At 32.4% G+C, this 72,089-nt stretch overlaps 4 protein-coding genes and 1 long non-coding RNA gene across 8 annotated transcripts in view; 2 read left to right on the forward strand and 3 right to left on the reverse strand.

Moving 5' to 3' along the window:
- Positions 1 to 6,302: 6,302 nt before the first annotated feature.
- On the reverse strand, positions 6,303 to 14,056 carry LOC111704522 (MORN repeat-containing protein 3). Of its 2 annotated transcripts, XM_023476777.1 has the most exons (8): positions 13,941 to 14,056; positions 12,916 to 12,980; positions 11,896 to 11,976; positions 11,223 to 11,282; positions 8,629 to 8,701; positions 7,746 to 7,888; positions 7,162 to 7,244; positions 6,303 to 6,430 (listed from the first exon to the last, which is right to left on the reverse strand). In XM_023476777.1, exons 1-8 carry the CDS (start codon positions 13,952 to 13,954, stop codon positions 6,338 to 6,340), a joined length of 612 nt encoding a protein of 203 aa, XP_023332545.1. In that variant the 5' UTR covers positions 13,955 to 14,056; the 3' UTR covers positions 6,303 to 6,337. The 2 variants fall into 2 exon arrangements, with proteins under 2 accessions (XP_023332545.1, XP_023332546.1); XM_023476778.1 differs by lacking the exons at positions 12,916 to 12,980; positions 13,941 to 14,056 and having other exon boundaries at positions 11,101 to 11,282; positions 11,896 to 11,935.
- Positions 14,057 to 17,672: 3,616 nt separating this feature from the next.
- Positions 17,673 to 41,606, reverse strand: LOC111704517 (6-phosphogluconate dehydrogenase, decarboxylating). Of its 2 annotated transcripts, XM_023476771.1 has the most exons (19): positions 41,591 to 41,606; positions 40,020 to 40,023; positions 32,084 to 32,094; positions 31,774 to 31,815; positions 30,523 to 30,632; positions 29,730 to 29,797; positions 28,489 to 28,611; positions 26,484 to 26,628; positions 26,125 to 26,199; positions 24,592 to 24,657; positions 22,568 to 22,677; positions 21,732 to 21,793; positions 21,070 to 21,161; positions 20,572 to 20,660; positions 20,057 to 20,117; positions 19,420 to 19,493; positions 18,847 to 18,949; positions 18,631 to 18,753; positions 17,673 to 17,879 (listed from the first exon to the last, which is right to left on the reverse strand). In XM_023476771.1, the coding sequence occupies exons 4-19, from the start codon at positions 31,805 to 31,807 to the stop codon at positions 17,760 to 17,762; spliced, it is 1,455 nt and encodes a 484-aa protein (XP_023332539.1). In that variant the 5' UTR covers positions 31,808 to 31,815; positions 32,084 to 32,094; positions 40,020 to 40,023; positions 41,591 to 41,606; the 3' UTR covers positions 17,673 to 17,759. The 2 variants fall into 2 exon arrangements, with proteins under 2 accessions (XP_023332539.1, XP_023332538.1); XM_023476770.1 differs by lacking the exons at positions 32,084 to 32,094; positions 40,020 to 40,023; positions 41,591 to 41,606 and adding exons at positions 33,704 to 33,741; positions 34,742 to 34,793 and having other exon boundaries at positions 31,774 to 31,834.
- Positions 41,607 to 47,841: 6,235 nt separating this feature from the next.
- On the forward strand, positions 47,842 to 49,200 carry LOC111704519 (uncharacterized). The gene is made up of 3 exons (XR_002765845.1): positions 47,842 to 47,971; positions 48,383 to 48,424; positions 49,137 to 49,200. It is a non-coding gene; the product is annotated as an uncharacterized LOC111704519 (long non-coding RNA).
- Positions 49,201 to 54,166: 4,966 nt separating this feature from the next.
- LOC111704520 (uncharacterized) lies at positions 54,167 to 65,191 on the forward strand. Its single transcript, XM_023476774.1, has 15 exons — positions 54,167 to 54,302; positions 55,299 to 55,370; positions 56,025 to 56,133; positions 56,536 to 56,615; positions 56,902 to 57,000; positions 57,064 to 57,262; positions 57,435 to 57,481; positions 57,587 to 57,659; positions 59,075 to 59,160; positions 59,290 to 59,331; positions 59,500 to 59,553; positions 60,690 to 60,837; positions 61,817 to 61,969; positions 63,363 to 63,458; positions 64,564 to 65,191. Exons 1-15 carry the CDS (start codon positions 54,190 to 54,192, stop codon positions 64,606 to 64,608), a joined length of 1,416 nt encoding a protein of 471 aa, XP_023332542.1. The 5' UTR covers positions 54,167 to 54,189; the 3' UTR covers positions 64,609 to 65,191.
- Positions 65,192 to 65,856: 665 nt separating this feature from the next.
- Positions 65,857 to 72,089, reverse strand: part of LOC111704512 (calmodulin-like protein 3) — a 7,286-nt gene continuing 1,053 nt past the window's right edge. The window contains exons 1-9 of one of the 2 annotated variants that reach the window (XM_023476766.1): positions 70,598 to 70,612; positions 70,198 to 70,259; positions 68,904 to 68,961; positions 68,200 to 68,280; positions 67,957 to 68,024; positions 67,651 to 67,690; positions 67,094 to 67,144; positions 66,483 to 66,573; positions 65,857 to 66,358 (exon numbers count right to left, since the gene is read on the reverse strand). In XM_023476766.1, the coding sequence (XP_023332534.1) occupies positions 66,291 to 66,358; positions 66,483 to 66,573; positions 67,094 to 67,144; positions 67,651 to 67,690; positions 67,957 to 68,024; positions 68,200 to 68,280; positions 68,904 to 68,961; positions 70,198 to 70,244 (504 nt within the window). In that variant the 5' untranslated portion in view covers positions 70,245 to 70,259; positions 70,598 to 70,612 and the 3' untranslated portion in view covers positions 65,857 to 66,290. Of the gene's footprint in view, positions 66,359 to 66,482; positions 66,574 to 67,093; positions 67,145 to 67,650; positions 67,691 to 67,956; positions 68,025 to 68,199; positions 68,281 to 68,903; positions 68,962 to 70,197; positions 70,260 to 70,597; positions 70,613 to 72,089 lie in introns of those variants that run through there. The other variant, XM_023476765.1, reaches the window with a different exon arrangement.

Below are 72,089 nucleotides of genomic sequence, written 5' to 3' on the forward strand. Positions count from 1 at the left end.
AAATGCGCAAGTCACTTTTTTTGAGAAACCACAATTAAAAATAATCAGTTTTCAAAATTATAAACTTTACTATCTAATTCATAGCAGATGCTTACAAAGCTTTTAAGGGCAAGGTTGCAAATTGTACATTGGTATCTTTGCCATGGTAGGGTCACTTGAAATTACGCTTACAATCCCTTTAACGCAGCATAATGCAGTAAAATCCAGTTGTGCAGTATAGGACTAGGAACTTCTTGGAATTTTAAAATGAAAAAAGGAAAATAGTTTTTAGCTAGAACGGGAACAGGGCTTTCTGATTATAAATACAATAAAAATCAAAATAAAGTTTTTCTAATAAGTTAAACTTTGGCCAAGAGTAACAATAATATGGCGTTTTTAGTTACGTTTATTCAATATTTAATTTTCATTCAATTTTATTTATTCCGAGGCCGAATTTAATGTATTGAAGCCGCGTCTCAAATTCCCCAAAAACCTATTTTAATTAAGCGCCGGCTTAAATAATGAAAAAATTAATACAATTTGAGCCTTGGCTTAAATTTAAGCCATGGCTCAAATTCTTTAAATTCGGCCTCTGGTTTCTAAGAGTAAATACCATTCTGTTAAAAAGAGCTTTATGGTGGACCTAGGTGCTGTTCGAGCTTCAATAAGTTTTAAGAAAAGCAGGATTCTTGATGAAAATTGTTGCCTAGCTAAAACACAACTTTTTTATAGTAATTTTCTTTTGTTGTGAACTAAACAGAAAGAAAAGAACAAATTGATGCAACATAACTGGTAAAACTTTGTGACCTCGTAGCTCCTATAGTTTTGATTATATGCACTAATCTGGTAAGATTAGTAGAAATTAAAAACTTTTTGTACTTCTCAATGGTTCTTTAATTAGTTTAATTTACTAAATCGAAAGTCGTCTAAAACGTTATTTAATTCTTAATTTATTTTTTTAATAGTTTCCCTTAATTATATAGAATAAAGATTAAGATAAATGAAAGACCTGTTTCAGCAAATTTACATATTCTGTTATATAACAGTATGGAAACACACTTTTTGTGCCTTAAAATATATTTCTGATATACATATATATAGATATATATAGATGTATGTATGTATAATTATATATATAAATAGATATACACAATATGGGGCACGGTAATTTTCCATGATTCAATTTATAGAGTTCATTAAGCATTTTTAGGAAGGGGCTTCTTCCTCCCTAGGTAAAGAAAGATAAATCAATATGTAAATTACAATAGTAAAGTTTTAAAAAATTGGAAACATTAGGTCGTCATTTAAGCCTCGGGTTCTCATTAATGTCTCATACTTTGTGGGTAACCCTGTACGTTTAAACATATTTATACTACAAATACTTTACATATGCTAAACATTTACCCTACATTATACACATCACAACAATTTCAGCTTTTTCTTCATGTTTTTGCATAGATCATTAATAGTAATGAAATCTATATTGATAGTGATAATGCCAACTTGATCATAAAAATGATGATTTATAAAAGATTTATGTAACTTTAAAAATATTTCTCGTTTACGATCTTTTAACTGAGTCCGAATTTAATGAATTTGAGCCGCGTCTCAAATCCACCAAAAACCGTTGTCAATTGAGTGTCGGCTTAAATCTTGAAACATTGAATACAATTTTAAGTGGAACCATCGTTATTTTAGCCGCGTCTAAATTTTTAGCCTCGGCTCAGATTCTTTAAAGTCGGCCTCAGATGAACTTGATTGTTAATAGGGTTGGATTCCTCCAGTTACCTATAGCTGGCAACCATAGGCTCTCCCTGCTTGTCAACCTTTCCTCTCTTCATCATCATTCACTTGGATCAATCCATTTCAAGCTTCTTTCTTGTTGAGTAGAAAACACCCACGCTTTCGCTGCTAAAGATGTTGACAGCCACCCCTTCAGGTGGTCGTAACTACTTAACCAGATGTTGGCTTCAAGTGATTTTGAAATTACAGGTTTGTATGGAGTGCGGGAATCGGACCCGTAAACACCAATCTTTTTTTTTATCTATATTTATAAAGTAGTAGTCTTTGTTTGTTTTAATTGGAGAATTTGGGAGTACCACAGGAATGTTCTTTGATTGGTTTTATGATTCTAAGTTGAGTGGGTAGACTTTTATAGGGCAAAATAGTTAAAATCGTAATTATTTTTACTAATTTTATTATTGTAGCGACAAGAGAAATAAACGTACTAGAGATATTTTGAATTTAAAATACAACATGGCAAAGGTGAATGACAAAATATATCTTTATTTTGGCTTCTGCACCAGAAACAGAAGACAACAATTCTAGGTCCTCTATAGAGGTCCCACCAGCATCTTGAGAACCTGTAGAGAAACAAGATGTTTATCCCCCGACAACTCTTCTAACTAAGGACGAAAGAGTCACTGGAGGAGAAAATCGAACCTTCTTCCTTGAACCTTTAGCTGTTGAAAGAGATGTCGGAAGACTTAGAGTCTGAGCTACCGGAGCTGGAGGTTTCTGAGTCGGAGGTACCAGAGCCTGAGGTTTTGAAGATAACATAGGTTTACCTCCCTGAGGGGGCTCCTGAGCTGTCACAGGAAACTTGGAGAAAAATGGTTTCAGTTGGTCAATGGAGACTGAGTCTGTTTTGAAACACATCTGGAGAGAAAAGTACTTGGGAGAACGACAGACCACTAAATAATGACCTCTTTAGAGTGGAGAAAGCGGAGGCTTGGATGAATTCACTCTCACAAACAATGGGAAGCACGGAGCAAGCTTGGTGGAACTTGTTCTTAAACTGGGTTTGACAGAGTTGAACTGTGATGCGGTGGAGAAACCGGATTATTCTTGATGATTTGTTGGATTCAACAAAGAAACTCTGGAGCAGGGAGTTCAGGACTGTCTAGGAACTCACCAGGTAGAACCAACGGAGAACCAAAAACAGCTTCAGGGGAGGAAATTGACGAATCTTCTCTGAGAATGCTCCGAAGACCGAGTAGAACTAGAGGAAGGTGATGAAACCAGAACCAGCAAGTCAAGCACGAAGGGAAACCTTAAGCTGCCTGTGGAACTTCTCAACAATCCCAATAGACTGAGGAGTAGAAGCAGTAGGAGAGTGAACTATTCCCAGAAACTTGCATAAGGACGTCCAGATAGAACCAGTAAACTGTTTACCTCGGTAAGAGGTTATAACTGAGGGGACTCCAAAATGAGGGATCCATGAACGTAGGAGGACTTTTGCACAATCATCTTGTGGAACGATCAATGATTGTGAAAAGATAGGAAAACCCACTAGACTGATGGAAAGGTCCAACAAGATCCACATGAATGTGGGAGAACCTTCGTCCTGGAACTGGGATATGGTGAACTGGAGTCTTGATGTGAGTCTGAACCTTGCTCCATTGACAACTGATGCAGGAATAGGTCCAAAGGTTGACATCTCTGGACTGGAACTCCCAGAAAAAACTCCTGAAAATAAGTCTTCAGGAAGCTAGTTTACCAGGATGAGAAACTTTGCACGGGATGGTCTCAAAAAATACCCTTCTCATTGGCCCTGGAGAAGTAAGGAACGGGAAATGGGAACAGAGACAATCGTCAGGGCGAAGGATAGGCAGAGGTTTTGAACTTTAGGATAGGACTGCTGGACCAGTGACATACATGATATTCCTGGAACTGATGGCGGAGGAGGTGAAGATATTTTTGATATTACATCTGGTAGTGGTTGACTAGGGTCAGAGCATCTGCCACTACATTTTCTGTCCCTGAGAAATGACGGACATTACACAATTGAACTCAGACTTGAACGAAAGGCAGCCAAGGCGAAGAAGTCCTAAACAAGGCATGAGTTAGGGGCTTGTGATCAGTGAACAAAACAAACTCTTTATCTTCTAGGATGAACCGGAAATGGCAGAGGGCGGAATAATCAGCAAACTAGTTTCCCAAATGGAAACAGGGAGATGAAACTGGGTAGCTTGATACCAGCAAACTGAAGAAGTACCTGTTATTTTCTCATCTTGCATCACTGATCTACGACTAGCAAACCTGGGCAGGGAACTACAATTTCCAGACCTTGATGATGAGTTTCGTGGTGGTAAAGCATAAACATCTTCAGTTGGCCAAATGGCTGGACTGAATGGGCCGACATCTTTTGACGAACTCATGGTTGCCCTGTCAGTAACATAGGCTAAACAAATCGACTTTTTTATTCAAAAATCTATTTTTTTTCTTTCAAAAACCAAAATTTTTTTCTTAAATATTCAAATTTTTCTCTACGGGCAATGCCGGGCACTTTTAGCTAGTTTTTATCATTATTATTATATTTTGTATTATAAAATATGTCTACTTATTCCGTTTTCTGTACGTTCTGTAGTCGGCCTTATGCTGTATTCTATATTCTGTATTTTATAATCTGTATACATATTCTGTATTCTGCATTATGTATTTGAATTGTGTATTCTATATTCTACACTCTTATTACTTATTCTGACTGTATCAAGGGAGTAAGGAACAGAAGGGAGATATAACTGACGCGGTTCGCCTTACCATGATGATTATAATGCTTTGCAGACGGGTACTCCATTTGTATAATAAATGTTTGTCTGATATACAATTACCGCGTAAACAATTGCCTATTTTGAATATTTATTATACAAATGGAGTATCCGTCTGCAAAGCACGCATAATCATTTGGTAGGGCCAACCGCGTCAGTTATATCTCCCTTCTATTCTTTACTCCCTGTTTGTATCCTGTAGTCTGTCTGAACGGATGGCACAGTTTAAATGTCGTCTTTGATAAGTGTAAACTAAAGTTTGGCCCAATAATTTTATTTACAGGGTGTCCCAAAAAACATGGGAATTCAGTGACGAATTCGACATCGTCTTTTTAAATAATTCTTTGATTTAGTATAGTGATACCAACTGAGAAAGCTTTAATCTGAAAGAGTTTCGTCTGCTATGTTTACATTTTGTTTGTTTATGTTTTGACTGCATACGGTTGTACTTAGTAAAACAAGAAAATTGCAGTATACAAACAGAGTAAACTTGTCAGTCTTCACTGTTCATCTTGCAGAGACATTATAGACACATCTTTACAGTCTTTTACCCTTTTCATAAAATAAACTCTAGCAGACATAATAATATTATGGCTTTTGAAATTAGGTATTACAGTGCTAATTTATAGCAAAGACGATATACTATTCGTCATTGAATTCCCATGTTTTTTGGGACACCCTGTATAATCCACACCGCTTGGGAATCAGACAGGCCAGTTTACACTTACAGAAATGGAGAGGCACTTGAGAAACCGTCTGAAGTCTCTCTAAAGACAACCTTTGGTCGTCTTTTATTTTCCGTACTTGTTAAGGTGTCATATCAGTTGGACTAATGATCGATTAGACTAACGTTCCTATGGACTAATGTGCATTTGCACTAACGTTAAAAATTAGGAACTTTAGTCATTTTGAACAAATATTTTTTCAAGTTTTTTACACAAAAAATCACATGATGTAATGTTAATATTTGAGGGTTAGGTCGGGAACAGTGTGCGGGAGTGTAATCAGTGTATGTACATTATACAACTAATTTTTTGTTACTTTTTAATTTAATTAACTATTATGCTGCTGGGGGTTATTATTATATTCAGCAGTTGATATTGCAGAGGGGTTTAAAATCTCATATATCAGATTTACATATCCTTCTTGGTGCCTCATACTTCTAACACCTACTTTACGAGCTTTTGAGTTATTATATCGTACAATGTATGTACATGTTATTATATCGTACAATGTATGTACATGTATCTCGATTTGGCGTTTTTATGTTTATCATGGGTTGTTCTTACATAATGACCAAGGACATAAATTTTCATCTTTATTTTAATATTTAATCTATATATAAATTTGGCTTGTCTGTCTGTTTGTCTGTCTGTCTGTTTGTATCCAATAAACGTCAAAACGGCTGAACCGATCGAGCCCAAATTTTTTGTGGGACATCTAGGGACCCCAGGGAAGGTTTATGAATGATTGAAATTTTTAATATTTGTCTCCATCAAAATTCGAGCTTCATTAAATTTTTGAAAATTTTGAAAATCCACGAATTTTTTTGTGAAAATCCGCGAATTATTTTTGTTTTGTTTTACGATGTACACAAAGAGAACATGTTAACAATTAATTTAGAAGATGGGCGCGAAGCGCCCTCTAAGGCTAGTATATTAAATTTTAATATTTAATATATATTAAATTGTATACTTGATGATAATTATTATTTTGAACATACATCATCTTGTGATCAGTAAACAGAACAACTGCAGTTTAATATTGCTGATGTATAATGTATGTACATGTCACTTTATTTGGTAATCTTATGTACAGAGAGGATCCTTTAAATCCTGTTGTATATCTTTCTTGATTAGTATTGTACTTCTCACAGCAATATTGTTTCTCCATTCCCCATCCTTAAAATATGTACTTTAGGTACATGATTCGGTACATATATATATTTTTATGCGTTTAAAGGGACTGTAAGCGTAAATTCAAGTGACCATGTATTTAAAGAGGGACATCCCCGATTAATAACGGTATGGAATTTGGAATAGACTAGGGAGATACAACTGACCCGGCCCGCACTACCATATGAATTATACATGCTTTGCAATTGCAGACGTTACTTCATTTGAATAAGAAATATTTGTCTTTTGTACAATTGTACGATTACCGTGTAACCTATAACATTAACCTATTCTGAATATTTCTTATACAAAATGGAGTACCGTCTGCAAAAAGCATGTATAATCATACGGTAGGGCGGGCCGCGTCAGTTGTATCTCCCTTCTATTTTATACTCCTTGGTAAAAAACTGTAAAATGGGAGTGTACGCTAGCGTACTGTGCGAACTCAAATCGAATGTGAATAAATTCATATCCAGCCACTTCTAAGAAGTAATTTTTAATATTCCTTAAATACAAAACAGCTTGAAAACAAAGTGTTCAACAACTACAAGCGTTTCTATAAATAAATAAGGATGAGCATGTCATCCATTATCAGTCAAAGGTTTAAAGGGTACCGTAGTGAATCGAGAATGCCACTCTTCAAATAAAAGATCCCTTGAAATTTCGCCTACAGTCCCTTTAATACTAGAATAAACAATTAACTGTAAAATATAAACTTAGCATAATATACGCTCAACCTGAATAGTTCCTAATGCACTGATAAACCTTCCTTGTCCATGTTTTTCATCATTTTTCCATTCTCCCTCATAAACAGACCCATCTAAGATATTTTTTCTTCTTTTTTTCAGTGGTAGAAGGGAATTAAGTGAGGGGTGGATAAGAGAATATGGGGCAAAGGACATTGAGCGATGGGATGGGAATTAGAGCTAGGAAGTTAATGAGAGCTGGGTTGAATATATGGATATTGGATACTCCTAGTCCCTCTCCACCCCCTGCTCTCCACTAGTATAAATATACCTGGATATATGGATACTCCTAGTCCCTCTCCACCCCCTGCTCTCCACCAGTATACATATACCTGGATATATGGATACTCCTAGTCCCTCTCCACCCCCTGCTCTCCACTAGTATATATACCTGGATATATGGATACTCCTAGTCCCTCTCCATCCCCTGCTCTCCACTATTATATATATACCTGGATATATGGATACTCCTAGTCCCTCTCTACCCCCTGCTCTCCACTAGTATATATATACCTGGATATATGGTTACTCCTAGTCCCTTGCTACCCCTGCTCTCCACTAGTATATATATATACCTGGATATATGGATATTCCTAGTCCCTCTCTTCCCCCTGCTCTCCACTGTCCCTCAAATCTCTCTCCGTCTCTATATTTTGCTCTCCCCCATCCCTTTCTTTTTCCATTTACCCATTCTCCTTGGTATTCAACCATTTTTCCTCTGCATTAAACAATCCTTAGACTTTAGTGTAATGAAAAGCTAATATGAAATAAAAAAAATGATTTCAAGTAAATGGTAAGGAAGGGTATATATAATATATAACGCTGTAATCTCTGTTTGTGTTTTTGGATGTCCGATCATAACTCATGAACCCCTTGACCAATTTGCCTCAAATTTTTATGTTGGAACTCGGAAGAACTACGGAAATGTGCTTATTTTGGTTTTTAGATTCTAAGTTGATTAGCTCCACTTTTTTAGGGAAAAATAGCCAAAATCGTAATCGCGTGTAAAAGGCGTGAGTATCTGAGTACCCTGGGCAGCGCTGGGTTCTCAAGACAGTATATATAGTTAGTTTAAATTAAATTTAAGCTAATCCCAGCATTTTCAAAGTTCCATCAATTTCATTTGCTGATGCCGATGGGCGCAACATTTTCTTGGTTTTAAAACATTCTTTGTGTTTTTTAGCTGTTCCACGAAAATCTGAGAAATTTTAAAATGTTTAGCTTTTATGCTTATTTTATTACAGAATCAGAGTGCAAATATATAGGGATTAGAAAATTTGAGTTTGTGGCAAACACGCAATTTCTTTTTTAAAAATCAACTTTTAGAACTTTTAATATTGTGATCTATGAAAATTTTCAGATAAGGCTGATCTCCCCCCATTAAACTATGGATTAGTCCTGTTTCTCCCTGATCCAATGATCTCCCCCCATTAAACTAAGGATTGGTCCTGTTTCTCCCTGCTCCAGTGTTGAATACCAAACCCAGATCTTTTATCATCCTTCCAGTCTCCTCGATACTCAATTCTTAAACCTAAACAATTCACAAATTATCAATTTACCTACTAAAAACGGAAAATATGTAAAAAGCTTTTTACATGGCGGCCCTGTAAAAATTGTTTAGAGGTACTCTTTTCATTTTAATAGATATATATGTAATAAAATTTTTTCTTAAGACCATTATTTTGCATGCCGCAAAAATAAACGTGATTTTTGAGCCATTTTGGGTCTTTTTGCTGAATCCTCACTTTTAAAGTTAGAATAATGTTTCATATCATTTTGGAAATTCCAATAAATGTTCTAAAAAGTAAAGTTGTAAAAAATTACAATATTTGAAATTTCGTCTATTTATTAGCATATTTAGCTGGAAAATTGTCGATTTTTCTGCTACGCACTTACACCTGAGGAACACCACCTTAGCAACTTAAAAAAATTGTATTTCTCACTTTTTCTGTATCTTGTAATGTTTCTAAAATGTACTAATTTATTCATATATCTTCATTAATGGTCAACCTATAAGCATTTGAATAAAATATGCTTGTTAAATTTTACCATAATTGTCATAAAATCCTTATATTTTGACTGTGAACAATGTTTTCTATTACTTTGGAAATCCTATATACAGAGCGTAGTGGGGGGGGGACGGTACCCCCTGTTCACCCCCTAGACCCCCCCTAGAGCCTGATGCAGGATCTAATATATTAATCTTACATATATATTCAGGTTTTTTATTTCTTATCAATTGACATTTGGCAATGTCACAATTTGTCCATTTTATGATAATTTCTCAAATTCTTTCTTGTACCTTAATCTTATTTACAATATTTTTTTCCCGGGGTTTCATTTAAAATTGGAGGCAGTATTATTAAAACTTTTAATTATTTTTTGTCAATTCTAAGGCCATATTATTTTAATGGAATGCTATTTTTAACCCTTTTATTAATGGTTGAAAACATCTGAATGTTTCCATAACTTTTTACCAATTTTTTTTTTATTATTCTAACCCCTGGATTGAACAATCTTCATCATCAATATGTATAATGTAGATGCAAACCTTCCGGACCTATTTATTGGTTAGGGAATATTTATATAAGGAAATTTGATAACATTCTTTATCAACAATGTTTTTGGACATCTTTTCTCTCACAAAGCGGTACAAAATACAGATGTCGGTATTGTTAAAAAGCTTTAAAAAATACTGTCTCGAATGTATTCTAGTCATAATTCATAATTTAATTATTTTTTGTCAATTCTAAGGCCATATTATTTTAATGGAATGCTATTTTTAACCCTTTTATTAATGGTTGAAAACATCTGAATGTTTCCATAACTTTTTACCAAAATGTCTTTTATTTTTATTATTCTAACCCCTGGATTGAACAATCTTCATCATCAATATGTATAATGTAGATGCAAACCTTCCGGACCTATTTATTGGTTAGGGAATATTTATATAAGGAAATTTGATAACATTCTTTATCAACAATGTTTTTGGACATCTTTTCTCTCACAAAGCGGTACAAAATACAGATGTCGGTATTGTTAAAAAGCTTTAAAAAATACTGTCTCGAATGTATTCTAGTCATAATTCAATATGATTGATATTAATATGATTTACATAAGATATATAATATACTCAAAAAAATAAGATATATTTTTATATATAGATTTAATAATGGTATGAATGGTAATTATAATCAGATGCCTAATAGTCAGGTAGATTAATATAGATTTTAAACTTTAATTTTTTTCACATCAACTGTTAGGGGGGTGCACAAGAAAATTCATCCCCCTAGGCTGAACCTCTACTACGCCCCTGCCAGATAATTGTCTAAAAAGAAAATTTATAAATTTTTTTTTTTAAATTATTAATCTTTAAGAAATCTAACCCATGCTGATTATCATTTTCAGTACCACTTGCACTTAAACATTAAAATTTCTTACAACTTACAAGTTGCTAAATTTAGATTTAAAAACGAACCAAAACAAACGGAAAACCAAGGAACTATATACAGGAACCCCCAACTCAGTTATACGTAAATTGTGTACTATACTCTGTGGGGGTGAATGTGAACAAACCCATGGTGCCCCAACAGAAATTGAAGGGAAATGACTAAAGCTCTGATGTGAATGTGTAAAATTACAGTTAGAGCGAATACTTATGATTTTTGGCTTTCTGGTCAAAATGGAAAATACAATAGCAATATATTCTTATTCCACCCCTTAGGCCCTTTTCCCTCAAAAAAGATGCGTTGCCCCTGAATTCTTTGTTTTTGTCTCCTCCCACTGCAGTACACAGATTTGACGCATCAGATATGGCGGTTCCATTGTCTATATATTTCTTGCGGAAAACGATTGTTTTTGTTCCAGTTCTAGTAATATTTATGTATACCGTATAAAACGTTGAATATATATTTAATAGACAAATTAAACCTGTGAGCCTTCCAACGCCATTCCTAACATCGTTTTTCCCCTGATAGAAACTAAAATATGCAAAAAAAAAGGAAGAAAAAAATTCAAATAAAAATAAGATGTTAAAGGAATACAAAGTAAACCTGTGAGCCTTCCAAAGCCGTTCCTCACATCTTTTCTCCATTCACCTTCGTACTCAACACCTTAAATAGTTTTTTATTTGTTAAAGGTTTTTTTAAAAAACTTTTTTTCAACTAAGAACATATTGGAGAAGTTGCGTTTCTGAAATAACAATCTCTTTAACAGTGGGTTCACAACTACCCGAATTGTACTTCATGTACCCGTATCCATGTCTTTGTACCCCAACTACCTGATTTGTACTGTATGTACCCGTACCCGTGTCTGTGTACCTAAACTACCTGAATTGTACTTCATGTACCCGTATCCGTGTATGTCTACCCCAACTACCTGAATTGTACTGTATGTCCCCGTATCCGTGCCTGTCTACCCAAACTACCTGAATTGTACTGTATGTCCCCGTATCCGTGTCTTGTACCCCAACTACCTGAATTGTACTTAATGTACCCGTATCCTTGTCTCTGTAACCCAACTACCTGAATTGTACTTCATCTATCCGCGTATCCGTGTCTGTGTACCCCAACTACCTGAATTGTACTTCATGTACTCGTATCCATGTCTGCGTACCTCAGCTACCTGAATTGTACTGTATGTACCCGTAACCGTGTCTGTGTACCCCAACTACCAGAATTGTACTGTGTACCAGATACCTGTATCCGTTTCTTGTATTCCAACTACCTGAATTGTACTTCATGTACCCGTATCCGTGTCTGTGTACTCCGGACCATTGTCCTCTATACCATCCAGTGCTAGATTTTCCTAAATATATTCCTAAGTACAGTTCACATTTTTTAGTAATCATAAAATATTTTTTTTAGAACTTCAAGAATGGATTTTTTCGAATTACAATTCGAATTCGGTCATCAATATGTTCGCTAAAGCCGGTCAAACGGCCGAACAAATTGGCTGAATTTATTTTGAGGAAGCCCGATGGTTTTTGATTCCACGGGCAACCCAGGGCACTGCTAAAATCTTCATTTAAGACCAAGGACGGGACCAAGAGTCATTTTAAATTACGTCTACAATACTTTTAAAGGATGTTTCTTTATTTTAAGTCTTGTTTCTTGAAGGAACTGCATAGTAGACATAATTCAAAATAACTCTTTATTTAGATTTACAACTTACAAGAATTTTCCTAAAACTGCCATGAGTTCCGTTAATTATATTAATTTTAATAGAACTAGGGTTTCCACGAAATTACCATATTTGTTGCGCAAAATTTGCGTAATTTTCGCGCTAATATTTTTATTGCGAACTTTTCCGCATCTTTTGCGCATGAAGCGCAATAAGTATTGCGAAAACGTAAATTTAAACAAGGCCCTCTTTTCATTAAAAAAATAAACTTTCTTGATTTTGTTTCAGTAAATTGATGGCTTGTATTCCCATGATATCAATACACATTAATCCATTATTTACAAATTCTAGTTTCCACTCCTCCCCCCCTCCCTCCCCCTCTCTCCCTACCCCGCCCTCCCTCCCTCCCCCATAGCAGCCTTCAACCATCAAATGATTGCAGTTTTCATGAAATCTTTCCTATAAAAAGAAAACAACAAGAATTCTAACTAATAACTTGGAACACAGAAAAAAATTAGAAATTAGATTTTTTTCAGTAAATACATGTTTGAAAGGTCTTTACAGAGTTAAGCTTATTTTTGTTTTTCTTCAATATTATCAATTTTTTTTATTAAATTAAATAACCTTTGATAACATTGAGCCAGTGTTCGGATTGAATTTTACCCAGCCCCGCCTCTACCTCTGTACACCTGACATAAAGGGACTGTAGGCGTAATTTCAACTAATCCACCATTTGTATAGGACTCTGTCACATTCACAGCGATACCCTTTAAACCTTCTGCTGATGATGAACTATCACTTTTAATCTATCTTGAAAATTGATTTTTTTTTCAATTGAGATGCTCATTGCACGCGATTTTCTCTAGATTTAAACTGTCAGAGTTCAACACTTTTCAAGAGATATAAAAACAACATTCTATCCTCCTTGATTTTGGTAAAATAACGATTTAAAGGGATTACCGTTGTTAATCGGGAAAACGACGCTTTATCTTCATTATTTTTGCCAAGATAACTGTTGAAATATTTCCGACGTTTCACAAGATAACAATTTGTTTATTTTTTGTCATTGTGTTCATTTCCCCCGAATATAGAACACCAAAATATGTAAATGTACTTTTATTATCGGTGACTACATGGACGCTGAATACTTTTTGAAACGTTTGCTTAATATGAAACAGAAATTTTTTTATTACGAACTTGCAATTTTTACTGTAAACTTGTATTTTAGACGGAATAAAATTATGTACAGTCGTCACTCATCTTTTGCACAGTAACCGCAAATATCGTAGAATATGTTATATTTTCTACGGTAGGTTCTAATGTGTACAACTGCAGTACACGACCAATTAGAAAACATCTATCTTTAGGAATCTTTAAGGATCCTTAGGAAAGAAACAGAAAACTTCCAAAAATAAACTAAATTCATATATTTTATGCTTAATGTTATAAGTTAGAGTATTTCATTAAAAAATGTAAAACTTAACCCCTGGATGGGTATAATATGCAAAAAGTGGCGGTTAGATATGGCACTTGGCAGTCAAACATTAAATTCTAAATTGAAATTAAAAAATTTAGATTTTCAATTAGGGTTGACTGTGAAAACAGTTTTTAAAATAAAAGAATATCTATTAAAACAATCCCTTGGTTACCTTGAGTTGTTCATTTTATTCGGTTTAGGTTCGCATTTTGACTAAAGGAATTGAGTCTTTGCCACAATTCAAATTTTTTTCCTAATCCTAATATCTTTGCAACCGGATAGTGTACACATTTCATATTTCAAACTGAGTTTTTTTGATCTAACAGTATAGATTGTTTCAATATCTAATGTCTACGACATTATGTTGCAAAGATATTAGGTTTAAAGAATTTGAGTTTATGGCTCTAGCTAGAAATGGTTTATGTCACATATTAAGTTTAAAAGTTTAAACTGAACTGTGGCTTTCTGCCCAGAAATTATTTGTTTAACAGGATAATAAATAATTTGCCAAAAAAATAACTAAAGTTAAAGAGAAAACCACACAAGAAAAACGACCATTTAAATTTCGTTCAGTGAAATCTGATGTCTCATCCTCTGTGCAGGTAACTCTATCTAAACTTTAACTTTACATTGGTAAATAAGTGTTCTAAACACAGAATCTAAACTTAAACTGTAATCTGTATATTGGTGTTATAAACACAGAATCTAAGCTTGAACTGTAGTCTGTATATTGGTATATTAGTGTTCTAAACACAGAATCTAAACTAGAACCATGTTTCCTGTATATTGGTATATTAGTGTTCTAAACACAGAATCTAAACTTGAATTGTAGCCTGTATATTGGTATACTAGTGTTCTAAACACGTACAGAATTTAAACTTGAACTGTATCCTGTATATTGGTATATTAGTGTTCTAAACACAGAATCTAAACTTAAACTGTATCCTGTATATTGGTATATTAGTGTTCTAAACACAGAATATAAACTTGAACTGTAGTCTGTATATTGGTATATTAGTGGTCTAAACACAGAATCTAAACTTGATCTGTATCCTGTATTTTGGTATATTAGTGTTCTAAACACAGAATATAAACTTGAACTGTATCCTGTATATTGGTATATTAGTGCTCTAAACACAGAATCTAAACTTGAACTGTAGCCTGTATATTGGTATATTAGTGCTCTAAACACAGAATCTAAACTTGAACTGTAGCCTGTAACTTTATATTGGTATATTGGGAAATGAAGAAGCTTAACTCCGGTCTCAGCAATACTAAATACTAAATCCTTAAATACAACCAAGCAAACTCCAAAGATTGCTTAAATCAGTCAGACTTGATTTGTATACAGGAAGGCTATAATTTCTCTTTCTCAGAGTTAAAAATTATTGGATTTGTTTACACGCAAACTGTAGAACACATTTTTTACAGTTTATTTAATTTTTTTTTTATAAATAAAAGGTACATTTTTTCTCCTTTCTCCATCTGTAGGGACTGTAGGTTCTCATTTTTTACTTGCATCTTTTTCTCCGTCCATTTTTGTCGCTGTGTTTCCGCCATTTTCAGGACAGTGTTATCGGCTTTTCATTAAAACATATCTTCCTCAGATTTTTAGCTTTTTGCATTGTGCTGCTGTAATTTGGCACAGTGTGTCCAATTAAACATGGGAATCTATGGGTATCCATGTGGCATGTGAACAAAATAATTGCAGTATTTCAGTTTACACATCTAATATCGAAAACGCCTAGTCTTTTCTCAACATGAATTCTACCATTTTTGTAACTTCAAAATTGAGATATTGCAAGTTTTTTTAAGTCACGAGAAAGATAAACCCATTTATAAAAAACTCGAAGACGGTAAGACGCACAGCCTCAATGCCTCAATGCCTCAATTTTAAACTTTCTCTACCATGCAATAAATATCAGAATTCAAAGACGACTTTCAAGTCGTCTCTCTAATCCCATGTTTATTGAGACATCCTGTATCTGTCTATCTTTGTGCGTTTCTTTTAACTTCATGCCCTGTATCTATGATATATTTCATTTTATCAGATTTTTTATCAATCAAACACAAAGAAAAACTGTTTACACTGCAGACTCTAAACTAAGCTTTCAATTATTAATGAATGAATAATGGGGTTTATTCATCGAGATATTAGTAATAGAGGGGGCATCTGGAATTTTAGACTTCTTGTTGTACAGCCACTGTACACAATGACCCGATCAGAAATTCTACCTGGGGGATCATAGTTCGTAGATCAGTGTTTTAAGACATTATTGTTTGAAAGTGAAGACTACAATATTCAAGCAAAGAAAACAAGCCCATATGATTTTTGTATAAATATGAGACATGACAAATAGAGAAAAAAATAAAATACTTCTCTTTAATAACATCTTGCTTCTTATCAAATTCTTTACTTCTGAAATCTACATTGTGCATTAACTCTTAGGAATATAGGTTTCTGACTTTTAGAATGAAAAGCAATTCTGAACTAATAATAGATCTTCATCTAACCTAACGTGAAACAAGTGAATTTTAAATATAAATAATCTATTGGTTTCGTAGGAGCACCAGTTTTGAAAGCTTTTGACGCAATCCATTTTTCTTTACATTTTGGTTCACTGCATATAAAAATTGGGTGTTTTGTCTTCCAGATAACTTGTTCTATCCACTCTTTTAGTATATGTTTTGAAAAATTTCTGAACCCGAAACATCGTTGTTAACACGATTTTTGACACTATAATATCTCATTGTTGAAAAATATTTAAATCAGCTGTCCACACAATACCGTACAAATAGATGTACTTAGGATTAAACCCACTGTACTCTATGATACCAACTCAGTCATAAGGAAACATTTTTCGACAAAATTCACTGTACAGTATAAACCTAGCCAGGCAAAATTAGGAGATTTATGCCCGCCCCCGGGGTTTATTGGAGAGTAACTTAACTGGGGTTTAAAATCTTCAGTGCCCATCAAATCGTTAAGAAATTCCAGAAATCTTTTCCCCGCCCATTATTAGTACCTGCTGCTGTTCAAAATATTTTACTCTTGACACTTGTGGAAGAAACATCGTCGGTCCAAAATAATAAAGGAAATAAAAAAAAGAAACGAATCGACATCATACTTTTATATTATATAGACGTAAATTCTAGTCCCACAGAGGCAAGTGCCCCCATTTAACCCAAAGGGGGGCACATTATCTAAATACACGTCGTCTTATGGATCTCACTCACATACAGGGTGTCCCAAAAAACATGAGAATTCAGTGACGAATTCGAAATCGTCTTTGTTATTAATTAGCATTGTAATGCTTAATTTCAAAAGCCATAATATTCTTATGCCTGCTAGAGTTTATTTTATGAAAAGGGTAAAAGACTTTAAAGATGTGTTTATTATGTCTCCGCAAGATGAACATTGAAGACGGACAAGTTTACTCTGTTTGTATACTGCAATTTTCTTATTTTACTAAGTACAACCGTATGCAGTCAAAACATAAACAAACAAAATATGAACTTAGCAGACGAAACTCTTACAGATCACAGCTTTCTCAGTAGGTATCACTAAACTAAATCAAAGAATTATTTAAAAAGACGATATCGAATTCGTCACTGAATTCCCATGTTTATTGGGACACTCTGTAGATAAATATTTTACTCCAAACTGACAGTTTCATGCATGGAGCATTCCCTTTTCTTTTCCATGTTCTGTTTAAGTTCACGAACTTATCTTCCTTATTTATCGGATATTTTCTTCATATTTCATGTTACTGACATAAATATTAATTAATCTTTTCATATATTTTAATGTTTTATTCTAAAATACATAAATTTGCTTTTTTAAATGCATCACTATATTAATCTTAATCCTTAAATATCTAATTCTAATAAAATCAAAATAAACTTAATACTTAAATGCGTTGTTGCATTAAATAAATAATTTGTAATCATAATACAAGAGAATTGTAAGAGGCAGTATAACTGGCAGAGTTTAGGCGGAGTATGTTGAGGCGGAAACGTTTCCGCCTGTCCCGGTCCAGTTGGTGTGATGGTAGGCTCCAGGCTGACCCAGCAGTTCGTAAGTGTGCGCTCCAAAATAATCTCTCTGCGCCTGAACATTTATTATTGAAATCATCAATAGATCGAATATTATCAAGGGGGAGGAGAAGAAATCTAATATGGGAATAAAATGGAACGTAGCAACGATTCCAGAGGAAAATGGAACGGATTCTGTGCAATAAAGGAACGTATCCGGGGTAAAACGGATCGAATGTGGGAAAAAAATGGAACAGTAGCATAGAACGAATCCAAAGTAAACTATAGAATGATTCAGGGTAAACAACGCAAAAAAGGTGAGGATCGGGAGTAAATAGAATAACTCTTTGGTAAAAATTCAAAGTAAACTAGAACGGATAAGGGTTAAAGGAATAGAGTTTTTGTCACAAACTCTGATAATCTAATTCCTATATTTTTTGAACCCAATGTCGTAGATCTTAGACATTTCAAACTATGAATTATGCTAGACCAAATAATCTAAGCTTGAAATAGTAAAAGTCTACGACATTGGATTGCAAAGATATTGGAATAAGAACATCAGAGTTTGTGTCAAAAACTCAATTGCTTAAACGGAACCCGGATAGAATGGAACGAATGCGGTAAGGAATACAACGGATCTAAGATTAAGGAATAAATAAAGAGTTCCAAAGAATAAGAGTGAAATTGAAGGATATTAAGTAAAACGGAAGGATTCAAGACTGGAACGAATCTTGAATAAAATGAATTGGATTGAGGGTGAATAAGTTAATAAATTAATGAACAGTGGGTTTCGAGGGGAGCGGGATAAGTCAGAGCTTGTTTTCTACCTGGATTAGGTTAGCAGGGAGCATATCACTTCTATATCCGTCGTAGAAGGCAAGGGCGGTAGAGAAGCAAGGGGTGGGAACGCCCATCAGCACAGCCTGGCTTACGACACGCCTCCAGGCACCCTTAACATTAATATTTGGTAGAATAAATCCAAATTTTTATTTGCTAAAAATAATAACGACAAAAAAGATTTATTAAAATCAAACAATTTTTACCTGGGCATTATGGATTGCATCCCTGAAGAAATCATCCACCAGAAGGTTATCAAGAGCAGGGTTTTTGTCAAAGGCATCCTTGATATTTCCAAGGAAGCGGGACCTAAAAAGTCGTCTTACTCAGTGAAATTTATTTAGATCGTCTTTACTTTTGTGTTAATAAAAATTTGTATAAGAGTGAATAAAAAAGTTTATCTCTTTAAAAATTTCTGTATATTTTTAAGGCAAAAAGTTGGCAAACCACATTTTGAAAATCCCAAATGGTTTCTGATTAATTATTAACTAGAATCTCCTAGCGGTCTTTAATTTTGATATTTTCAAATCTTTCAGAGGAAAACAATGGAATTCTCGTCATCTTCTTTTTTCTTTCAATAAATAACTGACGCTTCAAACTATTTAACTATTTCTAAAGAAGTGCCTTAATTTTTTTAGAAATAAATCAGTTGCAACAATTGCTTAATATGATATTCTTAGCGACATTTTTTAGTTGAAAGAAAGTCCTTAGTTTTCTGGTTCTCCCTGTATTGAAATTAACTTTTTTTTAAATGCCGCGTAAAACATTTATTTTTGTACCTGATAATACATCCTCCTCTCCACATTAGAGCTATTCCTCCATAGTTCAAGTTCCAACCAAACTCCTGGGCAGCCTGATAAAAAAGTTCAAAATAATAATTTATCAAATTATATTTTCAAACCTAAATCTGAGAAGCTTTAAGCAATGTTTAGTGAACATAACTGATTTAGGACATATACTTGGTTTAGTGAATACAATAATAATGCCAACAAAATTTTAGTTTACGGTGGTTTGAGATTTTATCAATATAATGAAGACGACTTTCGTTTAAATTACGATTTACATCAAGATTTTAAACAGCATGGAGATACAAAAAAATGGAAATAAAACTGTCAATTAAAAAGGCTTCTTAAATAATTACTTGTAACTTAAAATTCGAAAACAGCTTATTGACAATCAAAACTTAAATAAGAAGTCGTCTTCATTATATTGATATAATCGCCTACCACAGAACAATATGCAACATTGCTCCAAGAGGTAAAATGGAAAACATTGAAGGGAATTCTGAACAAGAAAACAACCATAGATAATGGATAAAGAGAATTCAAGTAAGCAAGAATCAGGAATAATGAAATAGAATAAACCTTATCATCTAAATAAAAAATACTAAAATATTTTAAAAAATTATAAATTTACCTGTCTTAGTAGCATAAATCCTTGAGCATAGGAAACTATTTTACTAGCGTACAGAGCTTGCCTAATAATATCTTTATTAGAAAATCAACGAATTCCAGTCAATTGAGGATCCATGTCTAAAATGAAGATCTGGTTTTGATGATGAAAGGTAAAAGATCAATGTCAAAACGAAGATCTGATAATGATAAAAGGTAAAAGATCCTTGTCAAAAACGAAGATCTGATATTAATGAAAAAAGGTAGACCCATGTCAAAAACGAAGATCAGATCTGCTATTAATGAAGACAGGTAAAAGATCTATTTCAAAAACGAAGATCTGCTATTAATGAAGAAAGGTAAAAGATCCATGTCAAAAACAAAGATCTGATATAAAAGAAAATCGGTTATTGTTAAAGATTCTGAGCAGTTAACTAAAACAAACAGTCTGATATTAATATGAAATAAAGATACTAGTTGGCAAAAGATCAACTTAAAAATCCTGATCTAGAAAAAATAATAAATATAATGAAGATATCCCTGATATCCTCGACGAATGCTGCTTTTTCTCCAGTAAACTCCGCTCCCTCAGGACCCTTCAGAATCTTGCTTGCACGCTCCCTTTCACCCTGAACATTAAAAGCGTCACCTTAATTTATTCCAAAACTAGACAATTTCAAAGATAAAAAACGACGATATCTTCAACATTTTTTGTCTAGATAAACCTTTAAATGGTACCAAAACTCCAGACTTATCTAATAGCAAAATAGATGTATAGATAATAATAATGTTTGCCAACAGCCCGATCTGTTTTATCAAGCATAAACTTATATAAGTTTTTGAATGGAGGATGTGCGAAATTGTGAAAGGAGTTCCAAAAACAGATCGGTACTATTTTGATATGGTTTGTGGATTACATCCAGACGGATCAATCCTACAGCTTAGTTGAATTATCCAATCCTGATTTTGGAAAGTTCCAGACTCTCCCCTTTCAGTGCAGATGCAGAGCTTCTAAAAAAAATATTCGAAATATTTCACCTTCAACGATGAAAGACAACGTGCGAACACACTTTCTCCGATGAGTGTGACCGGCATACCGTATTCCAGGGCAGAGATAGCAGTCCATTTACCTGCAAGTTAAAGGGATTAGTCACAAAAATGAAAAACAACATTCGTTACAAGTCTTACAAGTAAGGATAATTGAATATTTGAAGACACCATATAAATCTTGCGTAAATTGAAAACATACCCATAATCTCGATCGCTTAATCTCGATATCCACAGTGGACACGTTTAAATTTTACGCAAAGTCTGCTTGAGCTCTTGATTTAAGATATCCGGAATTTCTCTGTTTTCTCATTGGTTTAACGGAAAATTCCCTGGCTTCTGATTGGATATATGTGAAATTATTACGGGATATCATATTAAAAAAATATTTTTTATTAATATAATCCTCAAATGTTTAGACCTTCATATGTAATCCTTTTTTCCAAAAATTTCCAAGTTTGGTTGAGATTGCTTTACAACTATAAAAGTAATTTGTTAACAAAGGTAGGCAGTATTTAATTTTTGACCATCGTCAACGAAGACCCTTCGTTAACGATCTTTTTAAGACAAAAAACGATTAACAGCCCTATTTACAAATGGTTAAACTTTTTTAGATTAAATTGGAAATGAACTCAAACTGTNCCAGGAAATACCTGTTCCTTTCTGTCCGGCACTGTCCCTTATTTTCTCCAGCAGATAATCCCCACTCTCGTCTCTAGAAAAAAACATTAATTACATCAATTTTAACGATTCCAACTTGATCCATCGGAAATCCGGCAGTTTTTATTGATAGGCCAAATCTGTGTGATAACATTATCCTCAGAGACCTTTTGGGGCCTCTGGAAGACAGTTTTTTTACAGTTATCTTTTGATAGAAATATCAGACAGAAATAAAATAAAGATCTTGATGTGAATTTAAACAAATTTTCAATAATCACTTCTTCGTTTGTAATTAATTTATTAAATAATTTCCAATTCTAGCTGATTTAGTGCGACCAAACTATTAAATTCTTCCAATATAACAAAACAAATTAACATCTAAATTTTCGTTAAATAAACCATAGATTCGAAGAATGATAATAAGGAAGTTAAGCTAATGATATTTTAATTATTGGACCATTAAGCATTCGTTCAACCACAGCAGTTACCAATATCAGTTTAAATAAACGTAAATACTTCAGATTCAATTATTATTTTCAATTTATACAGAATCCTTCAATATCATACAGATAATGATGTTTCTAAAACGGAACAAGATATCTTTTAAAACTTCCTTTAAAAAATCTTTTAAAACTTCTTTTAAACATCTTTTAAAACTTCTTTAAAAAACATTTCTATGGGAAATTAAACCTACTTGTATTTAAGAATATTTGAAGATATCTCTAAGAATAAAACCTACTTGTATTTAAGAATATTTGAAGATATCTCTAAGAATAAAACCTACTTGTGTTTAAGAATATTTGAAGATATCTCTAAGAATAAAACCTACTTGTATTTAAGAATATTTGAAGATATTTCTATGAGGAAGGAGTCTAGCTCTCCCTTGTTCCACTCCGTGAAGCTATTGCTCATCTCCTCGTTGTCCATGTTCAAGGCATCCTAGAGCACAAGTAAACATATGATTGTCAAGTGGGACCCATAAATTCACAATTTCAAGAGGTTTAGAATTCACGCTTAATAAATGATATTTAGGCTTGGATAGATAATTTAATTTAATGGAATTAATGAAAATTTCTTTATTTTCTGAGAAGTAGGAATTTATCAACATTGTTAAGTGCGGTTGCTTTGTGATCTTGTTTCTTAACAAAACTAACAAAGAAATTTAAATGAAAACTGCACAAAAAATAAACATACTGGGTTCATGGAGCTAGCAAAAATTATAAATTTAAGCAAAACAAATTTAACCTTATTTATTTTACATTCTTCAGCGCCTTAAAGCCCAGAAAAAACAATTTAAAAAAAAATTGATAAATTTTCTTAAAATCAAAAAAATTTAAATTCAAAACTTTATTGATAATCTCTGAACGTGAATGATCATATTTTTAAAGGGGAGGGGAGGTCTAACAACTGTTTACATTTCACTAAATCCTTAAATTTCTATATCTTTGTTTATAGATTAAATTTTCTGCGAATGTTCACAAACAAGGGCTAGGCATAGCAACAGCTGATGCTAAATAATACCTAACCATTTGGGCTAGGCATAGCAACAGCTGATTCTAAATAATACCTAACCATTTGGGCTAGGCATAGCAACAGCTGATTCTAAATAATACCTAACCATTTGGGCTAGGCATAGCAACAGCTGATGCTAAATAATACCTAACCATTTGGGCTAGGCATAGCAACAGCTGATTCTAAATAATACCTAACCATTTGGGCTAGGCATAGCAACAGCTGATGCTAAATAATACCTAACCATTTTAATATGACAACCTAATTATCAAAAAGAAAAAGTGGAAAATAAATGTGCGCAAACTTGAATTGTACGACCACTTTCATTAAAAGTTCAAATGACTTTCCAGTTCACAACAAAACAGTTTTAAAATAAGATCAAGGAGTATGAAATAGAAGGGAGATACAACTAACACGGCCCCCACCCCTGCCATATGATTATACATGCTTTGCAGACGGTACTCCATTTTTATTAGAAATATTCAGAATAGGTTATTGTATACGCGGTAATTGTACATCAGACAAATATTTCTTATAAAAATGAAGTGCCGTCTGCAAAGCATGTATAATCATATGGTAGGGCGGGCCGCGTCAGTTGTATCTCCCTTCTATTTCATACTCCTTAGATTAGATCTAATCAATCACCAATGCTGGAGACACTTTGTAAAGAAACCACAACTGAAAGAAATATCATAATGTGAATCGGACATACCGCTCTCTTTTTGTCTTAAATTGAAAGTCATTTGAATTTACTTTTACAGTTCCTTTAATGTTTTATAAACAAGAACTATTTTATGACTATAATGTTTAACATCTAACTATTTATTTATAATAATTTATTCAAATTACAAAACAAAGCGTTAATATAGAAATAAAAACTTATTGTAATTATTATAAAAGCAATATCTTTCCTGTATTAAAAGTTAAGATTATAAAATTTAAAAAATGCTATGCCTAGTCTATACTGCCTAATCTGATGTCAGAACTATTTATTTTAAATCTTGGGATTAAGCATTGGTCTCCATCTTTAGGATTAATTTAATTCCCCTTTGACATTCTTTTATATCGTCATATCCTGCAGGGATAACTAAATTGAAGGAAAAATGCATTTATCTACAAATTTAAAGAGCCCACATTGGATATCGAGATCAAGCCTGAACGATTAACGATACACAAAGGTTCCGACCTTGAAATTTAACCAATAAGAAAAAAAACCACTAAAATCTGTTAAATTCAATGAAAAATGCTCAAAGATAAAAGCAGCGATGATAAGTACACCTTTTCAAGTAAAAAAGTTGCAAAGTACTTTGAAGCTATGTTGAAAAAATATAGACTTCCTACCTTCATGAGATGATAAGCTTCACAGATAAGCTGCATATCTCCGTATTCAATTCCGTTGTGCACCATCTATCATGGGTTACTTAAACTCGAACCAAACATCTTCATATGTACAACCTTGGATAATATGTACAATTCTAGTACTCAACACTGTACTGAATGTAGAGTTGTTGAAAAACTTGGCCACACTTAAAACTGTATTTTGTTATAGTTTTCTTTTATCAAACTTGCAATATTTTTATCCTAAATAAAAAATGGAAGACAAACTAATCATTTAAATTGAACTTTTTTTGTTCGTCTTTGATTTGTTTCTTATATAAGTTTTGAACTTGAGATATGATATATATATATATATATATTAAATATATATATATATATATATATATATATATACATTTGTCTATATATTTTATCTTTAGGTCAAAACTTAGCGTAATGTTATAAGAAGAGAAATGTATAGCAAAAAAAACAATTAACTCCCATATTTTGTAGATCCTGTAAACCTGTTAGAAGTACAATAATGTAAAAAGTTTTGAAAAACAAACCAATCCATGCCTTTATATATATAGTGTATTTGTTTTGAGTTTAATGAAGTTTTCTTTTTTACCCTGAACAAAATTAAATATTTTTCACAAAACTATAATAGCTCTTTTACATCTGTACTTTTGTTAAGTTTTAAATACACTATTAAAAGTTTTTAGAATAATTCAATGAAGTATGTATTGTATAGTGTATACCCCTGATATTCCTGATATAGTATCCTATGGAGTTTATATTGCTCGCTATCTTTTAATTCCAAGATTAAAATTTGATTTACCGAGACCCGAGTAGTTAAAACTATATACTATCAGGAAGTAGTAAACCTGGACGGATAAAAAGAGTGGTATTCTAGTCATGGATCAACCTAGTGAAGATAAACCAGGAACCGACATACAGTGGTCGGCAATTATATCAATACAATGATAACGACTTTTTAAAATTAAGTTTTGATTGTTAACAAGCTTTATCTTAATTACAAGTTTACAAGTAATTAAAGAAAAGCTTTTTTAAGTGTATATAGTTTCACGGACATAGCGCGAGATTTGTTTATACCTCTTAGAAAATGCATTACAATTATACTGTAAACAAATCTATAGGGGTTCCTTAGTCCTGACTTATAGTTCTTGTACGTACTTAAAGTTGACAATAATCTAGTTGTAATTCAGAAGAAGATGTTGATTTATCTTAGAACAAAGAATTTATTCCTGGTTTCCGTACTGATTTTGGAGCAACAAAAAAACTGTTGAAAGTAAAAACAAAATTCTATTATAAATAAAAATATGATTAATCTTTTTCTAGGGTCATGTGTAAAAAAGAAAAGGATTAGTCGATTTTTTCATACCCCCCTCTACGCTATCAATATAGTTCTTCCCCCCCCCCCCATTTCAAAATTGGAAGGGAGGGGGGGGGGGAGAGGATGATTAAATACATACTCCTCCGTCAACTTAGTACAAAATTGATCTGTTTTGTTCTGAATGGTTTTGAGTTTAAAGTTTCCTTGACAAAATGGCCGCTTCCATCTTCACCTACCCAGTCACAGCAGGGCTCATCTCCAGACTTAGCGCAGATAGACTAAACACGCAGATAATTAATATCACGAGGCCAAGGAGGGGGGGGGGGGGGTAGGAAGGGTCAGGGGTATTCAAAATTGTGAATGTACTAAAAAGTCAAGATTTAATAAACACTCAGATTTTTTCTTCTCATTTATCATTTTTTTATTTAGAAATTATGAAGTTGATGACACTGCACTGAACCAGTAAATTAAGATTTAAATGGCCGGCGTAGATAATTGGTTTATGAATGAGATGAAATCTGGAACTAATTGATTGATCGATTTATCTTGAAGGATGAGGCACCTGGAATATCGGCTTGAGGGCTGGCCAGGCAGCTGGGTTACCTCCAGGCATCAAGGAGGGTCCATACCTTGCCCCCTCCTCCCCACCGGATACTCCTGATCCAACAAACAGAAGACCCTTAGACTCCAAATCCTTGGTTCGCCGCCTGAAGTTTTAGATTTAATATTAGGAAGTTTGGTAACGTAATTTCCAACATGGATCCAATTCGTTTCAAACTTGAGGAAAATGATTCTTTCATAGGTGGGGAACGGATTTATGGAGATTTTAGGAAAAATATGAAATGAACTTTTATATTCCACGAAAAAACACATGAAAAATATTCCTTAAACATTGGGAATTAATATAAAGAAGAAGGGGGCAATAAATTTTTTCAGAAAATATAAAATGAATATACAATATACAATATACAATATACAATATACAATATACAATATACAATATACAATATACAATATACAATATACAATATACAATATATACAATATACAATATGCAATATACAATATACAATATACAATACACAATATACAATATACAACATTTCAATCCTTTTTAGTGCAGCAGTTTGGATATTTTGTAAGGCAACCCTACAGAGTACAGACAATATAAAGAATTCAACATCCAATAACAATTGAGCTAAAAATCTGTCGGATTTATTTTACGACTGTTCCCAGATTTAATGTTGCTGGCCTAGGCCTGGTATATTGCGTACTCTAGTTTGAAGTATATGATCTACTATTAAGCGCGTAGTCGGATTAGCATAATAATAATCCCGATTATAAAACCTGAATTATACCGCGCACACATTATATTCAACGCGCTCAATGGATGCAGGATAATGAGATCTAATTTAGATGAAGGATAAGGAGGGATTAAAAACAAACCATACTTTTCTCTCTAGCTGGAAAGGGACTCTGTAAGCGTAATTTCATGTAACCCTCTATGCAATGATGATTATGCCCGATTAACAACGGTACCGTTAAAACCTTCATCTGATCAATAATGTGGGAGAAATAGTTGTTTTTCTAGAATTAAAAGTGTTTAATTCAAAGCATTTCTATGTTTTCCTGCAGTTGAAAATAATAGAAGGTCATTTTGCGATATTATAAACATTAATATTCAATTTCTTCTTCATCAGACATAGCTTTTCAAGGGTACTGTTGTGAATCGGGTATTGCTATCTTTGCATGGAGGGCAACCTGAAATTACGCTTACTGCCCCTTTAACCGATAAAAAATGCATATTAAATGGATGTTTTATTATTCTTAAATTCCTTCATTTGTTACAGAAATTGTGTATAATTGGGTAAATTGGAAATAATCAAATAATCATTTGTAAATTTAGCATCTTTAGCATCTTCAGAATCAGAACACTTGAAACATGTAAAAATAAGATTGAAGAGTGTTTAATATATTGATATGTTTACCCAAATTAACCCACTTTTCCCCAAAACGTTTAAATTCAACATTTAAAATATCCGCATTCCAAAACCAATCGAAGGGGGGGGGGGATTAGTTTTCAATACCCCTGTCTATGATGGTATTCACCCTGCTTACCTTGTATCCTGGTATTCTGAGTTCCCCCCATCTATGATGATATCCCTCCTGCTCTCCTTATATCATGGTATTTTGAGTTCCCCCCATCTATGATGATATCCCCCCTGCTTACCTTGTATCCTGGTATTCTGAGTCCCCCCTTCTATGATGATATCCCCTCCCTGCGTACCTTGTATCCTGGTATTCTGAGTTCCCCCCATCTATGATGAAATCCCTCCTGCTCACCTTGTATCCTGGTATTCTTAGTTCCCCCCATCTATGATTATATCCCCCCTGCTTTCCTTGTATCCTGGTATTCTGAGTTCCCCCCATCAATGATGATATCCACCCTGCTCACCTTGTATCCTGGTATTCTGATTTCCCCCCATCTATGATGATATCCCTCCTGCTCACCTTGTATCCTAGTATTCTGAGTTCCCCCCATCTATGATGATATCCACCCTGCTCACCTTGTATCCTGGTATTCTGAGTTCCCCCCATCTATGATGATATCCCCCTGTTCTAGGAGAGGAACAAGCTTGGCAATGAAGTCGTCCACAGCGCTTCCAGCCTTAACCAACATCATCACCTTCCTAAGTTAAAGAATAAAAATGATAAATAATTTCATTAATAAAAAGTTTTATAAGTCAACCATGAAGTCATACTAAACTTAAAATGTGATAAAAAGTCTAGTTGTTTAATAAAGGTCGAGTTGTTGTTCGTGAACCAGGGGTGGTTAATGATTATTTTCTTAAAAAATTATTCCCCCCCCCACTCTTTGAAATACATTTTCCCCCGGAAGTTAAGTTTGCGCAAAAAAATGGTTAGGATTTTCTTCGTTGAATGGGGGAAAATAAATAATTTTTAAGAGAAAATTTTGGAGAAAATGAAAGATTTTTGGAGAAAAAATAAATAATTTTTGGGGGAAAAATAGTGAATGAAAAAACTTGACTTTTGATGTCCAAATTTTCCTTTTTCCCGATTCATCAAAATTCCTTGAGGTAATTCTTAAAATTATTTACCATCGTCGAGTACTGTTTATTATCAAGTTTGTATACTGTGTACAATGAACAGTGATATAAATACCTGTTTTGGGCCAAATACCCCCCTTTCTACGCCCCTGATCAAGAAAAAAAAAATTTGAAATTTTTTTATGCCCCTTATGGATTAAAAGAATATAGGTGCAAAGTTAGCACCATTTATCTCTATTATTACAAGAGTTATTACAAACTCCAGGAGACTAGTGAGGTCCTTTATAACATATTAGTTCTAACTCAGATGTGATCACTGATAATTCAAGAGGCACCTTACTTTAGTGATAACCAGACAACTCTGGAATAGAATTTCGACTTGTAAACTCAAATTATGACTTTAAATAGTCCAATGAACATGAAGCACAGCAAATAATAGTAAAGATAGTAGTAGAGATATTTGCTTTTTAACAACATTATATATACTTCAGTATTACTTTAATGTCGTCTTCATATTCTACAGTTTTCTGGTTTACTCGTTGAAAAATGAGAGAAGTAATTACAAAGCTATTAGCTTTACTAGTAACTTATAGATCACTTATTAAGCAAAATGGGTCTGTTTACATGACACAATTGCTGTTGCTCATGTTCCCTGGACTCGTTAAAGTCATGACTAGTGTTTATAAGTCGACTTCTTATTTCAGAGTTTTCTAGTTATCACTGTACCATAAAATGTTTACCTGGGTTTCTTAAGTTTAGCTACCATCTCCTCTAGACTATGGGCACCAACCACCTTGGTTCCCTTGGCCTGTAGGATCGAGGTTATAATAATAAATAAATAAATCTATTTGACATGATGTTTATCTCAAGGGAGTTTTCTTCACGGTAAAAATTATCTAGTCAATTAAATTCTAAAAAATGTTCTTCTTAAAACTTTCATTTGTGAAGTTGTAATACAATATGTTCACTGAATAAAGAATTAAATTAACTGACATTTTTCTTCTAGATAAGCCTTTTTTTTTTACCACCGTTTCACCAACATAACCGACCTATAATTCTCCTAACAGAGGGAGGTTAAGTAACTTAACGTCTCTTGAGACAGTTATAAAAAATAAGCACTCGCTCTGCTAAGTTTTCTAGAAAAAATTCGCACATTTTCATCTCGTAAAGACGAAAAAAATTGTGTACAACTACTTTTTCGGGAAATAAAAAACTTGCTTAACCATGGTTTCCCTCGACCAATTTTGTCTAGAAAACATCCCTCGCTGTGCTCTGGATGTTTTGTAGGAAAAATTGGTCGTGGGAGCCCAGGCTTGGTAAAGTAAAATTACCTTAACTTCCCTGTAAAAAAGTGAAAATAATTATTAAGTCCGCGAAATGTTGATATTAAGGAAACAATGTTTTTGATCATATTATAATCTTTCTGAGAAAAAAAAACTACATTCCGATTATTCTCCTTCTTCTTATATTATATACCTTCTAAATACCAATTTAACCCCCCCCCCCCCACTTATACTTTTTTTTAATGATTACCTCATTCTCAAGGAACTGATCAACCTTGGCGGTTGTCCTGTTGTAGGCGACCACCACGAACCCGTGGTCGTTCATGTTCAAGATCAGGTTCTGACCCATAACAGCCAGACCTTGAGAAAACAAGAATGTACAAAATATTCAAACAGATTTAAAACTGGAATAAGTATTCTTCATAAAAAAAGCAGGGGTGTACATTATCTTGAACATTTAATTGTTTTTTTTTCCTCTGAATTGGGAAAATAAATGATATTTAGGAGGAAATAAATGAACTTTTGAGGAAAAAAGAATGAAAACCAATTTAATGTAAAAAAAATCAGTAACCCCTCCCCCACCCCCCAACTTGGGGAGGGGGGAGGTTGTAATTCTTAATATTATACACTCCGGGCATAATAAAAAGGATTGTATTTTAACTTTAAAGTTAAAATTCACGTTTATTGAAAAGAAATAATGTTGACATGGACACCATGTATTGAAATGATATTGAAGTCAAAACATATTCGTCCTTTAATTCTCATGGTTTTAACTAATGATATTTTTAAGGCATTCTTCTCAAAACAATTTAGATTTTCAATATTTTACGTTTATCAGACCACCTTATTTACTAAATTAAGTGTGTCCTAAGAAAGGTTAAATAAATTTACAGTTCTTGTACTTTTGATTTTTCAAACTACGAATTCTGCTAGTTCTTATAGTCAAATTATAATTTAAGTAGTAAATGCAAGAGTTTGGGCTATTATAAAAAATGAACATAGAAAAACCTTCGCAGACAGGATTATCATTTAGTGCAGAAAGAAAGTATTTTTATTAATAAAATGATTCACCAAATGTTCACCAAGAGCAATGAAAATAGCTACCAATAAGAGCAATGAATATACTTACCAATAAGAGCAATGAATACATTTTCCAAAAGAGCAGTTAATATATTTACCTATAGAAGCAATGAATATATTTACCAATAGACGCAATGAATATATTTTCCAATAAGAACAATGAATAGATATTTACCAAGAAGAGCAATGAAAATATCTACTAAAAAGAGCAATGAATATATTTACCAATAGAAGCAATGAATATATTTACCAAGAAGAGCAATGAAAATATCTACTAAAAAGAGCAATGAATATATTTACCAATAATGAATATATTTACCAATAGAAGCAATGAATATATTTAACAATAAGAGCAATGAATATATATTTACCAATAAGAGCAATGAAAATATCTACTAATAAGAGCAATGAATATATTTACCGATAAGAGCAATATCTCCAGTAGGTTCTCCCATCTTCACAACTGTAGCAGAGTTTCCCATCTTAAATTTTAAATTAAATTGTAAAAAAGCTGATAATTTTTTATTTGGAAATGGCAAATTGAAAAACTGATAAAAATTGATGAATTCATAATAAGGAAAACAATTGAAAACCATTAATCCCTTAAAAAAAAAGTTGGAATAGGTTTTGCAAAAACATCTAAATTCGCATGCAACTGCACTAAAAGTGATAGGATTGAAATGAAATGTTCAAAATGCATCTGTTCTCAGAATATCATTTTGGGAGCTTTCCTTTGAACTATCTGAAAAATTTAATAAATGTGAAAAGTGTTCAATAACAAAATAAATTAATTACTAAGTGTGTGCACAGAATGATAAACAAATGAACAAAATAAAGATAAAAATTGCAATTTAAAAAATAGATAAGAAGGATAATGTGGTGAACAGGTTTTATCATTGTCAAATTACAATTTAACGACTAAATTAAATTTTATAAAAATTCGAAAATATTTATTCCAGAATAATATATGCAGATTCCTAATACACTTTACGATAATGATAATTCAAAGTTAGAATAATTATTGAGAAAAAAAAATTCCGATTTGCAAATTTACGTCAAATTGTATTTGAATCTTAAAGAATTTTGACTAGAAATTAGTAAGAGAAACAAATAACAATTTTGAAACATTTTTACAATTTATACAAATTTATCAATTTTGACTTCCACTTTTCATGTTGAATGGTTCAAGGTTATATTGCAAGGAGAGTTAATTGCAGTTCTATCTGGGCGGAATTTGTTAACAAGAGTAGATGCATCAGTGTTCGTTTAGTATCCGAGGAGGTTAAAGCATTGAATTTTGAAAATTTTGATAATTCACATAATAGTTTCCTATGGCCAGAATATTTCATTGATTTTTTATGTGAAATATGGATCCCATGTCGGGCTGTGACATCAGTCTTGTGTTTGCATTACCGCTCAGAGACAGTACACTGCAGTACAAAAGATGTGTACACCTCTGAAATAACTTTCCTTACATTATAACCTTGGAATGGTTTTTCTTAATGGCATATAACTAGTATTGTAATTGTATTGTAGTAAGCCACATAGTAAGTATAGAGGCATTGAACCAGTGTACTAGTGGTATTTGGTGTGGTTAGTCACCGACTAGTGTATAAGGCAGTAAAATAAAACCATGTGTGTAGGGTGTATAGTGGTTGTATGGTTTACAGAGTGTACCAGTTTAAGTATTTAAATCTAGAACCTCCTGCAAGGGGGTTGATAATAACCTAAAGTTTAAAGTTTTACTTATTTTTCTCTATATCATGAGCGTATTATTGAATCCCTGAGTATTAAAGTTGATTTCCCTACTGGCAAATTAATATTTGTATCTCTGTATAGATCATCCTTTTTTAAAATCTAATTCTAATTAACTTAATCCTTCCTTGAATCTTTGTCAGGCCTTTTAAGTTCTTTATCAATGAAAGATTGTTATATTATGACGGATTCTAACATAGACCTTCTCTCAATTGCAGTCTCTAGTTTAAAGGGACTGTAAAGGAAAAATTAAAGGGATGAAACCTGAGAATCTCAGGCATTGAACGATACATATAAAACATCTATCTGATGTTCCCGTCTCGAGAAACTGATATAGAACTGTGTCAAAATTATACGGAAATTTATATATATACAATTTCGTATAAAAGTAGTAGGTTTAAACAGATCATATTTAGCAAATACGCAACCAAAAACCAAAAACGATTATATCCCACAGGAGCCTGAGAATTTTTAAATTTTTATTTTGCATTTTCAATAGATATGATTGAAAATATTATGTCATCTAGTCCGTATAGTCCGTATAACGTCACCACAACTTCAGCCAATGGCAGAGCAGCATACTGGTCACGTGATACCTTTATTTCTCTCATTAGATATTCTGCCTCTTCCCGACCTAAAAATTCCACAGCAATTATCAATTGTGCATTCTATGGATCAGAAATATTCTACTAACAACGATGATTTTTTTCCTACAGAATTCAGCCTTATCCGCTTAGAAATGCTAATTATTTTTTCTACCTTAAGGAGGGTCCGTAACTCGATTTCTTTATAAGTTTGTTTTTTCAGCTTTCCTTTGCTATGGGATGGTGTTGATCCTGATATTAAACAAATTGAGAGTAAGTTTGGGTTTAAACTTAGTGTTAAACAATTCTTGCTTGATAAATATTTGGACTTTAGATGAGAACTTTTTTGTTTCAGTTGCTCAAATACTTAATTAATTCTCAATTATAGCTTTGTTTCTCGCTTGACCAGCATGTGGATCTTTTAGGAATAATATCTTTAATTTTAAATGCTAATTTTTAGCCATCAGACTTCCTACAGGAACCCTACCCTCTCTATGCCAGGAACTCCAACCTTTCTAGATCTAATTTTTCTAAAACTTTTCAAGTTATATTTTTGATTAAAAGACTTATTGTACGGGAGACCGACTGAAAACAGTTTCGGCTAGTTCCCCCTGCTATAAACTGTAATCAACTGATGTAATTATAAATATCCATTTTTACATGTATAATTTATGGCTAAATATATAATTTGTTTTGATTTCATTGAAGTAGTGATGTGTTTATACAGGGTGTAAAAAAATAAGTGGCCTTTTATGACACAGATTGAAAATTAATAAGAAGAAGAACATGACACATATTTTTGTTTAAAATGTATATATATATATATTTTATAAACACATTCATTGTTTTAGAATTTGTTAGTTAATAATGAGGGTGTGGTAGGTAAATATACAAAATATAAAGACGAACTGAATATTTTAACAGAAATGTCTAGTCCCTAATTTGAAAATATACTAGTTTTGTTCAGTGTAGACAGTCATTAAAATCCAACATAGATTTTAGGACAAAGTACAATCTTTTCAGTTAAACCTATTTTAGCATTTGTTTTACCTTCCAGAATATTACTATTGGAGAATTCTGAATTCATTTCAAATTGTTTTAGATTTCTAAAAATTGGGATATGTGGATAAATTTTATTAGTGATAATATATGGTATGATCAATCATTTTTACAAGAGCAAATTTTTTCTAAATATGACCTTCCCTAGGATCATGTAAGGTATAAGTTATCAACAAATTATTTGGCCCAACCGATTCAACCGTTCTGACGTTTGTTTGTTTGTCCGATCATAACTCAGGAACCCATGGACTGATTTACCTCAAATTTGAGTGTGGAACTCCAACGACCCACGAGAATGTTGTTAGCTTGGTTTTGAGAGTTCAAGTTGAGTAAGTCGACTTTAGTAGCGAAAATTTATTTTCCAGGTAAAATCGTTCAAGTGCGGGTAAACGGCGGGAGTAACATTTAGCAACCTTTGCAGCGCTGGGTTCCCAAGCTAGTATAGATTTATAGATGTATGTGGATCAGTGTTGAAAGGTGAGGGTTTAGAATGTGCGTATTGCGTATACAGAAATCTAATATCAAAGAACTTGAACACTTTAATCTTTTGGCTTCATGCATCCAAGACAAACGAGCATCGAAAATTTTACACCCCTCCCCCCCCCCCTTGACAATTTTTACCCTGGCCCGAATATTTGTCGGACGTGATATATATTTCTATATATATGTAGACCACAAAACACTGTAGGACGTAGGTCGTAGGTTGAAATATATAGGATATTCTTAGATTTGACATTTAGGCCTTGCATTATACAGAGAGGAAACAATAATATAATGATTCAAACCCCCCCCCCCCCCCCCTAATTCTCACACAGATTTTAGGGGAGGGGGGTTTAAGGCCTTCCCAATTTAATTTTTAACAATCATTTCAAAATTATTCAGAAAATGTTTTTTTTATATTAATCTTGAAAATTTGAAAAATAATATTTAATAAAAAAAAATATTGCTACTTCCCTTTTCTGCTAAAAAAAGTCCAAATATGAAAATTAAAGCATTGGAATTTTATGCCACTCAGATCTAATCCATGTGAGCATAAAATAATCTAGTAATCGGTTAAACGCCCCTCTATAATTGATGTTGTCTCTATTTTGGTTCCTTTTTCTGATATTTGTGTTATACCTAATTGAAATTTTCCTAAATACTAAATATGTACAAGATAAATTTTAAACAAAAGATTTAAAGTATTTAATGTAATTGCAGATCCATGCTAGTCCAAAATTATATTTGAATGTATGTAATGCATTTGTATCTCATATCTTATGATATTTAGTTCCCTATACTGTAAAATAAATCGCCTAAAGGTCCTCCTATATGTCTTACATACCAGCCTACGCTACTCAATTAAAATTTATTCTGGTGAAACGCCCTTATAACCTTTCCTGTTTTTGATTGCTTTTTGTATTCACTTATAAAGTCTTATTTAAATGTACGAATATATATGCATTTTTCACATTTATCTATAGATCTCCTTTTCTGTTTTTTGCTTTTTACCAAATTTAACAAGTTAAAAAATTTAAAATGCGTCTTTTTATCATGAACCACATGTACGCTTTCTGATATTCAATAATCTAATATATGCGAGGCCCTATGATTTTGTTTACTGTTAATTTTTCGTTGTATAGCGTAGAACCATTAAAGATTTATATAATAATATTAATAACCCTCCTTTTTCTTCCACGTACAAATCTGAATTCGAATAAAATCTAATAATCCGTATTCTGCGGATTTGTAAAATATCTCAGGCAAACTGAAGGAATGGAGAACATGATTTATAATAAGTAATTATAATAGATCTGAAGGAAATCTGTCATGAAACCCCAGAACGCATTCAGGGCGCCAAGCATCACCAATTACCATGCAGCATACGGCCTGGAATTGGAAGAACTAAATGCCTAGTTAAAATAAGGGTCTTTGTACATCAACTCCATTTAAGGCTCTCCGGGATGCATGACTACATCCAATTACTGTGGGTCAAGGCAGATATAAAAGGGGCGTTGAAGAATGTGAGGTGTGGGGTGGTGAAAATGAAAATTCTATTTTAAAAAACTTTTAAAATTTGTCTTTCTATTTTTTTATTTGAAGTTTTACAAGCTTGGATAATCCACTAAAATTTTAAAAGTGAAATAAACATTTTATTTTCTCCATTGTTCCAAAACCAATATGCTACAAGATTTTTAAACTATATAAAATGTAGGATCCCCCCCAGCCCCCCTCCCCGTCCTATCAATTTTGTACATGACCATTAATTTTAAGTTATTATGTATAATGTATTATTTGGGGTTATAGCTTAGGCTAAGACAATTTCTGGGCCGAGCGCTGCGGCTAGGACAGGCTAGGGGTGCGCCGAGTGCCGCGTCTAGGACAGGCTATGGGGGTATACGTGCGTATAAGATTCATGTAAAAATTGATCGTTCATTGGAAAATTACCTAATGTGTAATTGAAAATCAGGGTATGTCCTAGTGAACGATTTTTGGACACCCCCCCCTCCTATCAATTTTGTACATGAATTTAATATTAACGTCCTACGGTTTTCACGAACTAACAGTAAATACTTTTTTTTAAGTAATTAAACAAGCAAAACACTTCCACAAGAGAGCGAGACAATGAAAATTAGATTCAGAGAATATACTGAAAACCATGGGTACTGGAATAGGGTATCCCAACGAGGCTCGCGCACGAATGAAATTGAAAGGTCGAACTCGATACTGTACGGGGGGAAGATCCGTATCCTCTGACGTCACTGATTAAAACTATTAGTGGAGAATTCTCAGACCGACAAAGAAATGCCAATCACAATTATGCGTATACTCGCCAGTGTCCACTTTGTGCCCTGTACCGGGTTATGACGTGGGTCAGATACAGAAGCTACTGCTAGAATTGTATGACTACCTTACCCTATTCCAGTACCCATGCTGAAAAGTGAAAACTAAAAGTCCAAAAAAGGTAGTTTTTTGTAAACCGTTTACTGTACACATGTACTGAGTCTGAAAGAGTGCGCAAGCAAGTTCATTGAGAACAGCGAAATTTATTTAACTTAAAAGTTCATAGCGAATGTACGCAAATATATAAAGGGTCACAGTGTACACCCTTATTTGCTTATTACTCAACAAACATTTAACAGGATTAGATTTTGTTCATATATCTCATTTAACTTGGCATTTTATCTATATAATAAACGCTGTGAAGCGAAAATATTAATTTGTATTCATGAAGCTAAACTTCTTATTTTTAATTGGAATTGGAAACTTAAATCAAAACTGCAAACTTTAATCAAATCAAATAATTAAAATTCCGTGCATAAATTAAAGCATTTTATGTGTAAATTACAGAATATTCGTATTTTTTGGAGACATATATGAAAATTAAAGTCTATTTTGGAATTTTAAAAAAAATATTCATTTTGAGAGGAAAAATGTTGCCAGTGCCAGAGGGAAATTTTTCGAAAATATATTCTTAAAAATCTAAATTTTAAGGGCTAGAAGGTGCCTGCTATCTTCTCTTGAGCTCTTTATATTTCCAGGAGGGGAGGGGGGAGACCCCCCCATAAGCCGCCTCTATGCATATTGTTAAATTTAAGAAATTTGAGCTACTCCAACACGGTCTTTATCTCAGATTTGATGCTTTTTGAATACCTATTTAAATGGGAGTGACCGTGCAATTTATAGCAGTTGAACTGAGAATGCAGTATTGTGCAGACATTCTTAAAGACTCATTTGAGACATATAAAACGATTTAATGATGTAAAATTACTGAGTTTGAGCGCAAAGCCGATGTTCCCATTTGGGAGGTTACAGTTTGAGAATTGATTTTTTAAAATTAATAGATAACGACGACGATGATTTTAAAAGTCGACTTTGCGCTCAAACTCAGTAACTATAATAGATCATTTAAACGTTTTATATGTTTCAAATGACTCCTAAAAAAATTCTCCACAATACTACATTCTCGGTTCAACTGCCATATGCATTATCAGTCACTCCCTTCAAATGAAAATGGTTTACTGTATTAAGTAAAACGTCAAACGCTTAAGTTTTGTAAGTGAATGTACTATGGCATAACAAGTGTCATGACGTTCAAGGTTCAGTTTTAAACTGACTGCACCCACCTACTGCTTCACCTAACTAAAGAGTCTACACTACACTGAACTCAGAGTCAGAACTAAGGCGAGTGCAGGGTATGTTTGAAGAATTAAGAAAAGGGAAGAGTACGCCAAGGAAGGGGGGGGGGGCGCAGGAGGGTGGACCTACTCATATCATATATATTGTATGAAAATGCATTTAATTTTAAAATAATATATTTGGTTAAATATCAAATCATCAAATGTAATTGTCACATATGGCTATTTTGACTTTTTTATTGTGAATATTATTTGTGCTTCAACGGGGGGGGGGGGGTCATTGCTGTGCCCCCACCCGGCCACGGTGATATCAAGTATAAGATGAAAAAAGGGCTTTTATACTGTCTAAAAGGGGTAACCCCCCATGTTTGCCCCCACTCCCCCCACAGGTCAGTCACGGTATCTTAAAATGAAAAATTTTCATTGCAAAAAATATTAAGTTCATTGCAAAAAATATTAAGTTTCTTATTATTTTCAGCCTTCTTAATAGTAAAATCTGTTGAAATCTGCTGAAATCTGTTCAAATCAGCTAAAATCTGTTGAAATCTGTTGGAATCTATTGAAATCTGTGGAAATCTGTGGAAATCTGTGGAAATTGTGAAAATCTTTGGAAATCTGTGGAGATCCGTAAAAAATCTGTTTAAATCTGTAATCTGTATACCCTGCTGCACTGAAAGTTCTAGCTCTACAGACCAAGAGAAGAAACGAGGGTGTGGTTTTTTGACCTTCCATCAAGTTCATTCCAAATTTATGTCTTTTAGAGCATAAATAAGTCCCATAACTAATACAAAAGTATATTATGTAAGTTTTAAGTTGCCCCCCCCCCCACAATATTTAAAAATGAACTTTTATGTAAATATTCTGCATTTTTGTGCAAGTTCCAAAAAAATGTTCTGGTTTTACATAGTTTCTTTGAAATAAAAATAAAATAGGCACATATTATGCTTTCGTCCCTGCCCCCCCCCCCCGTCCCTTTCTTGACAAAGGTGATAAGTATTTTTCTAACCCTGAAAATGGTACACAGGATCTCTAAAAATGTGTCGTGATATGGGCGTTGGCCTGAGTAGTATAGAATATAAGCCTACTGCCGCAACTGACTTTTAATTCGAAATATAAGTCTAATAAAGAAACCAGATGGTTGTTCCTTCAACCCCTCTCATGCACATAGATTTGTGCGTATAGAATGGCAGTAACGCGCGCGCGCATATCAATTTAATATTTGCCAAGTCATACAACATTGTATTTCTTTACCCTGAGGGGTAAGAATATAGTCATATTATACAGCACTAGTCAAATAAAGGGTCTTGAGGGGTTTAAGACTTGATCTAAAAAAATAAGTATATGGTGTTGTTTTATGTTGGTAAATTAAAGTAATAGATTGACGTTGAGTTAAAAATATTCCATGTAAACCTAAAAAGAAAATCAAGTTTTTCAAATCTAGCCTTAATCCACTAAGTAATCTTGAGCAATTTTCTTCACAGACAAAAAAAATTTACAAATTATTTATAAATTTTGTCTTTTGATACAAAAAATATCACCAAAAAAACCTGTTTTAAGCTTCATTTACCTTAAGAACACTGAAGTAACTGATAAACTCTCAGATTTGAGTAAGATACAACAGATTTTTGCAGATGATATATTTAAGATTTTGAGCTGCAGAAATACACAAAACTAAATCACACATAATTTCACTGTATGGGTCTTTATTCAGGGTTACCCACAAAGGATGAACTTCAGAGACGACTGTACGGAAATGGTTCAGTCCGTTTTCTTGCTTACAGAGTTCCTTGCAATCTGAAACTGGTTTATTTCTGTGCTGAATAATTAAGTAGACCATCAAAGTACTTAATTGAATGAAGAAACCAAAAATCAAGCTTGAATAAGTCATGATTTTAGAGCTTTGAGTCGTCTTTACAGTCTCATCCTTAGTGGGTAACCCTGTATATTACTCAATTATGCAAATTAAACAGTTTCTTAAGTTTCTGTTCTGTTGTGCATTTGGGTAGAGTAAGCTTAAAATAAATTACATATTGAGATTTTTAACAGTTAAAAATATTTAAAATATGTACTTATGAAATTTTGGTGTTTGTAGGAAAAAATTCCTCAAGATTACAAAGTGGATTCAGGGGAGATTTAAAAAGCTTGATTTTCTTTGTAGACCCTCCCTACATGAAATATTTTCAACTGAACGTGAATCTGTTTCTGTACCATCAGATTAACACCAATATATACTTATTTTTAAGATCAATTCAAAATCCCTAAAGACTCTTTAATTGGCTGACGATAGGCATTTTATGCAATAAAGCGTGGATTCTTGTTTGTTTGTTCATTTCCGGTTTTAAATTTGTAACTTGCAGAATGCATGGGAACAAATGCATTGTTTTCTGTGACCAACTACCCATTTTTAAGATGAATTGCTAATATTACATCCCTCCTTTGTGGGTATCCTTTCAAATATAACACTAAAACTGCCTTTTGTTAAAAATTGCATTTTTTTAATGAAATATTTGGAAAATGAATCTTTGTTTAATTTTTTGGTGTCAATGTTTGTACGTGAAAATGTCTAAAAAAAAACCGATCTTAGGAATCTTAGGGTTTACAAATTACGTTTTATTTTGCTATTTTTTATAAATCTTTTATTTAAATTTGTTAGACTAATTTTTATCAGCAGTTTTCTGAAAATTTGCTTTTTTGTCTATATTCTTATATTTTATTGTTACACTGTAGAAGTGAAAGATAAGAGTAGGAAATGTTCTTGTTCATGTAAAGATGCATAACCTATTCTATTGGAATATGTAATTATAATCTAGCTGTAGGCCTAGTGTAGGCCTGGTGTAGGCCTAGTGTAGGCCCCTTACTAGAAAATAGTCGTAATTAAATGTGGATTACATAACGACATGATATGATAAGGAAGTAATGTTCAAGTCTAATTTTACATGATTAACAACAAATTATTATTTGTATAGTTTAATATAAATACATTAATAAGACAAACTAAAGTTTGTAACACTACAATACAAATATAAGAAAAAAATCAATTCATGCGTAATTGACAATGTTACATTGCGACCTCGTAAACCATATTATAGTTTTACATTACACACCTCAGAAAATTGGCGAAACCAAACTTGCAATTTTTGTAAACGGAAAACTTTTCCAACTTTGGATCACAAATTATTTTCGCTTCTAGAAATCATGCATGCATTTTTGGTTCTGGAAAGTTTTTAAGTGAACCTGTTTCCTTAAACACCCTGGATATAATAAGCTTTTATTGTCATTTCGGCAAAAATGTAAAAAAAACTATTTTAAAAATTCTAATATCCAGAACATTCTAAAACGTTGCATTAAAAATTATCTTCTAAAAATCGTGAAAATTTGGATAAAAGATAATTTTTGTGGTCTCTTTGGTTCATTTCAAGTATTAGGCCGACTTTTAAGCAGTTAGAACAAGATGTACAGTACATAAACCGACTATATAAAGCAAAACAGGACAGTACCTGAGTACACCAAATAAATCAACCACTTCTAGGGAAATTCTAGTGTGGTGAAACCTTTTTTTTGGTAACCATGGTTATTGGGACTGGAGCTTTTATCGAAAATGTACAACATATCCTTTGAAAGACTTATTATACCATAGCATTACTAATCTTTGTATTACAAATTTATTTTTGCTTTAAAAATCTTTCATACATTTTTTATGAAAGTCAATTTTTTGTGAAACTGTTTTCATGGACACCCTGAGACAGGAATGCCTGAAAACCAATGAATGGTTTATAGACAGGTCTGGGGGGTTGTAAATATACAGGATGTTTCAAAAGTTTCAATAAATCAGACAAATTAGATTTTATAAAAAGTTCTCCTGAACTTAAAACCATAAACGTATGCAAATAGGAAATCAAAACATGAACATCTAGTATATACATATATACATATAGTATATACATATATTGCCCATAAGGAAAAACTTACTAACGCTAAGGATGTTCGGGCTCTGTACTAAAATAAACTCAGTCACAGTTTTCTTCGCAATCAAAACATAGTGAGCTTTATATGCTTCATTTTATGTACAAATGGGTTCAAAAGTAAGACTGACTGACGATTTGAATAAGATAGATCATTATTTTTTTCTTTCAGCTTTCAATAAAAAATAAAATAAAATTTTTAGAAAAAAAACACCTAAGTCCGTTTTGGAATAAGAAATGCCTCCATTAAGTAAAGCCATATTATAATATTTTATTTATAGCTCTAGATGGAATTGATATTTTTGTGACATCCTTTATGAATCCTGCGCAAGGTTAAGTATAAAGCCAATATGCCAGTCTAGCTAAGACACAACACATTCTACACTCTGCACACACTCTTATTCGTGTAGAAACTAGGAAAAGAAGGGGGGAACTGGGATATAAAGGAAAGGAAGGGGAAATGTATATATAGGAAAGGAAGGAAGAATGGACATAAAGGAAAAGAAGGGGGAATAAAAGGAAGGGGGAATGGATGTAAAGGAAAGGATGGGGGATACATATTTATGTAAAAGAAAGGAAGGAGAAATGGATAAAAGGTAAAGGGTATTAAATATTAAGAAAATAAAGGGGGAATGCATATAAAGGAAAGGAAGGAGTAGTGAATGTAAAGGAAAGGAGGGGTAATACATATAAAGGAAATAAAGGGGTAGCGAATATAAAGGAAAGGAGGGGGAATGCATATAAAGGAAAGGAAGGAGTAGTGAATGTAAGGGAAAGAACTAGACAAGAGAAGGGTAGCATTCGAAAGAAGAATGAAAAGTTTAAGCTTAAAGGGACTTCCGACGTAATTTCAAGTCACCCTCATTAATTAAAGCGAAAACATGTCCCATTTACAACTGTACTTTTAATATCTTTATTTGAATATAACAATGAGGGAGAAATTATGGTATTTTTTTTAAACATTCATTTTTGTGTGAAATCTGTGCTAGTAAGATTTTAAAGTTGCGATCATACAAGGTGTCCCACATCAAATTAGACCGCGTCAATGGGTCTAAATTACGATTTGGGGGACAAATCAGAAAATTTAAGAAAAATGAATCATTTTGACAAATTTAATAAGGCTAATAGAAACTTTTTTTCCAGAAAATGCTAGATTTTTTAGTATAATGTGCGTATTTAGGTGTTAAAGATTGGAGATAATCTAATATGATATGGTACGCTCTGTAGATTTATTTATCTATGGTGGTGATCAGTGAAGCAATAGTGTGACATCTTTTAAGTTTTCGGAAAAGAACTGAACACTGCCACAAATCTAATTTTAAAGATATTATAGTGTAGACCATTCAAATTTCATGAGAAGAATTCTGATATAGGTTTGTCGCATGTGTTCTGAGCTGGGAACTTTAGAATGGTGGATATCGGGTTTAATGCTTGATCCACTCTTTTTCTTAATCTCGAGATTAAATAATGCTTGTTCTCCTTTTGTTATTAATCTCCAGATTACTTAACCGATCGGGATTAAGGATATCCCATTCTAAAGTTTTCAGCTCAGTTCATTTCTATTCAAGAATGATAATGTTTTGATTCATGTATGTTGTTGCATCATTCTATTTATAGAAATTGTATTTATTTTGATATTATTTTCAACTCCCAGAATAGAAATAAAAAGATGTTTGTTCTTTTTATCAAAATTGTTGAATGTGTAATGTGCATGTGGGAAGAACTAGAATTTGACCTGTTTTAACAATATACAATTTTATATTTAAACACTTTGGAATTCACTCTACACTCTGCACTCTATACACTGTACACTCTTTTATTTACCTTTATCAGCTGATCCCGGAGAAAGCAAAGAAAGCTGTTGGCGCCGACGTCTAACCTACTCACTGGCGCTTAGTCTGGCGCCTAGCGTTTACTGATGTTCAGAGAGCATCAATTAAGGGGTTTACTAACAAATATTTAAGGAAAAATAAAATAATTTTACGATACAAATAAAACTAATGTAATATTTTTGTGAGAATTAAAACTTATTCAGAATAGATTCTCGCTTCACATAAAACTATAATTATCATGCAGCTTTTATGCCACTGAAAATTAATGTTATTGTATAAATGATCATCCCTGTAAATATCTACGGAATGCGTATATATATATATATATATATATATATATATATATATATATATGCGTAACATTCATGACCAGTATGCGTAACATCTGTAAACTTCTTCCTGTTAAAATATACTTGATATACTGTTCATATTTTGAAAAAATTAAACTATAATTTCTTTAAAAAAACAGAACTTATTAAACTTTGTGCGAAAATATTTATACTTATTTATTTATATTAATATTTGGTGTCGAAAAAAAATTATTTTAAAAAAATGTTTTAAAATTCAATATTGTAATAAAGGCTATTCGGAAGCGAACGTGTTTGGGAAAAATTCCCATCTCAACTTTATTAAGAGAAATATATATCAATGTTTATGGAAACAAACAAAACATCTTTTTTATTCTAAAATGTGCATGGTCACCTTTTATATTACCTTTGAAAGAAGTTAGTATTTATTTATATTTTATCTGTAACTTTTGAAATTACATTTATTGAATATGCATTCTGCATTCATTTACTTCATGGAATAAGGTTTTTGCAAAATTTGTGTATTTTAACATTATTGAAACATATTTTAAGGTTTTTAAAGGGACTGTAAGTGATATTTTAAGTGAGCCTCTTCATGCAAAGATGGCCGTGTACGACTCACAACGATACCCTCAAAATTCTGAACAAGAATGAATTAGATATCTGTGTTTTTGTTTCTTTAAACTGAGCTGGGAACTTTTAAATGGTGGATATCGGGATTAATGCTTGATCCACTCTTTTTCTTAATCTCGAGATTAAATAATGCTTGTTCTCCTTTTGTTATTAATCTCCAGATTAATTAAGCGATCGGGATTAAGGATATCCCATTCTTAAGCTTTCAGCTCTGGTTCGCTGCGAAAATGACTCGCGCAATTCTTGCTTTTCGTATCAGGAAAACAATATATAAATTGGGAATGGAGGAGTTACTTATTATTAACAAGCTTACAGTCCCTTTAGGATGAGTTTTCTTTTATAAATTTTATAAATTAGAAAGCATTTGTAGTGCTTACATCTTTAGCATTAAAAGTAGGGGATTTTGAGAAAAAGTTTGGGGTTAGAGCGAAGAAAGGGAAAGGAAAGAAGGGGAGTTGTAAGACTTCTCTGAAAGCAGTAGTGTGTACAGTATAAGCCGGACAGGATATATTTAGAATAACAAATTATTGTTCAAAGTTTATATTTATTAAGCCTTAAAGAATCATAAAACTAATTGCAAGGAATTTAAAAATGTGTAATTTGTTATATCTTGCTGTTTCCCCGCCAAAATTTTAAGTTTATTGTGAATATTAACATACATTTGGCCATAACAGTCAATCAAAACAAATTACTGTATTGTATATTTACGAAAAATTCATAATAAGGTTATTACTCATTACTCATTAGCATTAAATCACTAAGAAACCAACTTCTTACTGGCTATAGTGCAGTAAAAAGTCAAATAAAAAGTTTAACGTTTATTCGGTGAACACTGTTAAATATTAAAAATGCAAAGTGCTTAAATGCATTTTTATTTTGATCAGCAATAAAAAACTTAATCTAGATTACGGTTCCAGTCGAAAATTTTTGCACGAAAATCGTGCAAAAATTGCGCAAAGATTTGCTTACGTTTCGAGTGAAAAATTGCACGAAATTTCGATGTTTTTGAGCAATGACGCGCAAAAGCTATTTCGCGCAAATTCTGAAGAAAATCTTGGTATTTGCGTATCCCCTTAATCCCGATCGCTTAATTCTGAATATCCACTGTGGAAACTTACGATTTTCTTAATCCTACCTTTTTGTACACTCTGAGCTGGGAACTTTTAAATGGTGGATATCGGGATTAATGCTTGATCCACTCTCTTTCTTAATCTCCAGATTAAATATTGCTTGTTCTCCTCATGAATTTGTTCTCCAGATTTATTAACAGATCGGGATTAAGGATATCACATTTTAAAGTTTTCAGCTCTGATTGGTAGAAGTTCAGGCACTTTAGTGGATAAAGGCTAAAATAATCTGAAGGTTAATAAAAAAAGGAGAAAAAGCAGTGATCTCTTAAAGTTTTCAGCTCCTGCTCAGATTTCATAGTTTGAAATACCTACGGTTACATCATCTGGTTGCGAAGACCTAAGAATTAGAAAACCTAGCTGAGTTTGTGGCAGAAGCCTAAACATTATAGGAGTTAATCGCGACTAATATTAGTTCTATCTGATTTCCCTGTCTCGAGAAAATATAAATCTGTGATAAAGTTAAACAAAAACTCAGATTTGACATTAGACGCTGCAGACACCTCTTTAAATTATCTGTTTATATAGTTTTTTTCAGAACATCTATGCTAATTCAAAATTAAATTCTACAATTTTTAGAAAATAAATTAAGCTATAGGAAATCATGTATTTGAATGATAAGATTGAATAAGGGTGTGGGTAAGAAAAGACGACAATTTCGCCCCCCACACACACACTTTTTAAAATCTAACTTATCTCACTAAAAGTACATATTCGACTTCACTATTCTTCAGACTGTGAACAAACCTGAATAGACTAATTTAATACAATGATAAGCATTAAAAAAACCTGAACCACCGGACCAAGTCGTGTTTATGTAATGAAAACTACTCTCAGATCTTACAACTTTGAATATTTATTTTCTTTAACTAGATTCAAGGATATTCAGATATCTCTTCGGAACATACAATTGTTTGAAGATTCCTTATTGGTTAAAAAAAAATCTTTTACAAATTTTACAAACTAAAATTGTAGAATACACTCACTTAGAGAGAAAACCTTTTCAACAAAAATTCTAGTTACTACGTTCATACATCTATCTTATTCTTGTTCTTTGTATAATAATAAAGAATAGTAGAATAAAAAAAATAACTTAATTTGTTTCAGATTATACGTTTACATTGCCATACACTGTAAACTGTACACTCAACGCTTAAGACTCTACACTCTACATATGCAGTACAAAGCAGATTAAAAATTTAACTTTACAAAACACACAAAATGGCGGCTCACAGGGCAAGGTAAATTATTATTAAAATTTTAAATCTTTACTTTTTATTCTTTACTAAAAATGTATACCCCCAAGGCGAATACACAGTTTTAATTTCAAAGATTAATTATGAAAAAAAATTGAAGTTTTAATGTTAAAAGTTTATTAAATATCTATTAATTCAAAGTAGCAAAAATCACTTTTTAAAAGTAAAATCTAATAATTCTGTTTAGGAAAGATCAATTTTGCAGAAAGAAATGTCACAATGGAATCTGGATTGTTTTTTGGCTTGCATTTAAAATTAAATTTTGTAGATCCAATCAAAGTTAAAAATTTCAATCTACAAAACTCCCCCTCAGATCCCCAATATAATTAGAAAAAAATCTGCAGATGGTTTGCAATGTTTTCAAAAGATGTCTAGTCAGAGAAATGTATTTTTTAGACTTCCTCTTGGAATTAGACGGAAAATACAGAAATATGTAAGGTTGGTAATCAATTATAAAGACCTAAAAAAGTGTGGAATAGAAAGACGACTGTGTAACCAATGATTTTAAATCTATAGTCCATTGAAGATGAATCACAGAATTTGTACACGAGCCCATTTCACTTAATAATTGGATTTATAAATAGCTTTATAACACCATACAATCATTTATGATTTCTTCAATGTCGTCTTTCTATTTCTCAGTTAAATGGGTCCTACACAGGGAGTAAGGAATAGAAGGGAGATATAACTGACGCGGTTCGCCCTACCATATGATTATACATGCTTTGCAGACGAGTACTCCATTTGTATATGAAATATTCAGAATAGGTTATTGTATACGCAGTAAATATACATCAGACAAATACAAATGGAGTACTCGTCTGCAAAGCATGTATAATCATATGGTAGGGCGAACTGCGTCAGTTATATCTCCTTGCTCCCTGGTCCTACATTTCCACGGGGTTAATCAACAACTTTTTATAATGATAATACAGAATACATGTTTTTATTCAAAAATAGGAGATTCTTATCAAAGTTTCATAAATAAATTGAATATTTTAACAATACATTAAAACAATTCACATTAAATATAGGGTTAAAGAAAGTGGCAGCAATCTAGTTATTTAGTTACATCGTCGATTTAGTTATTTTTTGTCCTATTATCTAAGTTATAATTATTTTAAAATAACATTTTTCTCTTTTTTTTCAGAATATTTGTATTTTTCGCGCTGACCTTTGTTTGCATGTGGGAGTCCTACAGAAATATTAGGAAACATTCAACAGAAAAATCATAAAAACATTTTTCCTTAAAGGGAGTGTTCGCGAAAAATGAAAGGGGGTATAGACTTAATGCGATAAAAAGCGCTTTTGATCGCTACTAATCTTACTTCTATCTGTTGCGTCTATAAGGAGAAAATTGTTAAAGACGTATCATACCGAAGAACGTAGCGTAGCGTACAAATGTGGCGAAAGATAATTGATGACTATAGGTTGTAATATCTGAATGATTTGTTTGAAATTAAACTGATTTTTTTTACAGTCTAAGTCGTGTGTTGCAATTTTCTTAATTTGTATGGATGCCATGTTATTCGGTATGAGACGTCTTTAACAATTTTCCCCTTATAGACACAACAGATAGAAGTAAGAATAGTAGCGATCAAAAGCGCTTTTTTATCGCATTAAGCCTATAACCCCTTTCATTTTTCGCGAACACTCCCTTTAAAATTAGAAATAAAAAAATTGGATAGGGGGTCAAGGGGCGGATACAGGAGTTTATTAGGGGTGAGACAACTCAGAATTTTCTTTTTATTTTCCGTAGCTTCCTCCCTAAGAAGGGGGGGGGGAAACTTTTCCAGGGGTGAGCCATTGCTTCAATGCTCACCTGAGAGTTTTTTTATACAGTAATAGCTTAAGTACCCGGCGTTGCCCGTGGAATTAAACAAAATTAAATTTTGAGGAAAACAACTTAATTTAAAAAAAAAATTCGATTCAAAAAAATAATTTCAAATTTGTTTGGCCTATGTTACCCCCAAGGTACCCATGGGTTTCCTAAAAAATACCAGCCAACTCGGTACAGCTGTTTGGCTGCAGCTATATCTAACATATATGTATGAGCGAAGAGCTTTACTGCTTTATTTTATAGATTAATGCGAAAACCGGGATCTCAATTACTTTTAACCGCCAAATTTGAGTTCAATTAATCTACAGGGTTAACCACAAAGAATGATACTGTAATGACGACCTCAACCTCTTTAAATGTGAGGTCTCAAGTTGAATTAAGTATTCTGCCATCATTATTGTCTATAATAATGGCCTTAGGAAAAGAAAGAAACAAATGTACAGTTGCAGAGAATTCTAAATATAGGGAAACAGATAGAGTTAATCCCGTAAAGTTGTCTCTGAAGTCTCATCCTTTGTGGGTAACCCTGTACTTTCTAAAAGAAAATATATCTAATGTCAATCAGATCCTAAATTTCATGGTTGTCAGAAGAGATTTAAATACAATTTTAGTTTTGACCAACTTTTAATTACTTGACGAAGTTTACAAACATCTTTTCTATAAAAAAACATTCGTATATATATATGTTGCGTATATATATATATATTCGTATATATATATTGCGTATAACAGCTGGACCGATTGGGCTGAAATTTGTTGTGGACGCTCAGTAAACTAATTAGTTGCTTAGGAACAGGTTGAGAAAATAAAAATTAACTCTTATCATTGATAATAAGTAATCTTATTAGATTACTATTTTCTATAATCTCTCTTAAATCACAAAGATTTTCGGGAATTTTTATTAAAAAGACGACATTGAAAGAATTTGAAGAAATCTGCAAACAAATTCATAGAAAATAAGAAATTAAATATAATGTAGAAAAAGGAAATAATTAATTTTAACATTGATTTATTGACAAATTTTTTTTGAGAAATATGTTCCTAGACATCTAATTAGTTTACTATAGAATTTTTATCATATTTTCGTTAATTAATAATTTAAAAAAATCGATTCTTAAAACGTACCTACCCAAATTCATGATTTTGAACGTCGACTTTGCACTCAAACTTAGTAAATATACATTGTTGAAACGTTTTATACTTCTCACATCCTTAAGAATTTGTCTACAACACTGCATACTCATACATAGCCGGTCTGTCCCTTTAAATGTAAGTAAACTGAAAGGTTCAACCGATGAAACTGTTTAACAGATATTTATCAGAAAAGAGTAACTTTAGAAAGGAAGGACTAATTGTTACAACTTGGCTCCTCAGTATTGATACCAATGCATTTTATGAATATTACGAAGTATGGAAAACAACAGACGTAAAAAAAGAAGATTAATTGTATACCGGTTTTTTTCTTTATAGATTAGATTATTGCACGGGACTTAAATTAAGTAAATTATTTTACTCTAAATTTAATTAAAAGTTGATTCACAACGGCACCCGTATAGAGATAACGTCGTTTTTTATCTGAAAATGTGCTGAATTCTGTCAATTTTTTTCCTTCTCTCACCGCATTAAAATATCAATTTTAATACAAGAATATTTTCGTTAATTTTGCTTAAAACGAAGGTTTAAAAGACATCGTTATAAATTGGGCATGCATACAGCTTTAGCAAGAGAGAGAGTTAATGACACAGCTTGATATAAATCATTGGAATAAGTTGAATGTGCTTTCCAGACTTTTTTGTTTGAACCACGATGTAGCAAGACTCTATGGAATATGAGCAATCAACAATATATACATATTTGTTTATTAAGTTTTAAAAATGTCTTATTTTTATGCTTGAATCCTCGCGATGCCTAATAAAAAAATTTACATTTGTAAATATTTATATGAATAAATTATTTAACATGCATTAGAAGGCTTTTTTCTGCCGATCGTTTCTTAATAAGTTTAATGTTTTGCTTTCTACAGACTAAGTTTTTTATTGTTTCAAATCGGACATTTTCATTAAACAAAACTACCAAAAAGATGTTTAAAGTCTACTGAAAGAAATACAAATTTCTTAAACTTGTTTTTTTTTTCTGGGACAAAGTTTAATGAATTGGAGAGAGATCACTGAACTATGTAACGTCGGTTCAAATCCTGAATCACCGATTCAAATCATCATAAATCTTTAAATTTGAATCGCTGATTTAGGATTTGAAGGTAGTTCATCGGACCTTTCCTTATTTTATTAAATTCCGTCTCTTTTCTTCGCAAATATATGAACACTCCATGTGATTACTTAATCACAAATATATGAACACTCCATGTGATTACTTAATCACAAATAGTTGGAGTCAACCAACAAAGGAGAATCTTGTCAACTTTTTAAAAACACATAAATATATATTAGCATTTACAATTTTTGGTTTTATATGCAAAAGACGACATTTAGATTTTTGATCGGAGAATTAAAAACATTTACAGATCCTCATACCAGTCCCTTTTCTTTGTTAAAGTTAAGACAAAGGTATTGAACACTTACCTCAAGCTTTAATTATCTCATCCCTTTATCTTTGAACCTGATGGTGAGAACCTTTGATATTTTATATTTAACTTTTTAAAACATAAAAAAATTGTGACTTCAAGTTGCAAAAATATCAGGTTAAGAAAATTAGATTTTGAGACATGTGTTAATTTCCCTTGATTAGCAAGATAACCTTGAATATTAAATCTAATCTAGAAAAATTGTTTGTTTTGTTCAGGGGTTGGGTTATCTATCGATCAATACATCTCATGAATATATTTACACAATGAGTAATTTTATTTATGATTGTTTACTGTTTAATCTCTGATTACAGAATATACATGGAACACTGAATACAGAATAAACATGGAACACTGAATACAGAATAAACATGGAACACTGAATACAGAATATACATGGAACACTGAATACAGAATATACATGGAACACTGAATACAGAATATACATGGAACACTAATTACAGAATATACATGGAACACTGATTACAGAATATACATGGAACACTGTATACAGAATTTACATGGAACACTGATTACAGAATATACCTGGAACACGGTTTACAGAATTTACATGGAACACTGAATACAGAATATACATGGAACACTGATTACAGAATGTAAATGGAACACTGCTTATATTATGGAACACTTATCACAGAATATACATGGAACACTGATTACAGAATATGCATGGAACACTGCTTACAGAAAATACAGGGAACAATGATTACATATTCTACATGGAACGCATGGGATATAAATCAAACACTGAGTACATAATCTGTTTAAAGAATATATATGGAACACTTATCATGGAATATACATGGAGCACTGATTACAGGATATACATGGAACATTGATTACAGAATATACATGGAACAATGATTAAATATTTTACATGGAACATATGGGAGATAAATAAAACACTGAGTACATAATCTAGATGGAAAACATTTTTAAACCTGTGCAGTCGTGTCTAAAATGGCTACTCTTTAGAGGATAATCCTGTACAGTGCTCATTATAGATCTACATAATAAAGTTCTTCACTCATAAATAAATGTATGTTTAGGCTGAGTCATATACATGTAATGAGAAAATTTGCAATTTTCAGGTCTAGCCTAATTTTTATGGAAAAGTTGTTTTTTAATGACTCCTCAAGTTTCAACGGAACAGAGTATATTTATAACTTTAGAATATATTAAGAAGAAAGGAACTAGAGGATTTAAATAGCTTTTCCTTAAAAAATAAACCAGAACTGAAAATTGCGAATTTTCTTTTTACAATTTTGCGAATTTTCTGTGATTCTGTGATTTAATCTTTATAAAATTTTAGATTTTGATAGAAATAATCTACATGCACATTTTTGATTTTTTAAACTTTTGATTTTGAGAGAAAAAAAGGTTCGCCGTTTTTTTTGAATAACAAAAAAATAAAAGAATTTCAAGAAATATTGAAAAAACACCATAAAGAAGAGTTGCACAAAAAAGGTACAATTTTGCACCAAGCGCCGCAAATAACACTTTTTTTGAATCACCCTGTATATATGTCAGCTATGGCAGGTGCAACAGCTGGACCAAATTGGCTGAAATTTGTCGAGGAATTTTTGAATTTGAATTTTTCAAACCTAATCCTTATAGCTAGTATGTAGTAATACATAATACCTAAATCTAAGCCTGGCTATAAATAAACACAGTAACCAACAATCCATAATACACATAATGTTATCTGTCCGTGAGTAAATCTTGTTATCTTGTGTCCCCTGCTCCAGTATACTATAAACAATGGTGAGGGTATACTGCCTGTTTATCCTTCTACCCGGAGCATACTCCGTCTTTGTTCCGGAGGGTGGGCACCATGTCTTCACCTGCTCTAGGAAGGATTGGTTCTTCTGTAGGTAGGTCACAGCAAACTATAGCCAGAATATGCAGAAGGAGAAGGTACAATTTGTGCGATTTTACTGGTAGGACTTTGAGAACTCGTAGCGCCTCTATTTTTAATTTTATACACACTTATGAGAAAAGCTATTTAATTCAATTACATATTAGAAATTCAAAGCACTTTTGTTATTCTCAATAACTCAATTACAAGAGGTGTCATTAAACATGTAATATTTCAATCTTACGCGCAAGTTTCTTCAGTTTACAGTGAGGTTTCAAATCAAAGTGTGGTTTAATGATTATAAAAATTCATAAACATGAAATAAGTGTGCTTAAGAATAATTAAAATTATGAAGGGATGATTCAATGTATGACTAATATTATTGATTTAAGGAAAATTGGGTTGGTTAAATATATTTAGCTTAACACAAGTTTATCAATATCAGAATATAACAAAGAATTTAATAATTCATTTTAATGTAAGCAATTAGAGGGTAAATGAAAACACAACATTTTTAGTCAGGGTTGAAATTTAAGTAAAGAGAATATTATTTATACATAAATAAATGTTTTGAATAATTTGAATAGGTTTAAAATTTGTGTCAAGCTTAGAGGGGTTTAAAAAAAAGTTTAGAGATAAGTTTAAAAATCTTTAAGTATTGTTTAAATGTATAAATTTTAAAAGAAATACGGGAACATTCTAAAATATCTAATATACAATATCTAATATATAATATCTAATATAAAAGAATAAAAAAAGGGTTCCAAATAATGGATTTTAGGTAGGATATTTCTTACATTTCATTATTTATTTAAACTATAGGCCATTTTTTATTATACTTCATTAAACTACACATTTTCGCGGATCTTTAATTTGGTGGATTTTCAAAATTCATACAGGTCAACGTTTTGACGCATTTATAAACTAGCTTTGAAGTAATTGTTCCCAAATTTAGGATGGTGTCCGTGGAGAAAATAAACTTGTTTTAGAAAAATTATTTAACTTGTTTTAGATGGGAGTATAATGGGTCAGTTTGTGAGACTGCTCCAGATATTGGAAGAGCTCCAAGCTGCGATAAAATTAGGTAGAATTATGTTCAGGGAGAATCAGAAAACAATGGATTTCTAGTCTTTTTTCTTTTATGATAAATTGTTTCTTTTGTAATTTACAACTAAACTATTTTTTGAAAAGGAAAAGGTTTGTCAGTAATCTCTGAATCTCTTTAACCCGATGTCGTAGATTTTTGATATTTTAAACTATAAATTCTGTTTGATCAAATATTCTAAGTTTGAAATTTTAAAGGTTTACTCAATCAGAAAATCACTCTCCTCGGAAGTGATTTTTCTTCAATGTTCTGGAAATGTATGATAATACAGTGATAACCAGAAAACAATTATTGCACTACTTAAGTGCATTTTATGTTGTGACAAAGCAAATAGTTAAACTAGACACTTGTTACATCACAAATTTAGTTAAATGGTCCTGTTTCCATTGCACAATTGGTGTGTCTCATGCTCATCGGACTTAATGTTTTTATTGTTATAACTTGATTTTAAAAGTCGTCTTTTTATTTCAGAGTTTTCTGCTTAATCCTGTAGCAGCTTACAGTAATATAAAAAGCCTGTAAAATAACTTTTTTCTCTTTTAAACTTTACAAAACATATTTAAGCTCGTAAGAAGGGGGGGGGGGTTAAAATGTTGGCAAACGTTTAAACATGTTTGATTATGTGATGTTTAGGGGAGCAAGCTGGCAGGTAGGTGGAGGATGTGATCTAAAGGTTGAAAATATAACCAAGGAGCTCCAAGGAAAATGGAGGGCAACAATCATTATCAATGGAGACGGAGAGGTGATTAAATATATTATTAAAGGGAGAGACTGACTATACATGGAAGTTGAGCTAAGAGTGCAATATTTCAGGATTCATTAAAGACCTATGAGACGTTTTAACGGTTTACAATTGTTCAGCAAGAGAGCAACAATTCGATATTTAAGATCCTCCTGGCGCGGCGCCCGCTCCGGCAGGTTGTGGTGCGGACGCCTAATCGGCAGGTTTTATAGATAGAATTTTCGCTCTTTCCCTATTAACGTCTCCTTAAAATTAAAATGAATTTGGAAAGTTCATAAATTGAGAAATACAATTGAAGTTAAGCTTTGGTATTTGGAGTAAATCGCAACAGTAAACTTAACTGCATGATACAGCCAGTTTTTTTTAACAGAAACATCGGATAGAAACCTGAGTTGTTTTTAGGAAAAAATTGCTGAGCATTGCGAGGAAGAAATATCCCTGTTTACTCCAGGATCCGTAGCTATATCTAAACTTCCATACAGGTAAAAGTATAACTTCATACAGGAGGCCTCAATAAACATTGAGCTTGAGTGAAGACTTTTAGAATATTGGTTGAAATTTTCCCCTTCAAAATTGATAAGGAGATTAAGAAAGGATTTGTGTCTGAGCCACAAACAAAAAGTTTCTTAATCCTATATCTCTGCAACCTGATGGTGTATTCCTTAGATTATTTGACGCACAACCATTTCTTCATAAACACAGCTCTTAATTCCCATGTTTATTGGAACTCCTTGGACTGTTCTAAAACATAATCAAAACTTCATTTAGTTTACCTGTAAACAAAGCCCAAGCAGTACAGTGCAGTACAAACAGTGTACAACCGGTGCCAAGCATCTTTGCTACAGTGAAGGTTAACGATAGCACAAGGTAAGCAAAAAAAATAAAATAAAAACAAAAGTTTTAGTTTTATAAGAGTTTGACATTTTCCAGGTATATTGATGAAGCTCTCAATAACACTAGCACAAATTTGGTCAAAATATTTCAATTTATTCCACAAATACAAGATGGAGGACACATAGAAATCTCATGTATTGTAAAACAAAGTATTGATGGCGCAGTTGTGTACACTGATCTTGCATCAGCTGTTTCAAAAGTCGTCTTCCCACCACAGCCTCAAACTGGGCTTGAGGTAAAGTCTTCATTAACTATTTGTTTGTTAGTTTCCAAAGTATTTCTTCAATCAAAAAAGATTCAGATCTTCAAGTTTTAAATTTCTTTATTTTTTCTGACACAAATACCGAATTTTGTGTACTATAGATTATATACATTTATCCAAATGATAATTTTGTTGTATTATTTAGGTCGAAACAGTATTAAACCGAACCCTACACATGTCCCTACTTATCAGGCATACACATTTTATTGCACAACATAAGATAAAATATATTAATTACAAATTTTGATATGATTTATCAAAAGTTTAGATTGCATAAAGTTTATGAAAATTGTGTAGTTGCTACCCGCTCCCTTCCCTTCAGGAAATATCTTGGCATTTTGTAGGGGCCAACTCTTCAGATTCTTTCCAGGTAGGTCTGGTAGGTCCGGTAGGTCCCGTAGATAAGGTAACTCAGGTAGATTAGGTAGGTCAGGTAGAATAGGTAAGTCAGATAGGTCAGGTAGGTTAGGTAGGTCAGATCGGTCTGGTAGGTTAGGTAGGTCAGGTAGGTCAAGTAGGTCAGGTAGGTCAGGTAGGTCAGGTAGGTCAGATAGGACAGATAGGTCAGGTTTGTCAGGTAAGGTAGGTAGATCAGGTAGGTCAGGTAGGTCAGGTAGGTCAGGTAGGTCAGGTAGGACATGTAGGCCAGTTATGTCAGAGAAGGCAGGCAGGTCAGGTAGGTCAGGTAGAGAAGGTACTTTGGTAGTTTACTTTTCAAGGAAGATTAAATTTTTCTAAGAAATTAGATTTCTTGTTTAGTATTTCTCTGGTAATGCATGATTCAGTGTAAAGTGACGAATAGTTAATATAAATGTAGTGTGTGCTCAGTGTGCAGTGTAAATATTTATATTTTCCCACACATATATATATGTATCACTGATAAACGGATATTATTCAGTTTTTCTTTGAAGTTAAAGTTTTAACCCTATCCCTCCCAGGATACGCTAGGGGGGAATGTGTCAAATTGACCCCCCCCCCCTCTAAATTCCATGTTTGATATCCAAATATGACAAATTATACATCATTGGAAAGCTTTCATGCTCTACTTTTAGAATCTGCAAAAAATTCTAATTTGCAAAATTTGAATTGTTTTTGGCAAAATCTATTTTTATAGCAAAAATTTTTGCAAAAAATGTCCAAATAATGATAAAATATATATTTTTTAAAAGCCAATAACCATGCCATTTCAAATATACAACAATTGCAAAATTTTAAATAACCTGTTATTAAGAAAAACTAAAAATCTGCAAATTTCTTTTGACGAGTTTTATGCAAAAGAATTTCAACAATTTATTTGCAAAACGTGTGCAATCCGTTTCCCGATGTCATAGGCTTTCCAAAGAGCTAACATCTGACAACTTAAAGTGGGTCAAAACAAAGGTTTAGTTTGTTACAGGAAAAAGTGGTCATTCATGCAGTGTGCCTCAGGACTCAGGCAGTTAGTATAAAAGCCCGGTTTATACCTATAGAGAAGGCTTTGGGTAGTTAAGAAAAGTCAGAAAATTTCAACAGCTTTTTGAGTTATGTAAAAAAACAAAAGGGGAGCAAATTGACCACCCCCCTCCCCCTCAGCAGGAAAGGGGTAAAAGGGATTTTATAATCCTTGTATCTATATATCTAGGTTCTAGTAGATGATCTGGGGATTATATAATCATTGTATCTATATATCTAGGTTCTAGTAGATGATCTGAGTTATAGGGATTATATAATCCTTGTATCTATATATCTAGATTCTAGTAGATGATCTGAGTAGGGATTATATAATCCTTGCATCTATATATCTAGGTTCTAGTAGATGATCTGAGTAGGGATTATATTATCCTTGTATCTCCTGTATCTGACCGAACCGTCAATATTTCTCTCATAATCAGGTTTAAAAATTATTTAATTTTCCAAATTTTACTCTCTGTTAAAAATCAATTTATATTTAGACTTTGTATGTTTTATCAGCAGTCAAAATATAATTGTTAATAATAATGATAATTAATTTTTATTTTTAGATCTGTAACCAAAGAAGATTTAGATTTGTTTCAGTATTTAAGGAAAAACTTGAGACAAAAAAGTTTTAAAAGTCCAAAACATGGTGTTTTTAAATTAATAAGATAGGTTTTAAAGTTAATTTTCATATAATTTCTATTACAAAGCGTAATTCATTAATTGTTTTATTGATAAGTTGGAGCTGAGCAATTGTGTCAGTTTATGTTACTCAGGGTAGTTAATATAGCAGGAGATCAAGATTATAGCATTCTTCTAACACAGAAAAGGTGACATTTTACAAATGTGAAAGAGAAAGACGACATTTATGAATTTTGTTTTTAATGTCGTTATAAAGAGTACCTTGTCAATCAACTAGTTAAGGGAAATTGCCGTGTTTAATGTTTACAGGACTTATTAAAACATAACTTGATGCTAAAGGTCGTCTTCTTTTACCACAATTGGGTTCTTCTTTTCTAATTATTGCAGAAGCATATATATTCTTAAACTATCCCTGATATCTAATTATCTCTAATATCGCTGTGTATCCAACCTAGTACCTGGAGTAAATACTGTTGGATACGTCCTACTCTCAGTATCACTGATATATAATTATCTCTAATATTCCAGTGTATCGAACCTAGTACCTGGAGTAAATACTGTTGGATACGTCCTACTCTCAGTATCCCTGATATCTAATTATCTCTAATATCGCTGTGTATCTAACCTAGTACCTGGAGTAAATACTGTTGAATACGTCCAACTCTCAGTATCCCTGATATCTAATTATCTCTAATATTCCAGTGTATCGAACCTAGTACCTGGAGTAAATACTGTTGGATACGTCCAACTCTCAATATCCCTGATATCTAATTATATCTAATATTCCAGTGTATCGAACCTAGTACCTGGAGTAAATACTGTTGAATACGTCCAACTCTCAATATCCCTGATATATAATTATCTCTAATATTCCAGTGTATCCAACCTAGTGCCTGGAGTAAATACAGTTGGATACGTCCTACTTGCAGTATCTGTGATATCTAAATATATTTATAATATTGCAGTGTATCAAACCTAGTACCTGAAGTAAATACTGTTGTATACGTCCTACTCTAAGTATCCCCGATATCTAATTATCTCTAATATTCCAGTGTATCCAACCTAGTACCTGGAGTAAATACTGTTGGATACGTCCTATTCTCAGTATCCCTGATATCTAATTATCTCTTATATTTCAGTGTATCGAACCTAGTACCTGGATACTGTACTGTACTAGTACTGTTGGATACGTCCAACTCTCAGTATCCTTGATATCTAATTATCTCTAATATTGCAGTGTATCCAACCTAGTACCTGGAGTAAATACTGTTGAATACGTCCTACTCTCAGTATCACTGATTTATAATTATCTCTAATATTCCAGTGTATCGAACCTAGTACCTGGAGTAAATACTGTTGGATACGTCCTACTCGCAGTATCTCTGATATCCATCTTCCTTCTGGTAATCCTGGCTGGGGTTCTTCTTAACGCTAAAGCAACGGGAAAATGGTGTTTCAGCAATTCAATTCAGGTATATCGACAAAATGACGAAATATATTCTTTTTATTTAAAATGTTGCTGTCCTGCTGTGGTATTAACGGTCCCAGATTAAAAAACTAATAGAACAAGAATGGTCGAAGTTTTAAAAAAAACACCCTAAATATTTCAAGTGTAAAATACTTTCTATTGAATCTCCCAGATTTGACTGAGTTTAAAATGTTTAATATCATCTCTTCTTCAACCTTCCCTCGAATCAGAACCAGACTAGATTTTCTTCTTTTCTATCTGCAAAATTGATAATTTTCTTCTCAGATAATTTTTCTGAAAAAGTGACATTGTATCGTCTTTAATATGAGGTCACATGAAATTACGTTGATTGCAGTTCCTTTAGGAGTCTTTACATCTATTCTTCGTTGACAGTTCCTGTAGGAGTCTTTACATCTATTCTTCGTTGACAGTTCCTGTAGGAGTCTTTACATCTATTCTTCGTTGACAGTTCCAGTAGGAGTCTTTACATCTATTCTTCGTTGACAGTTCCTTTAAGGGTCTTTACACCTATTCTTCGTTGACAGTTCCTTTAAGGGTTTTTACACCTATTCTTCGTTGACAGTTCCTTTAAGGATCTGTCATCTATTCTTCGTTGACAGTTTCTTTAAGGGTCTCTACACCTATTCATCGTTGACAGTTCCTTAAAGGATCTATCATCAATTCATTGTTGACAGTTCCTTTAAGGATCTATCATCTATTCTTCGTTGACAGTTCCTTTAAGGTTCTATCATCAATTCATCGTTGACAGTTCCTTTAAGGATCTATCATCTATTCTTCGTTGACAGTTCCTTTAAGGATCTATCATTTATTCTTCGTTGACAGTTCCTTTAAGGATCTATCATCTATTCTTCGTTGACAGTTACTTTAAGAATCTATCAACTACACTAATAAACATCAATTATGAAAACTATTTTGAAAAATAACAAAAAAAAGATAATTTCATGAAATAAAAAAATGTTTAGATTGTCGAGATTGCGGAAGAAAGAATTCCTTTACAAGATAAACCAGGAGAAGGGTTGGATAGGAATGGAATACAGAATGAGAAACTGGAGACAGTGGAGAAGGAGGAGAATATGGAGGAGAAGGAGAAACGAGGAAGACAGACAAAAAGAGAGGTAACAAAATTATTATTCAGGATTTTTTAAATTTCTAAAAACAAGTTCCTTGTAGTTCAAGTAACATTTTACTTGAAAATAGTCATGTCCGATTTACCACGATACCTTTTAAACATTTATCTGATGAATAACGCGGAAGATATCGTTCTTTTCCTAGTTTAAAAGTGTTTAATTCCGACAATATTTTCGATAACGTTTCTGAATAAGATACCAGCAAATAACTTTTTAAAGAAATCACAATAAAAACATCGAATTTCAGAGAGAAGTTGATTGATATGTCGTGTAATTTTGATCACACAAAGTTTTCTCTAGTACGGTTGTAAATTGGACACGCCACTCTCAATTGGAAATTCACTTTAAATTCTTTATTCCCTTTAAAGCAAAAATAGACATTTCATTGAATTATAAAAAAGTTGTGAAATTTCTCTCTTTAATTTTTCTGCCAATCAAGGCAACCTAAAGAAAAGTAGTGATTTTTGGCTTTTCTTTAGACTTAGCACTTAATATATATTCTCCTAGACTTAGCACTTAATATATATCCTCCTAGACTTAGCACTTAATATATATCCTCCTAGACTTAGCACTTAATATATATCCTCCTAGACTTAGCACTTAATATATATCCTCCTAGACTTAGCACTTAATATATATCCTCCTAGACTTAGCACTTAATATATATCCTCCTAGACTTAGCACTTAATATATATCCTCCTAGACTTAGCACTTAATATATATCCTCCTAGACTTAGCACTTAATATATATCCTCCTAGACTTAGCACTTAATATATATCCTCCTAGACTTAGCACTTAATATATATCCTCCTAGACTTAGCACTTAATATATATCCTCCTAGACTTAGCACTTAATATATATCCTCCTAGACTTAGCACTTAATATATATCCTCCTAGACTTAGCACTTAATATATATCCTCCTAGACTTAGCACTTAATATATATCCTCCTAGACTTAGCACTTAATATATATCCTCCTAGACTTAGCACTTAATACATATCCTCCAAGCAAAGATGGAACTCCACCATTTACACCGGTATCATAAAAAGCTTAATCTGATTAAGCTTAATTTAGATTTTATTATTTTTAATTTTGAAAATTAATCATTTTTAATTTATATTGCAGGTAAAAATATAGAAATTGTCAGAATTTAATACTTTAAAGCAAGAAAATGACAATATCTTCTACATTAGTGAACAGATAAAGGTTTTAAGGGTACCGTTGTGAATTGGGCATTGCTATATTTGCATGGAAGGTTACAAGTAATTACAATTACAGTTCCATCAACTTTTCGTTTGTTTATACTTGGTTCCATCCTTCTTATAAACAAACAGAAAAAAGAAAAAATCATGTTGTTGCGAATAGAACTTTTTGCTAGACTTTACATTCTAAGTCCCGGAGCCCTAGTCCTATAGTCCGATCCAGTAGACGGGGGTCAGGACGGAAAACTAGCTCCGCCCTCTCTCCTATTCAGGTTAGAGTTTTTTTTCTAATTAGAGATGGGCGCAATTGGTTCGTTCATCGTTCGTTAACGACCCATTTGTATTCATTCGTTTTGAGAACTATCGTAAATTTTCCATCTATTTCGTTTGTTTTCTAATTCAACGATCGTCAACGATTGTTTGTTCATCGAGATTGTTCGTCTAGTGAAGAAGCTTAGTTTGAAAAAATATTTCGTTCAGTAATTAAAAACTATCGTTTTTTTAAAAGTTCGTTGGAATCAATCGACCTTCGCTCGTTCGACACCATCGTTCAAGAAAAATTTCGTTTGTTTTAAAATATTTGGTTCGTTGACTGCGAGATGCCCATCTCTATTTCAAATCCACAATTTAGCCTGCATTGATATTTCTTTGCTTCCCTCTTACTTGTTCTTTTGATATTAATTTAATTTTAACTTTTAATTTTTTACTATATTATTCCCCCATTATGCATTACCACTAAATGTTGTTATAATGTTGTTTGTTTCTTCTGTCCTGAGGCCGAATTTAAAGAATTTGAGCCACGGCTGAAATTTAAACCGTGGCTCAAATATGGTTGGTTCCACTTTAATTGTATTCAGATTTTTTGAAGATTTAAGCTCAATTGAAACCGGATTTTGGGATATTTGAGACGCGGCTTAAATTCATTATATTCGGACACTGGTTAATTTAGTCTGTGGCCGAATTTAAAGAATTTGAGCCGCGGTTTAAATATGGTGGGTTTCGCTTACAATTGTATCAAATGTTTCAAGATTTAAGCCGGCGCTTAATTTAAACCGGGTTTTGGCGGATTTAAACCGCGGCTCAAATTCTTTAAATTCCATCTCTGGCTTCATTAATCCTACAATACATTTTCCTTCTTTCTCTCTACTTAGTAATTAACACTTGTTTTGTAAATTAAACTAACATTTTCTATTCGATCATACTTTTGTTGGAGAAAACAATTCAAACTGAAATAAATGGATATTTGTAGAATACGATTGTATTTGTCATATGTTAAATTTTTTAAGGAATACTTTCAGCTAAAATACTTGAAACAAATTAACAAATTTTGTCGGAAAACCTGTTTTTGATATTTAATAAAATGTGTTTTCCGTTTAGAAAGTTAGTGTAACGTCACGTGAATCAACTTATCCTGTTATGTAAACAATAAACAAGGTGCTGTACAGTGATGGTACTGCAACTAGTTTAATTATGTTTAAACAATACGCAAGATGGTGTACAGTGATGGTACTGGACTAGTTTAATTATGTTTATCTTATTGTTAATTTGTCACTACTTACTAGTATTATATGATATGTTTGTGAATTTAATGTGGATATATTTGACGTACGATGCACCTTTTAAGAACTCCATTTAATTTTTTTCTTTCTGAATTTTTTTTTCCAGAATAAAACATATCTTTAAATCCCAGCTTTTCTCCTTCTCCAACAAAATTTCTTTTGATATTATGATGCCGAACCAAAAATGCATATTACAGGCATTAAATTCTACTTCAGATTTTGAAATTTAAAACAAGCAAAATGATACTATTAAATGTCGAATCCAATGTGTCGACTTTATCAAATGTCGACAGAATTATTAAACGTCGACTGTATCAAGTCTCGACTGTAATGGGTGCAGCTTGTCGTCACTTGTGGTACCGTGCAATTATTATTCCTTTATAAAAAGCTGTTTTTTTTTTGGTATGCAACAATTTGCATTTAATCCCGCCGGGATATTTTCATTGAAAGATACTTTGAAAATCTACAAAAGCAAAAAAAAAAATCCACAAAATCCGCAAGCCCTCGGGTTTATCACCTCTTTAAAAAGGAAAGTCATTTACTCTCAGACAAATTAGAATCAATGGAAATTTGTCTGAGAGTAAATGATACATTTTGGTTTTCTTCGATAGTCTTGTTGTGAAATGTTTGTGTCATTGTATACCGTTTCTTTTAATAGATCATTTAGAATAAAGATATGAATAATATGGATTTTTAAATGATGCTCAACGGGTCAAAAAAAAGCCAAAGCTAGATTATTTCCGTCAACTTCAACCAACTTTTAAAATTAAAAACCTATTTTTCTTGGAGATGACTAGAAGCATAAAACATTCTATTGTAAAACCTGACGAAATCAAATAAAATAATTGTGTATTTATTAAGATATTTTTATTGTCGTCACTTTTCATTCGCGATATATAGTAAACAAAAAATTGACACTTTGCCACACACTCTGGTTTTCAAATCCTTATATCTTTGCAACCCAACCTTTGCAACCTTATAGATATTTCAAAATGTAAATTCTATTGGATCAAATAGTCATGATTTTAAAAATCAAAGGTTTACACCATCAGGCTGCAAAGATTAAGGAATTAGAAAATTAGTGTTTGTGGCAATGACCCAATTTCTTTTGAGAAAAAAATATAAAAGTGTGCTAGCTTTTAATATTATTATTTTATAGCGGTGTTCAGGTCAAATTACAAAATTAAGGCATATAGCTTAATTCTTCTCAGCAGGTGAGCTATATTGTTAAATATTTTTTGACAATACAAATAAAAAATATGGAAAATCGTGATATTCAGAATCAAAATAGTCTACCGCTATTTCTGAATAAAAAAACGGTTTATGTTTATTAGGATATTTTGGACGTTTTCATGATTTGAATATCAATTAAACTGTAAGCAATTTTTCAAAGCTTGCAATATGTTAAAGTTAGTTTAGGCTTGTACAGTTAAGCACCTGATAATATATTTTATTTTACATATTTTACATAGTTGAGCTGAAACCTATTTCCTAAAATATTTTAATCACAACGTTTTTAACAATTAACATAATTATTAATTGTTATTAGATATCAATCATGTTTGTTCCAAGGAATGCAAATTTGAATTCGTTGAGACTAATATTCCCATCCTAGAACATTGGAAATATATGTTACTTCATGATCAAATTAAACAATTTCGAAAATAATAATATTAATAATTATATTAATTTGATAATAATGATAATAAAAACAATAGTAATGATAAAATTGATAAACGTCTCTATCTGTTTTATTCAACCACTCCTCGACATCATCTATCCCCAGCCTGCTTGATGTTCGTTTCCTTCTGCAGGCCTTCAAAACCTCCTACAGGGGGAAATAAAAAAAAGAGTAAAAAGCTTTCAAAACATTCTGCAGGGGGAAACATAAAAAAGGTTTTAGCCTTCAAAACCTCATACAGGGAGAAACGTGAAAAAGGTCAAAACCTTCAAAACCTTCTACGTGTAAAACATAAAAATGAACAAAATGAAATAGAGAAAAATGGTTTGACTGCAAAATTTAATTTGACAGAAATCTGATATTTAATATTTAGTCGTCCTCGTATATTTCAATAAAGACAAATTTCTTTTTCAACTACACTAATATTTCTGACAGCAGAGACAAATAAACATGTAAACAAAGAGAAGCTGTCTATTAACTAAATCTTAATGTTTACCTATAAACTTGTAATTTGAAAAATGATAGTTACGGATCAAAGCATTATTGATAAAAAGTCGTCATTATTGCATCAATTTCAATATACGACCACAGTACGAAAAATAAACCATTTTTGAATGTGAGACAAATCTCAGCGATAAATAAATACAAGTTTTCACAAGTATTTTACCTCTTTTGAGATATGTCCACTACGGTCTACATCTATTTGATAGAACAGATCCTGCCCGATAATAATTATATTTTGTTTCACGGAGGTTTGATTTTATTTATTTCAAAGTAAGATGTGATTTCAAGTGCCCCTTTGTCAAATGCATTTTGAGAATTCTGTAAATTTTTAATTTACAAAATAAATTGTAATGTTGAAGCTTCAGTTATTTTTAGGAATTGAGGGCAATAAAAGTCTAGCTAAACAAACAATGTGAACGCGAGTCTTTGTCACAAACTCTGATTTTCTCATCTTTACATCTTTACATCTTTACATCTTTACATCTTTACATCTTTACATCTTTACATCTTTACATCTTTACATCTTTACATCTTTACATCTTTACAACCCAATGTCGTTGGCCTTTGATATTTCAAACTGTGAACTCTCTGTTAGATTATTAGATAATCTGAGTTTGAAATATATATAAGGTTTACACCATCAGATTTTAAATTTAAGTTTGTGGCAAAGACTAAATTCAATTCTTTGTAGAACATAATTCAATTTAAAATGATAATTTCCTCGATTTCCTGCTCAGAAAACTGCTCACTCTTTTGCCTACTGTCATAAACAAATGTATGGTTCAAATTTTATTTTAAAAATACTTCTGAGTCCAAAATTTAGGAGTGTGCAAGTCTTAAGTTTAGCTTAAAAGTTCTGTAAAATAATGAATTCAGGGTTAAAACCAATCGTAACTGTAAATTGGTGCATTTTTTCAACACTTGCATTAAGATATACGTACTCTCAGAGCTAGGTAGAATATATATTTGCAAAAAATTAAAAAAAAGTTTAATCTGAATAAATTGCGGATTATTTAGTTCAGTTACCTGATATTGGTCTTTTTAGTCAGCATTGCCTTAAAAGTGTCATCATTGAGCCGATCCTTGATAGCCTCCTAAATATTTTTAATTTATAGTTATCTTCGTTTTAGATTTACTTAGCGCTTAGTTTCAGGTGTAGAATTTAGTTTTTAGGTACTGGGCTAAGTCTAGGTTTTAAATGTGTAAAATAAACTTTTTTTTAAATCTTTAAGGCCATTATAAAATCGAAAGATAAATTTTTCAACTTACAAAAAACTCCTCAAAGTTTACAGCTCTATCTCCGTCTTTATCCAAGGTTTTAAATATATCTCGCACATTCTCAATCTTGATCTAAATATATTTAAATGAGCGTGGTCAAATTTTGTGCGCCCCTTTTATTCTGGGGATCCCTGTATTCCCCTTTATTCTGGGGATCCCTGTATTCCCCTTTATTCTGGGGATCCCTGTATTCCCCTTTATTCTGGGAACCCTGTATTCCCTTTTATTCTGGGGATCCTTGTCCTCCCCTTTATTCTGAGGATCCTTGTGCTCCCCTTTATTCTGGGGATCCCTGTATTCCCCTTTATTCTGGGGATCCTTGTGCTCCCCTTTATTCTGGGGATCCCTGTATTCTCTTTATTCTGGAGATCCCTGTATTCCCCTTTATTCTGGGGATCCCTATATTCCCTTTTATTCTGGGATCCCTGTATTCCCCTTTATTCTGGGGATCCCTGTATTCCCCTTTATTCTGGGGATCCCTGTATTACCCTTTATTCTGGGGATCCCTGTATTCCCCTTTATTCTCGGGATCCCTGTATTCCCTTTTATTATGGGGATCCCTGTATTCCCCTTTATTCTGGAGATTCCTGTATTCCCCATTATTCTGGGGATCCCTGAATTCCCCTTTATTCTGGAAATCCTTGTATTCCCCTTTATTCTGGGGATCCCTGTATTCATATATTTACACTACCAACCTCTTCCTCAGCTTTCTCTATAGATTTAGTTTCCTCCTCTACTAGAGCTATTAGGAACCTAGAATCACATAATAACACAAGTTCTGTCATTTCCAAAATGTGTTTTGCACTTTTTATGCTTTAAGAAATACCAGAGATTTTATGAATTTCGTTTAGATTTCAAATTTTGTAATTCTAGCTGAAGTTCCCGGCGTTGACCGCTAGATACAGTTTCTTTTATTTTGAATACAAAGTTCCTTTTGAAAAAAAGCCTATTGTTTGCTAATGTTTCCTACGGGTACCCATGGATTTATTAAACAAAATCTCAGTCAATTCGGTCTTTTGGCCAGCTATATAGCTAACATATAAATATACATACAGGGTTATCCACAAATGATAAAACTTCAGAGACGATTGTTCAGAATTTGTTTAATCCATTTTCTTGCATTCAGAGTTCCTTATAAGCCAAAACTGGCTTATTTCTGTGCTTAATCATTTTATCATAAAATACATAATAGAATGCAGAATCCAAAATTTAAGCTTCAAATCGTCATATTTTTATAGTTTTGGGTCGTCTTAACAGTCTCATCCTTTGTGGATAACCCTTTATGTATATGTGAGAAATCATTCTTATCTCTGGTAATTTTCAAATCACGGACAAGACAGAATTGGTAAGAGTGAAATTTTGTGAGTATTGTTTCATTAGAATTAGCTTTGTATGTTTAATCTGAGTCCGAATTTAATATATTTGAGCTGCGTCTCAAATCCGCCAGAAAACCGGTTTTAATCGAGCGCCGGCTTAAATCTTGAAACATTGAATACAATTTAAAGTGGAACCAACCAAATTAGAGCCGAGTCCCAAATTTAAGCCGCGGCTCAAATTCTTTAAATTCGGCTTTAGGAGAATTAGTAGAAATAAGAAGTTAGGATATTATAACAATTTGAAGTTGATTTATCAAAACTTAATTGTTAATTAATAAATAATGTTATATTATATGAATTAGTAAGAAATAGGAAATTGTTATTTTGCAATAATTTCATGTTAATTTATCAAAACTCATTTGTTAAGTTAGATTCGTGTAAATACAGAAATTATATTTCTTTTTAAAAAGAGATTTTAACCAATTCTTATATTTTCTAATCCTTATATCTTTGCAATCTTATCACTTTTGGTATTCAAAAAATAATTCACAGTTTGGTTGCAAAGATATAGGAATTGTAAAATGTGGCAAATACTAAGTTCCTTTTCACCCACGACTAAGATTCTGCATTGATTTTCAGTACACTGAGTGGGTTTTAGTGGAGAGAGCTTAACCTGTATAATTCCATGATAGTTAAAGTACCATTTTCATCGGAGTCCATTGACTTAAACAATGCCTGAGAGAAATATTTTTGAATAAATAAAGGAATATTGTCTTTGCTACAAATTCTGAATGTCTAGTCCAGCTATGTCTTTGCAACCCAATGTCGTAGAACTTAGATATTTCAATAATATCAGTTTAAAATGGCGCTACATTTGCTCTAGTTCCATTTGCTCTATTAACCATTTGCTCTATAGCTCATAGATCACGTCATTTTCTCTATAAACATTTTTATGACTGTGATGGTCCAATTGCTCTACTCAACATCTGCTCTATGAGTAAACACGTCATTTGCTCTATAAACATATTTTACAAATATCTAATCATATTAAAACTATATTTTTACAATTTTACATTTTACAATTCTTCTTACAGTTTCATTATTCCGCCAACTTCCTGGAGTTAGTTTGTTTGTTTAGAGTAGAATAAATATAGTTTTCCCCACATATTAGGTTTGTTTTACTCCTCTTGTTATTGAGCAGTCTCTCTGTCATGATGAACTTTGAAGAACTGATGAAAACTGCAATTTGCGAATTTTCCAAAAAAAAATTCCCGCATTTCATAGTCAAGTTACGCTCAGGAATTACAATCAAAGCTGGTATTTTTTGGTTATAGAGCAAATGACGTGTTTACTCATAGAGCAGATTGAATATAGAGCAAATGGCGTATAGAACAAATGACGTATAGAGCAAATGACTTGATAGAGCAAATGGAACTAGAGCAAATGACCATAGAGCAAATGGAAATAGAACAGATGTCGTAGCGCCGTTTAAAATACCAAAGATTTACACAGTCATGTTGCAAAGATATACGGATTATAAATTTTGCGTTTATGGCAAAGGCTTAATTCCTTTTGGCTCCTTTGGACCACTTTCACTAATGCTCGTCTTTTTAACTTGTGCTATCCTGATTTTCAAGAAATTCTAGAGGAATTTTCTCGAGATATTCCCAAAACTTTAGCTGGTTGGTATTTGCCTCAAATCAACTGGTGGTACGTGCCCAGTCATTCTTCTTTTCTCATGATTTTACCCAGAATATTTACAAAGGACAAAATATGCGACACTTTTAACAATTTAAATGTTTATAATATTTGTTTGTTACTTTTCCCTATGTTTACCCGACATATTGGCCTCAAATTTGAATTGGGGAACGCATTTGGTTGGTTTGAAACATTGTTTATACCTCCAGGCAAACCTGTGTTCCCATGCTTGTACTGTATTTATAAAAATAAAGATGATAATTCAATTATTTTCACGTTTGTTGCTTTTTATAATGATATTATCTATCTCAGCCCCAAACAATAAGTTGTATTATGGTTTTATGATCGGTTTAGACTTGGTATTGGTTAGGAGTTGGGGGGAGAATACCCTTGGGATATAATAATAGTTTTTTTCTTTTCTTTCATGACAAGAAAGTAGTTTTTATTATACTTTTTTCATTTAAAAAAAGAGCTCAAAAGTCATCTAACTTAAATTTACCTTTTATTCTTATAATGTTACTTTTATAGCTGTTTGTTTATTACAATGTATTATATATTTTGTAAAATGATGAAAATGGTATTGTAATTACAGAATAAATCTTTTTAACGAGGAAACTACCTGGATTGCTTAAGGACAGGAAATAAATAAAAATATTTCGGCATAAATATTAAATATTTAAACGTATTCATCAACACAACAAATACAACAAACTGTCTACAATTTTAAAGGGAATATTAAATATAAACCTATTCATCAACACAACCAACACAACAAACTGTTTACAATTTTAAAGGAAATATTAAATATAAACGTATTCATCAATACAACAAACACAACAAACTGTTTACAATTTTAAAGGGAATATT

The sequence above is a fragment of the Eurytemora carolleeae genome, unplaced genomic scaffold (assembly GCF_000591075.1).
Source record: "Eurytemora carolleeae unplaced genomic scaffold, Eaff_2.0 scaffold589, whole genome shotgun sequence".
NCBI classification, from domain to species: Eukaryota; Metazoa; Arthropoda; class Copepoda; order Calanoida; family Temoridae; genus Eurytemora; species Eurytemora carolleeae.

What these genes read in the sequence shown, in the direction of transcription:
- LOC111704522 (XM_023476777.1), bottom strand. An exon ending in GGTATTCAACACTGGAGCAG is followed by an intron (nt 7,889 to 8,628) that starts GGAGAAACAGGA and finishes TGTTTAATGCAG; the next exon opens with AGGAAAAATGGTTGAATACC. An exon ending in AGGAATATCCATATATCCAG is followed by an intron (nt 7,245 to 7,745) that starts GTATATATATAT and finishes AAAATATCTTAG; the next exon opens with ATGGGTCTGTTTATGAGGGA.
- LOC111704517 (XM_023476770.1), bottom strand. Translation starts at nt 34,778, where the DNA reads ATGAATTCAGAATTCTCCAATAGTAATATTCTGGAAG. An exon ending in AAGCTTATCATCTCATGAAG is followed by an intron (nt 22,678 to 24,591) that starts GTAGGAAGTCTA and finishes CTTGTGCTCTAG; the next exon opens with GATGCCTTGAACATGGACAA. An exon ending in AGAGGAGGATGTATTATCAG is followed by an intron (nt 18,950 to 19,419) that starts GTACAAAAATAA and finishes ACGACTTTTTAG; the next exon opens with GTCCCGCTTCCTTGGAAATA.
- LOC111704520 (XM_023476774.1), top strand. Translation starts at nt 54,190, where the DNA reads ATGGTGAGGGTATACTGCCTGTTTATCCTTCTACCCGGAGCATACTCC. An exon ending in TTATCAATGGAGACGGAGAG is followed by an intron (nt 56,134 to 56,535) that starts GTGATTAAATAT and finishes AGTTGTTTTTAG; the next exon opens with GAAAAAATTGCTGAGCATTG. An exon ending in CACATGTCCCTACTTATCAG is followed by an intron (nt 57,482 to 57,586) that starts GCATACACATTT and finishes AAAATTGTGTAG; the next exon opens with TTGCTACCCGCTCCCTTCCC.